At 41.6% G+C, this 61600-nt stretch overlaps 2 protein-coding genes across 9 annotated transcripts; one reads left to right on the top strand and one right to left on the bottom strand.

The window, feature by feature from the left end:
* Positions 1-6732: 6732 nt before the first annotated feature.
* PIAS3 (protein inhibitor of activated STAT 3) lies at positions 6733-53110 on the top strand. 3 transcript variants are annotated; one of them, XM_033925437.1, is made up of 14 exons: positions 6733-6918; positions 36278-36725; positions 38500-38584; positions 40643-40693; positions 40780-40870; positions 42754-42888; positions 43425-43530; positions 44240-44313; positions 46028-46188; positions 46790-46920; positions 47749-47920; positions 49661-49794; positions 51447-51484; positions 51672-53110. In XM_033925437.1, the coding sequence occupies exons 2-14, from the start codon at positions 36281-36283 to the stop codon at positions 51942-51944; spliced, it is 1896 nt and encodes a 631-aa protein (XP_033781328.1). In that variant the 5' UTR covers positions 6733-6918; positions 36278-36280; the 3' UTR covers positions 51945-53110. The 3 variants fall into 3 exon arrangements, with proteins under 3 accessions (XP_033781328.1, XP_033781326.1, XP_033781327.1); XM_033925435.1 differs by having other exon boundaries at positions 51669-53110; XM_033925436.1 differs by lacking the exon at positions 6733-6918 and adding an exon at positions 7848-8106 and having other exon boundaries at positions 51669-53110.
* Positions 53111-54021: 911 nt separating this feature from the next.
* On the bottom strand, positions 54022-60974 carry NUDT17 (nudix hydrolase 17). Of its 6 annotated transcripts, none has more exons than XM_033925438.1 (8): positions 60659-60970; positions 59262-59384; positions 58255-58438; positions 58078-58103; positions 57353-57445; positions 57002-57100; positions 55491-55654; positions 54022-55191 (listed from the first exon to the last, which is right to left on the bottom strand). In XM_033925438.1, the coding sequence occupies exons 1-8, from the start codon at positions 60731-60733 to the stop codon at positions 55005-55007; spliced, it is 951 nt and encodes a 316-aa protein (XP_033781329.1). In that variant the 5' UTR covers positions 60734-60970; the 3' UTR covers positions 54022-55004. The 6 variants fall into 6 exon arrangements, with proteins under 6 accessions (XP_033781329.1, XP_033781331.1, XP_033781330.1 ...); XM_033925440.1 differs by having other exon boundaries at positions 55491-55627; positions 60659-60965; XM_033925439.1 differs by having other exon boundaries at positions 54022-55167; positions 60659-60964.
* Positions 60975-61600: the final 626 nt, after the last annotated feature.

Below are 61600 nucleotides of genomic sequence, written 5' to 3'. Positions count from 1 at the left end.
TCTCTTTTACTTTGACTATTGTAGTTCTTGCCCTTTTTACCTTTTGTTCCTGTTTGTCTTTGTTTTTAAAAGTCTCAAAAGTTATCGTTATTGTTTGGTGATGCATTTTAGCAAAAGTATGTTTTATGTTTTTATACACCGCCTAGAAGGTTGATTGGGCGGTATAAGAAATTTGAAATAAACTTGAAACTTGCTGATTTAACCAATAGAATAATTAAGTTAGGCAGCGGTAGAGCGCATACCACTGCCTAACTCGCCGTTTGCAAAATCTGCCCCTTTGTCTCCAAAAACCGGGCCTTCAAAAGAATTCATATCCCTTGGTAATCAGGAGACATCAGATCAAACAAATTACGTGTGCTAGAAAAGAGAATTTAGATGTATAACCACAAAGTGGGAGGGGCATATACAACATTTGAACCTACCGCCATTTATGCTCAGACAGCGATTTCACGCACCCCTCCTCAGCCACCTACAGAAAGACAGACACATATTCACTTACACACACAAAACTAGAAGGATGGGCCATAAGAACATAAATGCCTCCGCTGGGTCAGACCTGGGGTCCATCGTGCCCAGCAGCCCGCTCACGCGGTGGCCCAACAGGTCCAAGACCTGTGCAGTAATCCTCTATCTATACCCTTCTATCCCCTTTTCCAGCAGGAAATTGTCCAATCCTTTCTTGAACCCCAGTACCGTACTCTGCCCTATTACGCTCTCTGGAAGCGCATTCCAGGTGTCCACCACACGTTGGGTAAAGAAGAACTTCCTAGCATTCGTTTTGAATCTGTACCCTTTCAACTTTTCCGAATGTCCTCTTGTTCTTTTATTATTCGAAAGTTTGAAGAATCTGTCCCTCTCTACTCTCTCTATGCCCTTCATGATCTTGTAAGTCTCTATCATATCTACTCTAAGTCTCCTCTTCTCCAGGGAAAAGAGACCCAGTTTCTCCAATCTCTCAGCGTATGAAAGGTTTTCCATCCCTTTTATCAGACATGTCGCTCTCCTCTGAACCCTCTCAAGTAACGCCATTTCTTCAAAGGAAGCTTCCGTAAAATGGCTTATTTGTGTGCCACAGTGAAAGAAATGAACTTCTGATAACCAGGCAACATGGTTTCTGCAAGGGGAGATCATGCCTAACTAACTTATTGCACTTCTTCGAAGGAATTAACAAACGGAAGGACAGAGGAGACCCCAAAGACATCATATACCTGGATTTCCAAAAAGCCTTTGACAAGGTGCCTCATGAATGTCTACTCCGGAAACTGAAGAACCATGGGGTGGACAGAGACGTACATAGATGGATCAGAAACTGGTTGGAGGGTAGGAAACAGAGGATAGGGGTGAAGGACCACTACTCGGACTGGAGGAGTGTCACAAATGGTGTTCCGCATGGCTCGGTGCTCGGGCTACTGCTATTTAATATATTCATAAATGACCTAGAAACAGGGACGAAGTGTGAGATAATAAAATTTGCAGACGATACAAAACTATTTAGTGGAGCTGGGACTAAAGAGGAATGCGAAGAATTGCAAAGGGACTTGAACAAACTAGGGGAATGGGCGATGAGATGGCAGATGAAGTTCAAGTATTGCATGTGGGAAGCAGAAACCTGAGGTACAACTATACGATGGGAGGGATGTTATTGAATGAGAGTACCCAAGAAAGGGACTTGGGGGTAATGGTGGACATGACAATGAAGCCGACGGCAAAGTGCACAGCGGCCGCTAAAAGAGCGAATAGAATGCTAGGTATAATCAAGAAGTGTATTACTACCAGAACGAAATAAGTTATCCTGCCGTTGTATCGGGCGATGGTGCGCCCGCATCTGGAGTCCTGCGTCCAATATTGGTTGCCGTACCTTAAGAAGGATCTTGGCGTTTCGTGTCTATTCAAGCTATGGGAAGCATTTTGTTGTTTTGTGGTTGTGCGATTTTGCTATTTGTAATGACTGTTTAATAAAGAAGATACAAAAAAATTGCTTGAAGGTTTTATTACTTCTCAGGCACTGGTAATTTGGAACATTGTACCTAGAGGAGCTGAGAGCTTTGAAGCCTTATTTATTCTTTCAAAGCTCTCTATTTAACAAGCATTTTTAATTATTTTTGTTGGCCTTATCTTACCTTTTATTGGATGTGTTTTATTATTGCAATCTGTTTGGGATCTTTGAGAAGTTGGCAGAATATAAGCCACAGATCAGACAAGAGTCAAGCTTTTCCTGAAGTCGCTTAATACTCTCTTTATCTCCAGATATTTGGGCCCTGGTGCTAGCAGAACACAGGCTGCCGTGAGTGACGGAGAACCAGTAGAACGCCAGGATCACTTCATGCCCTTGTTACATTATCTTGACACCAAGGCACTGCCCCACTCGTTGCTTCTGGGTGGCACACATTTTACAAGGTCTGAATTTTATCTTTGGCATTTTACCAAACATATAGCCTGGGTTTAGTTGCTTTTTGTAATTCTAATAAATAAAACAAACCCAAACCACAGGAAATGATGTGTTCTTCAGAAATCATTACTTTAAAAAAAAAAAAAAAAAAAAGTCACACCTGGCAAAGAAATCAGATTAGTTCAATCTAGGGTTTCTGATCCAGGTTTTTACTTTTGGGGCATTTAGCTGCTTTCTCAGGATCGTATTTGCATCACAGAATTTTATTTTTTTGCTTTTTAGGAGGATTCTATTTCCATTGCCCCAGGTACATTAGATAGATTGTGAGCCCGCCCGGGACAGACAGGGAAAAATGCTTGAGAACCTGAATGAACTCATGTAAACCATTCTGAGCTCTCCTGGGAGAACAGTATAGAAAATTGAATAAATAAATAAAATTTTTTTTTATAACATCAGCCCTAGCTCCCTCTTCTCTAAGCTCCAGCACCAGCCTCCCTTTGTTCCAGCTTCAGACCCCTACCTGGCACAGAGGGGTGGAAAAATGGCATAAGCAAACACACAAGCGCCAACCTCACAAAAGGGACACTGTGGCAGTGGAAGCAGCCCACTCCATGTCATCCGGCTGTGACCGTAGCTGCTGGATGATGCCATTGGATCCCCATAATGTGTTGATGATTTTTTTTTTAGTGTTTTTCAGTTATCACTTGTGGTTATAACAATTTTTTATTTTTTTTGAAAGACACTGTGATTATATAAAAAGAATAAATCTAATCTAACCTTCTATTTCTGCATCGCTCATACCTAGGTAGGCTCAAGGCGACTTAAAGAGGGGGGGGGGGTGAGGAAGGAGAAGGGGAGGAGGGGTGGGAGAAGAGAAGAGAAGGGGGTAGGGAGAGGGGTGGAGGGGGGAGGAGAGGATACAGGTGATTAAGTGTCAGAGTTTTCAGTTTCTTCCGGAATACGGTATAGTTAGGTTCTATCCTGGTCATTTCAGTAAGGTCATTCCAAGTTTTTATGCCTAGAAAGGTGAGCATGGAGTGGAAAACACATTTGTATTGCAGATTTTTTGTGGGGGGAAAATAAAGTGCAAGGTGGAGTGGTTACAGCAAGAGGGTTGGAACCAGGATGCAAATCCCACTCTCCCAGACATTCCTTGTGACTTTGGCTTGAAAGTCATTTGGTCTCCCACTGCGTCAGGTACCCACCCATAGTGTAAGCTCTTGTAGGTAGGAACTTATTGAGCTTTAACAGTTTTCATCGTTGTTCAGCACTGCATCTTTACAGGTCTTCTCGGATTTTGCTAGTGTCATTCTGCTCACGTTGCCCTTCTCCTCAAATCGCTTCACTGGCTTCCTCTTCATTTCGGCATACAGTTCAAACTCCTTTTACTGACCTACAAGTGTAATCACGCTGCAGCGCGCCTCAGTCCAGGCTGAAAACCCACTTTTTTGAAGCTGCATTTAAGTCCTACCCTGCCAACTTGTAAAGCACCCATATCTGTTGTCATTCCCTCTTACTACCCTACCCCCTCCATCTCTTAAGTCCCTTGTAATTCCCACCTATGTATCATGTGCAAATTCACCTTTGTCCTCTATGTCTATCATAATTAGATTGCAAGCTCTTCTGAGCAGGGACCGTCTCTTGTATGCTTAATGTACAGCGCTGCATGCATCTGGTAGCGCTTTAGAAATAATAAACAGTAGTAATAGTGCCGGAAGTAGTGGTATTACCCATTTGCTATAATGCTCTTTAGTGGAAAGGCTCTGGGCATTGTGGGTGAAGCGCTACCACTGCTAGTAACTTCAAGCTAAAATACAGAAGGACAGGGGTACTAAGAAAGGGAGAGATGCTGGACAATGGGCGGGAATATGTGAGGGGAAAGAGATGGTGGACAACAGGAGGGACAAGATAGGGTAAGATGTTGGACCTGGGGGTAGAGGAGGAGTGAAGGGAGAGGGATTGATGTGGACCACGGGGGGAGGGGAAAAGAAAGAGGGAGAGAGGAGATGCAGAGTCCCCGAACTGTTGCCCTGGAGCCTCAACAGCATTTGGAAATATCTGCATGTTTTTCCTTTCTAAGTTTATACCCTAGATGCACCAATAAAAAAAACCTCACTCATTGGCTTTAAAACTCATTCATGGTGGTGAATTTCTGCCTTTGGGATGGGCCATCCTTGGAACCTCAGTAGAAGAGGCACCACGTGGGCTACCTGTACTGTGGCAGAGGGAGCCTCTCAGATCAATGAGAGATGACAACAATGCTGCCAGGCTTCGTCATAAAGTTCTAGGCCAAATGCATGGTCTTATGATCAAGAGGACTAATCCAATGGGCCAATGGGGATAGTCTACAAAATTGAGGGATAGCCCACTCGTCTGTAAGACCATCCAAATCCTGCTGCCACTCACAAGCCACTAGACCCCTCTACTCAAACTTGTGTCTGCATTCGGTCCTAGTGCCTATTAAGGAAAAAGAAAACAGGCAAAAGATAGCACTCCTCTGTGCAGGTACACAGAGACAGGAATGAAGCCGCTTTCAATTCCAAACTTCAACCTACCTAAGCACCAATATCTGTCTTATCATTCCCTCTGTAATTCCCCTACCTGAGTCCAGTGTATTGATGCACCTTCTTGTCTAGTTTGTTTGTCTTGACTAAATTGTAAGCTCTTTTGAACAGGGACTGTCTCGTCTATGTTTTGATGTACAGCACTGCATATGTCTAGTGGCACTATAGTAGTATCTTTTGCACATGTTTTTCCTGTAAACACATGCATCGTGCCACACTGCTGCAAGTCATTTTCTTAACATCAGAGGGCAACTTTGATTTCTGCTCTCCAGCTCACTAGGAATGATTAAGGAGATCACAAACAGATCGGAGAAGGTTATCATGCTGCTGTACCGGGCCATGGTACGCCCCCACCTGGAATACTGCATCCAACACTGGTCGCCTTACATGAAAAAGGACATAGTACTATTCGAAAGGGTCCAGAAAAGAGCGACAAAAATGGTTAAGGGACTGGAGGCGTTGCCGTACAATGAGAGGCTAGAGAAACTGGGCCTTTTCTCCCTTGAAAAGAGGAGATTGAGAGGGGACATGATTGAAACATTCAAGATGTTGAAGGGAATTGACTTAGAAAGAGAGATTGTTCACCCTCTCCAAGGTGAAGAGAACGAGAGGGCACTCGCTAAAGTTAAAAGGGGATAGATTTCGTACAAACATAAGGAAGTTCTTCTTCACCCAGAGAGTGATAGAAAACTGGAACGCTCTTTGGAGGCTGTTATAGGGGAAAACACCCTGCAGGGATTCAAGACAAAGTTAGATAAGTTCCTGCTGGACCAGAACGTACGCAGGTAGGGCTGGTCTCAAATAGGGCACTGGTCTTTGACCTAAGGACTGCTAGGCACGATGGACCACTGGACTCACCCAACAGTGGCAAATCTTATGTTTTTATATTCTGTTTACTTTTAATTTACACTGTTATTACACAGAGAAAATGGATTTATAAGTTCAGCCTGTGTTCTGGCTGAACTGGCAATGATGCCAACCTCCCTGTACATTGAGGATGATGGGGAAGGTACCACATCAGGCTGGATTAACTGAACTCTCATCCATGGCTTCCTCTGAGTTTGTCTAAGGTTACCAGATGTCCGGGAACACCCGGACAGGTCCTCGTTTTGGAGGATTGACTGGTGCCTGGAAGGATTTCCAAAAGCCAGCAGTTTGTCTGGATTTTGGAAGTCCCTGAGCTCGGGATTGTGTCCGGAGGGCTTCTGTATCACATTGATGTCTACACATGGGCAGAAGCCCTCCAGATGTGGCCCCGAGTTCAGGGAGGTTGGGGGGGCAGAGCTGAAGGAGAAATGGGGCGGGGCCATGTGTCCTCTTATTTTAAAGAGGAAATCCGGCAACCCTAAGTTTAAACTTTGTACCTGATTTACCCAAGATCACAAGGAGCTGTTGTGCGATTTGAACTGGGTTCCCTAGTTCTCAGGTTAGATATGTTTTCACATTTACACTGGATGATCCGCACACTCTCCAAATGCTGCAAAATTTGCAAGTATTCCTAGAAGCCCATATAAATTTGGAGGGAGTTCTGAACTGTATCAGCAAGGTTTATGTTTATCTTAGTTTGAGTTGAGCTTTTGTAGATCTGACTGTATGACCAAACTAGGCGAATGCTTCCCTATCCCCTATCAAAGCTACATTCTGGTCGCAGTATTGGAGAAAAATGGATTCTTTGCAAACACTATGAAGCATCTGCTCTTCCCTTACCAGTTCTTCCCACTATAGGGCAGCAGAGGGACTGAAAAGGTTTCTTTTTCTTTCTCTTTTTGTATTTCCTGTATGAGATCTCACTTCCAAAGTGAGAGTCAGAACAGCTTTTTGTTCTTCTTGGGTTTCTCTTAGTTTGAGGATTTTTAACTTCTGCAACAACAATAACAAGGAGAGGGAAGGGAAGGAGCAGGGATGCTCCAAACCTCTGTAGAAAGGTTTATTTACCGGTAGAGAAATCTAGTCTGCAAGCCTCTGGTAAGTATCCTTGATCCCAACTGGTGTATCCGGCTATATTTGTGTGTGTGTGTGTGTATATCTATCTATTTATTTATTTATTTATTTATTTAATCTGTCTGTCTGTCTCTCTCTCTCTCTATATATATGTATATATTTATTTGTTAAAGATCTGAGCCAAAAGGTGGCACCAGATCCCCTAACAGCAACTTTCTCTGCTGGAAATTGCTTTATTTAAAAATATTAAATAAATAAATTCTATTTTGTGATCCTCAAACTTGGGAAACAAAAGACAAAGAAGAAATGAAGGATTTAGATGCTGAAAGAAACAAACAAAACATTTAGGGAACTGAGAGACTTGAGCAGGCACAGAACCCTGACAGAGTTCTGATGTATCCCACTCAGGACTTGCCTGCACTGTTTCCAATCCTATATCTTGATTTCAACCAGAGAGAGCAGCTCACCTTCTCTCCTTACTTGCTAAGAGCTTGGAAGCGGAGCTAAGATGACATTTTTCATCCTACTTTATCCATGTTTTGCACACAAAGGAAAGATGGGGAGGGGGAGAGGAAGTGGTGCTCGACAGTATTGTTAATTTTGGTGCTTGCTACTTTACAGGGTGCTTCTATGGAGTAGGAGATGAGCTAAGATTAGCCCTGTGTGAATGTAAGGTACAGATCCTGTGTGTGTATGCATGTATTCGTTGTGTAAGTGATGTGTGTATTAAGGAAGATGCGGTATGTGCATTATAAGCTGTTTCTGTTTCACTATGTGCATCCTAACTCAGTGTGTAAGGGTTGTAATATCATGGTACGGATGTATCTAAAGATGTAAGGGGATTCTGTGGTGTGGTATCTATATCTCTATGTGTGAGATGTAACTTAGCTCTTTAGGTAAGAGTAAGAGTTTCCAACTTACCCAGTTCCAGAGAGAAAATTTGGGGGGGCCAGTCCTGGATTTGAATTGACATCGCAAAGCAATGTGGTATTGTAGTTCCCGATTCTGCCCCAGTGCTTCCGGTCCCACAGTGCATCAAGATGGAACTGGCCCAAGACATCTAGGACTGGCCTTTAATTCTCTTTCCTGGAACTAGGCAACTTGGCTACTCTCTGAGCATGTGTATCTCAGTGCATAAGGGATTGTGCAGCATGTGTGCTTCATGTGTGGTGTGTGTAACTCATTGGGTCTGAGCTTGTTATATTTCAGCAGGTTAGTGGTTATGTGGTGTGTCTGTGTGCTACTTCATCACATGTGGTGTATGTCTTTTCTTATGCAACTCTCTCCTGCTGTAGCGTATCAATGATTGTGCATGTCTCCTTGTGTGTTAGGGTTCTGTGGTGTGTGGCTCTGCCTCTCGGGGGGTGGGGGGGGGGCAATTTCTCCAAGTGTGTTACCATGACAGGCATGAACCTGTGTGAAATTGGTAATGTGATATTTTCTCTTTTATGCCACTCCTCGTTTCTCTTTGAGGCCTAGATGCACTAAAGAGGATTGGTAAGACTCCGATCTGAGTTTTGGCCGATTCAAAAAGAGCTATTTGTCAGCCTCAGCATTTTCGGTTGGCCTAACCAATGTCAGCAGAGGCCTATGGGACATTATATCGATCTGACTCTGGAATGTTGATGCAGATAGACCCTAAGCATCCAGCCAGACTGGATTGTTTATCAAGAAGATAGGCTACTTGAATGGGACAAAGAAGCCAGAGACTAATTCCATCTACCATGCCTGCAAGTATCACATCTTCCTTATCAATTAAACTAACCATTGTTTCAAACAGTTTACAAATTATAAACAGAAAGATACTGGGAAATACAATAATTTCTATTTTAGAATAAGATTCCAACCTATAAAAACCTCCTCTCTGCAACACCTCACTCTCTCTCTGGAACATCACCCCCCCCCCCCCTTCTCTCTCTGCAGGCCGCTACATTATATCATTAGAGCTTATTTGCTTCAACATTACCCCTCCAAAACCTTACACTATTGATGCACTAAAAGGTTTACATGCAAATGATTCACGTGGAGGTTCGTCGTAATCCCCGTTTCTCTCATCTGATTGATGGTTGTGAGAGCGACTCTCTCACATGCACAGAGCCGGCAGGGGGAGTCCCAAAAGCAGCCTCCTGCCACTCAGCTGTTCGGGGCAGGAAACCTTTTTTAATAACAATATCTGCCCCATTAAACACCCCCCATTGATGGCCCTCCCCGATGACCCCCAACAAACATGGCACTGAGAAATCCCCCCCACCAACACTAGCGAAAATTGTCAGGAGGGATGCCCATTCCCTCCTGCCACTGCACTGTCTCTCTGTTGGGGTTGTAAGGGTGTGTCAGTGGGTTACTACTGTATAATATGTTGTGTGGTGGGTATCTCTCAGTGGGTTATTATAATATGTTGGGGCTGTGTGCTATCTTTCAGACCACTGTCTTTCTATCTCTCTAAAATGCCTTGATCTTCATTCCCAGTCCTCAAAGGCTTTCAGAATATCCCTAATGAATATGCATGAAATATTAATACACAATAAAAGTAGTACGCATGCAAATCTCTCTCATGCATATTCATTACATATATCCTGAAAACCTGACCCATTGGCGGCCCTCAAGAACTGAGAGGAAAGGTCACGCCTGTAGTGCAGTAGTTTCCAAACCTGTCCTGGGGTAACCCCAGCCAGTCAGATTTTCAGGATATCCCCAATGAAAATTAATGAATTAGATTTGCATGCACTACCTCCATTGCTTGCAAATCTAACTCATGAATAATCAGTGGAAATCCTAAAAACTTTACTGGCTGGGGTTCCTTCAGGACAAGTTTAGGAACCACTTCTGTGGTGTGTAAGAGGTTGTGTGTTTCTCTTTCATGATGCTGTGTTCCTTTGTAATGTTTTAGAGGTTGTGTGTGTGTGTGTATGTATGAATATCTCCCCACCCCTATTGGGGGTATGCATCTCTTATTTTTAGTTGTGTGTTTATTGTGTGTTTCTCTCTCTCTCAGTAGTGTGGGGTGTATTTCAGTGTGTCTTTAGTTGTGTGTCTTTATTTCTTTTTCTATGTGTATCTCTCTCTCTCTCTCTCTGTATTGTGGGGCATGTCTCGGTATATTTTTAATTTTCTATATTTCTCTCTCTTTCGCTGTGTAGCGTGGCTTGTGCCCATAGGTGTGTTTTTGCTCATGTGCTGTTTGTCTCATAATGTGTTTAGTCACATGTGTGCTGTGTTTTTCTTTCCTTGTGTCCTCTTTCTCTGTAAAGTATATGTCTTTCCGTGGGGGTTTTTTTTAACATGGTGTCGTGGTGTGTTTTTAGTTTTGTGTATCTCTGTAGAATGGTGTGTCTCAGTAAGATTTTAGTTGTGTTGTGTGCTCTGTGTATTTCTCTTTCCCTAAGGCTCATGCAGAAAGCCATGCAGTAGGGCCACACATGGATATCTGCTATGAAAAAATGCCAAGTATATGCAAATTTTATGCATGTAGCGCCTGCATGCTAATCGGGGGGGGGGGGGGGGGTGTTAGGGTGAGCGTGCCAGATGCATGTGCAGAAAGGTTTCACAGTAAGCATGACTTCTTGTGCATATGTCAGAACAAAAACAAAAGTGTCAGTACACATTGGCACCTGTTCTACATATATCAGCCTTGCAAAAAAATTATTGTATATAACATTTTTGTGAAAATATTTATGCTCAGAGGAGGTGCTGATATATGCTGACTCATTTTTGTAGCAAAAGGTAAAACAGCAGATCAATGAATCAAGAAAATAACAGCTTTAATTAAAAATCAAATATGCCTGAGGTGGCCACGTTTTACCAAGAGACTGCATCAGAGGCAACAAAACTAGAGGTAAAACCAGCCAATGCGCAGGAAATCTCCCAGAATTCTTGGGAGATTTGCTGCTGAGCTCTCTGAGCATTGCTAATCTAAAGAGAAATATATTGGCTGTTTTTACCTCTCTGGTTTGTTGCCTCTGACACAGCTTTTTGGCGAAACATAGTCATGTCAGGCATATTTGATTTTTAATTACAGTTGTTTTCTTCCTTGATTCATCGGTCTGCTATTTGGTCTTTTGTTGTACTTACATTGCAGATCATCTGCCTCTCTTCGTACTCACTTTTCATTTTTTTTTTTCAACATGTGAACAAGCTCCTGTCATTTAAATTTGCAGCCACTTCTTTCTGGTTGCAGAAGAAAAAACTGACAGTTAAATCTTAAAAGTAGACTTTAAATCCTCTCCATTAATCCTTCTGTTTCTCTGAACCTAACAAAGAATTTGTGTTGTCCATGCATCAGAAACCACTGTTTCTTTCTCTGAATTGCCGTGAAATACCTAATGGCCTCATTACCATATATATATTAATGCAATGTTCGCCCGTGTTTAGCACTTTTCTGCATTGGCCATTAACATACATGTACAACCCTCAGTAACTCCATGGTTAGGCTTGCAGTAACTTTCTGCATCAGCCCCCCTATCTCTGTGGAGTATAATTTGTGTCTGGGTGTGTTGATAGTCGTGTTTTGTGTCTTTCTCTCTTAAGTGTGTTGTGTATCTGGATATGGTATATCGTATATGTGTCTCTCTCTCTTTTTAGTGTGATGTATGTCTGTATTTTTACAAACAGAGAAAAATGAAGGCAGATAAAGACCATATGGCCTATCCCGTTTTCCTATCCATGACGTCTACTATCCTTCCTTCTTTCTTAGAGATCCTATGTACCTCTCCCAAGCTCTCTTGAACTCAGTTACAACTTTCAAATCTACCACCTCCACCAATTCACCACCCTTTCCATGAAGAATGAATTTCTCAGGTTACTTTTGAATCTGTCTCTTTCACCTTCATCCTAAGCCCCCCTCATTTCAAAGCTTCCTTTCAATTGAAATTCACCTCCTGTGTATTTAAACATCTCTATCATATCTCCTTTCTCCTGCCTTCTTACAGTACTCCCCCAATATTCGTGGGGGTTCAGTTCCAGGAACCCCCGCAAATGTTGAAAAACCGCGAATACGGTTTTTAGCAGGGGAGACAGGAGAAGGCAGCCGGAGAGGCAGGAAAGGGCAGCTGGAGTGCCGGCGAGTGAAGGAAATCACTTGCGGTATGCTCCGACCGCCTCTTCTTGTACTAAAGTCGGGCCTCACCAATCAGGATCTCTCTTTGTATTGTGGTAAGTCTTGATGTGTTTTCAGTGTTGTGTGCTGTAAATTATTTTTCTTTCCCTTGTGTGTATAATGTGATCCATGTTTGTTTAGTCATATTGTGTGGCGTGTACTGTGGTATTATTCTCTTTCGCTAAGTTCTCTATCTCCCTCTTCCTGTAGAACTATATGTCTCAGTGTGTTTTTTGTCAGCATTGTATTATTTCATTTTCACTCTGTGTAGTATTGTGGTGTGTGTTTCCGTGTATTTTTAGCCACTGTTATGTTCTATGTGCATTTCTCTTAGTAGTGTTGTGGGTCTCAGTGTGATTTTTCAGTTAGTATTTCTCTTTCTCTGTGTAGTGTGGTGCTTTGTGTTTTGGTAGTCAGTCAGTATTGTGTGCTATGTGCATTTCTCTCTCCCTATAGTGTGTCTTGGTGTATTTTTAGTCAGTAACTTGACATGTGTGTATTTCTCTCTCCCTGTACTATTAAGGTGTAAGTCTTAATGTGCATTTCGTCACTGTCATGTGCTATGTGTATTTCTCTCTGGTGTTGTGTTGTTGCTTTTTTTTAGTGTGTATTTCTCTTTCTCAGTCTCTCTCTATTGTGCTATGTGTTTCAGTGTTGTTGGTTTTTTATTTAGTGTGTATTCTCTTTCCTTGTCTTTCTTTCTCTCAGTAGTGTTGTGATGTGTGTTTGTGCATTTTGATTTAGTATTTCTCTTTTTTTCTCTCAGTAGTGATGCTGTGTGTGTCTCAAGTGTATTTTTTTGTGTGTGTATTTCTCTTTTATCTCAGTAGTGTTGTGGTATGTGTCTCAGTGTGTTGTTTTTAGTGTAGCCTAATGGCTAGCTCAGTAGCCATTTCCACTGTAGCACCTTGTGACCATGGGCAAGTCACTTACCCCTGTTTTGCCCCTGGTGCAAAATAATTACCTGTATGTTCCCTGTCTCTCAGTAGTATGTGTGGTATGTGTCTTGGTGTTTTGTTTTTTTGTGTGTGTATTTCTCTTTCCCTCAGAAGTGTTGTATCCATGACATTTTGTTTGTCTGTCTTGCCTGTTTAGATTGTAAGCTCTTTTGAGCAGAGACTTTCTTACTCTTTATGACTTTGTACAGCGCTGTGTGCGTCTAGAAGCCCTATAGTAATAATTAATAGCAGTAGTATGTGTCTCAGTGTGATTGATTTTTTTTTTAAATGTGTATTTTGCTTTCTTGTCTCTCTCTTGCTCACACAGTATTGTTGTGTATTTCTATTTCCTTGACTCTCTCAAAGGTGTTGTGTTGTGTCTGTGTATTTCTCTTTCTCTCAGTACTGTCTTAATATATTTCTTCCCCTCTCTCTGACACAGTATTGTGGTGGTGTGTGTCTTCGTCTGGTGATTTTTACTGTGTATTGCTGTTCCTCTCTCTTAGTGTAGTATGTGTTTTGGTGTGTTTTATTTTTGTGTGGATATTTCTCTTTTCACGTCTCTCAGTAGTGTTGTGGCATCTCAGTGTGACCTTTTTTAGTGTGAATTTATTTCTCTCTTACACACGCAGTAGTGTTTTTCTAAGTGTCACTGTGGGTTGTTGTTTGTTTTTTTTGTAGTGTGTTATATCTGTCTCTCTCTCTCTCAGAAGTGTTGTGTTGTGTCTATGTTTATGTATTTCTCTTTCTCTCAGTACTGTGCTTAATATTTTTCTTCCCCTCTGTCTGACACAGTATTGTGGTGGTGTGTGTCTCCGTCTGGTGATTTTTACTGTGTATTTCTGTTCCTCTCTCTTAGTGTTTTGGTGTGTTTTATTTTTGTGTGGATATTTCTCTTTTCACGTCTCTCAGTAGTGTTGTGGCATCTCAGTGTGACCTTTTTTTTGGTGTGAATTTCTTTCTCTCACAAATGCAGTAGTGTTTTGCTAAGTGTCACTGTGGGTTGTTGGGTTTTTTTGTAGTGTGTTATTTTGGTGTGTTTTATTTTTGTGTGGATATTTCTCTTTTCACGTCTCTCAGTAGTGTTGTGGCATCTCAGTGTGACCTTTTTTTAGTGTGAATTTCTTTCTCTCTCACACACGCAGTAGTGTTTTGCTAAGTGTTTTTTTGTAGTGTGTTATTTCTGTCTCTCTTTCTCTCTCTCAAAAGAGTTGTGTGTCTGTGTTTTTTGTATTTGTCTCTCAGTACTGTCTTAGTATTTTTCTTTCCCTCTCTGACACAGTATTGTGGTGGTGTGTGTCTTCGTCTGGTGATTTTTACTGTGTATTTCTGTTCCTCTCTCTTAGTGTTTTGGTGTGTTTTATTTTTGTGTGGATATTTCTCTTTTCACGTCTCTCAGTAGTGTTGTGGCATCTCAGTGTGACCTTTTTTTTAGTGTGAATTTCTTTCTCTCTCACACACGCAGTAGTGTTTTTTTGTAGTGTGTTATTTCTGTCTCTCTTTCTCTCTCTCAAAAGAGTTGTGTGTCTGTGTTTTTTGTATTTCTGTCTCTCAGTACTTAGTATTTTTCTTTCCCTCTCTGACACAGTATTGTGGTGGTGTGTGTCTTCGTCTGGTGATTTTTACTGTGTATTTCTGTTCCTCTCTCTTAGTGTTTTGGTGTGTTTTATTTTTGTGTGGATATTTCTCTTTTCACGTCTCTCAGTAGTGTTGTGGCATCTCAGTGTGACCTTTTTTTTAGTGTGAATTTCTTTCTCTCTCACACACGCAGTAGTGTTTTTTTGTAGTGTGTTATTTCTGTCTCTCTTTCTCTCTCTCAAAAGAGTTGTGTGTCTGTGTTTTTTGTATTTCTGTCTCTCAGTACTGTCTTAGTATTTTTCTTTCCCTCTCTGACACAGTATTGTGGTGGTGTGTGTCTTCGTCTGGTGATTTTTACTGTGTATTTCTGTTCCTCTCTCTTAGTGTAGTATGTGTTTTGGTGTGTTTTATTTTTGTGTGGATATTTCTCTTTTCTCGTCTCTCAGTAGTGTTGTGGCATCTCAGTGTGACCTTTTTTTTAGTGTGAATTTCTTTCTCTCTCACACACGCAGTAGTGTTTTTTTGTAGTGTGTTATTTCTGTCTCTCTTTCTCTCTCTCAAAAGAGTTGTGTGTCTGTGTTTTTTGTATTTCTGTCTCTCAGTACTTAGTATTTTTCTTTCCCTCTCTGACACAGTATTGTGGTGGTGTGTGTCTTCGTCTGGTGATTTTTACTGTGTATTTCTGTTCCTCTCTCTTAGTGTTTTGGTGTGTTTTATTTTTGTGTGGATATTTCTCTTTTCACGTCTCTCAGTAGTGTTGTGGCATCTCAGTGTGACCTTTTTTTTAGTGTGAATTTCTTTCTCTCTCACACACGCAGTAGTGGTTTTTTGTAGTGTGTTATTTCTGTCTCTCTTTCTCTCTCTCAAAAGAGTTGTGTGTCTGTGTTTTTTGTATTTCTGTCTCTCAGTACTGTCTTAGTATTTTTCTTTCCCTCTCTGACACAGTATTGTGGTGGTGTGTGTCTTCGTCTGGTGATTTTTACTGTGTATTTCTGTTCCTCTCTCTTAGTGTAGTATGTGTTTTGGTGTGTTTTATTTTTGTGTGGATATTTCTCTTTTCTCGTCTCTCAGTAGTGTTGTGGCATCTCAGTGTGACCTTTTTTTAGTGTGACTTTCTTTCTCTCTTACACACGCAGTAGTGTTTTTTTTGTAGTGTGTTATTTCTGTCTCTCTTTCTCTCTCTCAAAAGAGTTGTGTGTCTGTGTTTTTTGTATTTCTGTCTCTCAGTACTGTCTTAGTATTTTTCTTTCCCTCTCTGACACAGTATTGTGGTGGTGTGTGTCTTCGTCTGGTGATTTTTACTGTGTATTTCTGTTCCTCTCTCTTAGTGTTTTGGTGTGTTTTATTTTTGTGTGGATATTTCTCTTTTCACGTCTCTCAGTAGTGTTGTGGCATCTCAGTGTGACCTTTTTTTTTAGTGTGAATTTCTTTCTCTCTCACACACGCAGTAGTGTTTTTTTGTAGTGTGTTATTTCTGTCTCTCTTTCTCTCTCTCAAAAGAGTTGTGTGTCTGTGTTTTTTGTATTTCTGTCTCTCAGTACTGTCTTAGTATTTTTCTTTCCCTCTCTAACACAGTATTGTGGTGGTGTGTGTCTTCGTCTGGTGATTTTTACTGTGTATTTCTGTTCCTCTCTCTTAGTGTAGCATGTGATTTGGTGTGTTTTATTTTTGTGTGGATATTTCTCTCTTCTCGTCTCTCAGTAGTGTTGTGGCATCTCAGTGTGACCTTTTTTTAGTGTGACTTTCTTTCTCTCTTACACACGCAGTAGTGTTTTTTTGTAGTGTGTTATTTCTGTCTCTCTTTCTCTCTCTCAAAAGAGTTGTGTGTCTGTGTTTTTTGTATTTCTGTCTCTCAGTACTGTCTTAGTATTTTTCTTTCCCTCTCTGACACAGTATTGTGGTGGTGTGTGTCTTCGTCTGGTGATTTTTACTGTGTATTTCTGTTCCTCTCTCTTAGTGTTTTGGTGTGTTTTATTTTTGTGTGGATATTTCTCTTTTCACGTCTCTCAGTAGTGTTGTGGCATCTCAGTGTGACCTTTTTTTTAGTGTGAATTTCTTTCTCTCTCACACACGCAGTAGTGTTTTTTTGTAGTGTGTTATTTCTGTCTCTCTTTCTCTCTCTCAAAAGAGTTGTGTGTCTGTGTTTTTTGTATTTCTGTCTCTCAGTACTGTCTTAGTATTTTTCTTTCCCTCTCTGACACAGTATTGTGGTGGTGTGTGTCTTCGTCTGGTGATTTTTACTGTGTATTTCTGTTCCTCTCTCTTAGTGTAGTATGTGTTTTGGTGTGTTTTATTTTTGTGTGGATATTTCTCTTTTCACGTCTCTCAGTAGTGTTGTGGCATCTCAGTGTGACCTTTTTTTAGTGTGACTTTCTTTCTCTCTTACACACGCAGTAGTGTTTTTTTGTAGTGTGTTATTTCTGTCTCTCTTTCTCTCTCTCTAAAGAGTTGTGTGTCTGTGTTTTTTGTATTTCTGTCTCTCAGTACTGTCTTAGTATTTTTCTTTCCCTCTCTGACACAGTATTGTGGTGGTGTGTGTCTTCGTCTGGTGATTTTTACTGTGTATTTCTGTTCCTCTCTCTTAGTGTTTTGGTGTGTTTTATTTTTGTGTGGATATTTCTCTTTTCACGTCTCTCAGTAGTGTTGTGGCATCTCAGTGTGACCTTTTTTTTAGTGTGAATTTCTTTCTCTCTCACACACGCAGTAGTGTTTTTTTGTAGTGTGTTATTTCTGTCTCTCTTTCTCTCTCTCAAAAGAGTTGTGTGTCTGTGTTTTTTGTATTTCTGTCTCTCAGTACTGTCTTAGTATTTTTCTTTCCCTCTCTGACACAGTATTGTGGTGGTGTGTGTCTTCGTCTGGTGATTTTTACTGTGTATTTCTGTTCCTCTCTCTTAGTGTAGTATGTGTTTTGGTGTGTTTTATTTTTGTGTGGATATTTCTCTTTTCACGTCTCTCAGTAGTGTTGTGGCATCTCAGTGTGACCTTTTTTTAGTGTGACTTTCTTTCTCTCTTACACACGCAGTAGTGTTTTTTTGTAGTGTGTTATTTCTGTCTCTCTTTCTCTCTCTCTAAAGAGTTGTGTGTCTGTGTTTTTTGTATTTCTGTCTCTCAGTACTGTCTTAGTATTTTTCTTTCCCTCTCTGACACAGTATTGTGGTGGTGTGTGTCTTCGTCTGGTGATTTTTACTGTGTATTTCTGTTCCTCTCTCTTAGTGTTTTGGTGTGTTTTATTTTTGTGTGGATATTTCTCTTTTCACGTCTCTCAGTAGTGTTGTGGCATCTCAGTGTGACCTTTTTTTTAGTGTGAATTTCTTTCTCTCTCACACACGCAGTAGTGGTTTTTTGTAGTGTGTTATTTCTGTCTCTCTTTCTCTCTCTCAAAAGAGTTGTGTGTCTGTGTTTTTTGTATTTCTGTCTCTCAGTACTGTCTTAGTATTTTTCTTTCCCTCTCTGACACAGTATTGTGGTGGTGTGTGTCTTCGTCTGGTGATTTTTACTGTGTATTTCTGTTCCTCTCTCTTAGTGTAGTATGTGTTTTGGTGTGTTTTATTTTTGTGTGGATATTTCTCTTTTCTCGTCTCTCAGTAGTGTTGTGGCATCTCAGTGTGACCTTTTTTTTAGTGTGAATTTCTTTCTCTCTCACACACGCAGTAGTGTTTTTTTGTAGTGTGTTATTTCTGTCTCTCTTTCTCTCTCTCAAAAGAGTTGTGTGTCTGTGTTTTTTGTATTTCTGTCTCTCAGTACTGTCTTAGTATTTTTCTTTCCCTCTCTGACACAGTATTGTGGTGGTGTGTGTCTTCGTCTGGTGATTTTTACTGTGTATTTCTGTTCCTCTCTCTTAGTGTTTTGGTGTGTTTTATTTTTGTGTGGATATTTCTCTTTTCACGTCTCTCAGTAGTGTTGTGGCATCTCAGTGTGACCTTTTTTTTAGTGTGAATTTCTTTCTCTCTCACACACGCAGTAGTGTTTTTTTGTAGTGTGTTATTTCTGTCTCTCTTTCTCTCTCTCAAAAGAGTTGTGTGTCTGTGTTTTTTGTATTTGTCTCTCAGTACTGTCTTAGTATTTTTCTTTCCCTCTCTGACACAGTATTGTGGTGGTGTGTGTCTTCGTCTGGTGATTTTTACTGTGTATTTCTGTTCCTCTCGCTTAGTGTAGTATGTGTTTTGGTGTGTTTTATTTTTGTGTGGATATTTCTCTTTTCTCGTCTCTCAGTAGTGTTGTGGCATCTCAGTGTGACCTTTTTTTAGTGTGACTTTCTTTCTCTCTTACACACGCAGTAGTGTTTTTTTTGTAGTGTGTTATTTCTGTCTCTCTTTCTCTCTCTCTAAAGAGTTGTGTGTCTGTGTTTTTTGTATTTCTGTCTCTCAGTACTGTCTTAGTATTTTTCTTTCCCTCTCTGACACAGTATTGTGGTGGTGTGTGTCTTCGTCTGGTGATTTTTACTGTGTATTTCTGTTCCTCTCTCTTAGTGTTTTGGTGTGTTTTATTTTTGTGTGGATATTTCTCTTTTCACGTCTCTCAGTAGTGTTGTGGCATCTCAGTGTGACCTTTTTTTTAGTGTGAATTTCTTTCTCTCTCACACACGCAGTAGTGTTTTTTTGTAGTGTGTTATTTCTGTCTCTCTTTCTCTCTCTCAAAAGAGTTGTGTGTCTGTGTTTTTTGTATTTCTGTCTCTCAGTACTGTCTTAGTATTTTTCTTTCCCTCTCTGACACAGTATTGTGGTGGTGTGTGTCTTCGTCTGGTGATTTTTACTGTGTATTTCTGTTCCTCTCTCTTAGTGTAGTATGTGTTTTGGTGTGTTTTATTTTTGTGTGGATATTTCTCTTTTCTCGTCTCTCAGTAGTGTTGTGGCATCTCAGTGTGACCTTTTTTTAGTGTGACTTTCTTTCTCTCTTACACACGCAGTAGTGTTTTTTTGTAGTGTGTTATTTCTGTCTCTCTTTCTCTCTCTCAAAAGAGTTGTGTGTCTGTGTTTTTTGTATTTCTGTCTCTCAGTACTGTCTTAGTATTTTTCTTTCCCTCTCTGACACAGTATTGTGGTGGTGTGTGTCTTCGTCTGGTGATTTTTACTGTGTATTTCTGTTCCTCTCTCTTAGTGTTTTGGTGTGTTTTATTTTTGTGTGGATATTTCTCTTTTCACGTCTCTCAGTAGTGTTGTGGCATCTCAGTGTGACCTTTTTTTTAGTGTGAATTTCTTTCTCTCTCACACACGCAGTAGTGTTTTTTTGTAGTGTGTTATTTCTGTCTCTCTTTCTCTCTCTCAAAAGAGTTGTGTGTCTGTGTTTTTTGTATTTCTGTCTCTCAGTACTGTCTTAGTATTTTTCTTTCCCTCTCTGACACAGTATTGTGGTGGTGTGTGTCTTCGTCTGGTGATTTTTACTGTGTATTTCTGTTCCTCTCTCTTAGTGTTTTGGTGTGTTTTATTTTTGTGTGGATATTTCTCTTTTCACGTCTCTCAGTAGTGTTGTGGCATCTCAGTGTGACCTTTTTTTTAGTGTGAATTTCTTTCTCTCTCACACACGCAGTAGTGTTTTTTTTGTAGTGTGTTATTTCTGTCTCTCTTTCTCTCTCTCAAAAGAGTTGTGTGTCTGTGTTTTTTGTATTTCTGTCTCTCAGTACTGTCTTAGTATTTTTCTTTCCCTCTCTGACACAGTATTGTGGTGGTGTGTGTCTTCGTCTGGTGATTTTTACTGTGTATTTCTGTTCCTCTCTCTTAGTGTTTTGGTGTGTTTTATTTTTGTGTGGATATTTCTCTTTTCACGTCTCTCAGTAGTGTTGTGGCATCTCAGTGTGACCTTTTTTTTAGTGTGAATTTCTTTCTCTCTCACACACGCAGTAGTGTTTTTTTTGTAGTGTGTTATTTCTGTCTCTCTTTCTCTCTCTCAAAAGAGTTGTGTGTCTGTGTTTTTTGTATTTGTCTCTCAGTACTGTCTTAGTATTTTTCTTTCCCTCTCTGACACAGTATTGTGGTGGTGTGTGTCTTCGTCTGGTGATTTTTACTGTGTATTTCTGTTCCTCTCTCTTAGTGTAGTATGTGTTTTGGTGTGTTTTATTTTTGTGTGGATATTTCTCTTTTCTCGTCTCTCAGTAGTGTTGTGGCATCTCAGTGTGACCTTTTTTTAGTGTGACTTTCTTTCTCTCTTACACACGCAGTAGTGTTTTTTTGTAGTGTGTTATTTCTGTCTCTCTTTCTCTCTCTCAAAAGAGTTGTGTGTCTGTGTTTTTTGTATTTGTCTCTCAGTACTGTCTTAGTATTTTTCTTTCCCTCTCTGACACAGTATTGTGGTGGTGTGTGTCTTCGTCTGGTGATTTTTACTGTGTATTTCTGTTCCTCTCTCTTAGTGTAGTATGTGTTTTGGTGTGTTTTATTTTTGTGTGGATATTTCTCTTTTCACGTCTCTCAGTAGTGTTGTGGCATCTCAGTGTGACCTTTTTTTTAGTGTGAATTTCTTTCTCTCTCACACACGCAGTAGTGTTTTTTTGTAGTGTGTTATTTCTGTCTCTCTTTCTCTCTCTCAAAAGAGTTGTGTGTCTGTGTTTTTTGTATTTGTCTCTCAGTACTGTCTTAGTATTTTTCTTTCCCTCTCTGACACAGTATTGTGGTGGTGTGTGTCTTCGTCTGGTGATTTTTACTGTGTATTTCTGTTCCTCTCTCTTAGTGTTTTGGTGTGTTTTATTTTTGTGTGGATATTTCTCTTTTCACGTCTCTCAGTAGTGTTGTGGCATCTCAGTGTGACCTTTTTTTTAGTGTGAATTTCTTTCTCTCTCACACACGCAGTAGTGTTTTTTTGTAGTGTGTTATTTCTGTCTCTCTTTCTCTCTCTCAAAAGAGTTGTGTGTCTGTGTTTTTTGTATTTGTCTCTCAGTACTGTCTTAGTATTTTTCTTTCCCTCTCTGACACAGTATTGTGGTGGTGTGTGTCTTCGTCTGGTGATTTTTACTGTGTATTTCTGTTCCTCTCTCTTAGTGTAGTATGTGTTTTGGTGTGTTTTATTTTTGTGTGGATATTTCTCTTTTCTCGTCTCTCAGTAGTGTTGTGGCATCTCAGTGTGACCTTTTTTTAGTGTGACTTTCTTTCTCTCTTACACACGCAGTAGTGTTTTTTTGTAGTGTGTTATTTCTGTCTCTCTTTCTCTCTCTCAAAAGAGTTGTGTGTCTGTGTTTTTTGTATTTGTCTCTCAGTACTGTCTTAGTATTTTTCTTTCCCTCTCTGACACAGTATTGTGGTGGTGTGTGTCTTCGTCTGGTGATTTTTACTGTGTATTTCTGTTCCTCTCTCTTAGTGTAGTATGTGTTTTGGTGTGTTTTATTTTTGTGTGGATATTTCTCTTTTCACGTCTCTCAGTAGTGTTGTGGCATCTCAGTGTGACCTTTTTTTTAGTGTGAATTTCTTTCTCTCTCACACACGCAGTAGTGTTTTTTTGTAGTGTGTTATTTCTGTCTCTCTTTCTCTCTCTCAAAAGAGTTGTGTGTCTGTGTTTTTTGTATTTGTCTCTCAGTACTGTCTTAGTATTTTTCTTTCCCTCTCTGACACAGTATTGTGGTGGTGTGTGTCTTCGTCTGGTGATTTTTACTGTGTATTTCTGTTCCTCTCTCTTAGTGTTTTGGTGTGTTTTATTTTTGTGTGGATATTTCTCTTTTCACGTCTCTCAGTAGTGTTGTGGCATCTCAGTGTGACCTTTTTTTTAGTGTGAATTTCTTTCTCTCTCACACACGCAGTAGTGTTTTTTTGTAGTGTGTTATTTCTGTCTCTCTTTCTCTCTCTCAAAAGAGTTGTGTGTCTGTGTTTTTTGTATTTCTGTCTCTCAGTACTGTCTTAGTATTTTTCTTTCCCTCTCTGACACAGTATTGTGGTGGTGTGTGTCTTCGTCTGGTGATTTTTACTGTGTATTTCTGTTCCTCTCTCTTAGTGTTTTGGTGTGTTTTATTTTTGTGTGGATATTTCTCTTTTCACGTCTCTCAGTAGTGTTGTGGCATCTCAGTGTGACCTTTTTTTTAGTGTGAATTTCTTTCTCTCTCACACACGCAGTAGTGTTTTTTTGTAGTGTGTTATTTCTGTCTCTCTTTCTCTCTCTCAAAAGAGTTGTGTGTCTGTGTTTTTTGTATTTGTCTCTCAGTACTGTCTTAGTATTTTTCTTTCCCTCTCTGACACAGTATTGTGGTGGTGTGTGTCTTCGTCTGGTGATTTTTACTGTGTATTTCTGTTCCTCTCTCTTAGTGTAGTATGTGTTTTGGTGTGTTTTATTTTTGTGTGGATATTTCTCTTTTCTCGTCTCTCAGTAGTGTTGTGGCATCTCAGTGTGACCTTTTTTTAGTGTGACTTTCTTTCTCTCTTACACACGCAGTAGTGTTTTTTTGTAGTGTGTTATTTCTGTCTCTCTTTCTCTCTCTCAAAAGAGTTGTGTGTCTGTGTTTTTTGTATTTGTCTCTCAGTACTGTCTTAGTATTTTTCTTTCCCTCTCTGACACAGTATTGTGGTGGTGTGTGTCTTCGTCTGGTGATTTTTACTGTGTATTTCTGTTCCTCTCTCTTAGTGTTTTGGTGTGTTTTATTTTTGTGTGGATATTTCTCTTTTCACGTCTCTCAGTAGTGTTGTGGCATCTCAGTGTGACCTTTTTTTTAGTGTGAATTTCTTTCTCTCTCACACACGCAGTAGTGTTTTTTTGTAGTGTGTTATTTCTGTCTCTCTTTCTCTCTCTCAAAAGAGTTGTGTGTCTGTGTTTTTTGTATTTCTGTCTCTCAGTACTGTCTTAGTATTTTTCTTTCCCTCTCTGACACAGTATTGTGGTGGTGTGTGTCTTCGTCTGGTGATTTTTACTGTGTATTTCTGTTCCTCTCTCTTAGTGTTTTGGTGTGTTTTATTTTTGTGTGGATATTTCTCTTTTCACGTCTCTCAGTAGTGTTGTGGCATCTCAGTGTGACCTTTTTTTTTAGTGTGAATTTCTTTCTCTCTCACACACGCAGTAGTGTTTTTTTGTAGTGTTATTTCTGTCTCTCTTTCTCTCTCTCAAAAGAGTTGTGTGTCTGTGTTTTTTGTATTTCTGTCTCTCAGTACTGTCTTAGTATTTTTCTTTCCCTCTCTGACACAGTATTGTGGTGGTGTGTGTCTTCGTCTGGTGATTTTTACTGTGTATTTCTGTTCCTCTCTCTTAGTGTAGTATGTGTTTTGGTGTGTTTTATTTTTGTGTGGATATTTCTCTTTTCTCGTCTCTCAGTAGTGTTGTGGCATCTCAGTGTGACCTTTTTTTAGTGTGACTTTCTTTCTCTCTTACACACACAGTAGTGTTTTTTTGTAGTGTGTTATTTCTGTCTCTCTTTCTCTCTCTCAAAAGAGTTGTGTGTCTGTGTTTTTTGTATTTGTCTCTCAGTACTGTCTTAGTATTTTTCTTTCCCTCTCTGACACAGTATTGTGGTGGTGTGTGTCTTCATCTGGTGATTTTTACTGTGTATTTCTGTTCCTCTCTCTTAGTGTAGTATGTGTTTTGGTGTGTTTTATTTTTGTGTGGATATTTCTCTTTTAACGTCTCTCAGTAGTGTTGTGGCATCTCAGTGTGACCTTTTTTTTAGTGTGAATTTCTTTCTCTCTCACACACGCAGTAGTGTTTTTTTGTAGTGTGTTATTTCTGTCTCTCTTTCTCTCTCTCAAAAGAGTTGTGTGTCTGTGTTTTTTGTATTTCTGTCTCTCAGTACTGTCTTAGTATTTTTCTTTCCCTCTCTGACACAGTATTGTGGTGGTGTGTGTCTTCGTCTGGTGATTTTTACTGTGTATTTCTGTTCCTCTCTCTTAGTGTAGTATGTGTTTTGGTGTGTTTTATTTTTGTGTGGATATTTCTCTTTTCTCGTCTCTCAGTAGTGTTGTGGCATCTCAGTGTGACCTTTTTTTAGTGTGACTTTCTTTCTCTCTTACACACGCAGTAGTGTTTTTTTGTAGTGTGTTATTTCTGTCTCTCTTTCTCTCTCTCAAAAGAGTTGTGTGTCTGTGTTTTTTGTATTTCTCTCTCAGTACTGTCTTAGTATTTTTCTTTCCCTCTCTGACACAGTATTGTGGTGGTGTGTGTCTTCATCTGGTGATTTTTACTGTGTATTTCTGTTCCTCTCTCTTAGTGTAGTATGTGTTTTGGTGTGTTTTATTTTTGTGTGGATATTTCTCTTTTCTCGTCTCTCAGTAGTGTTGTGGCATCTCAGTGTGACCTTTTTTTAGTGTGACTTTCTTTCTCTCTTACACACGCAGTAGTGTTTTTTTGTAGTGTGTTATTTCTGTCTCTCTTTCTCTCTCTCAAAAGAGTTGTGTGTCTGTGTTTTTTGTATTTGTCTCTCAGTACTGTCTTAGTATTTTTCTTTCCCTCTCTGACACAGTATTGTGGTGGTGTGTGTCTTCGTCTGGTGATTTTTACTGTGTATTTCTGTTACTCTCTCTTAGTGTAGTATGTGTTTTGGTGTGTTTTATTTTTGTGTGGATATTTCTCTTTTCTCGTCTCTCAGTAGTGTTGTGGCATCTCAGTGTGACCTTTTTTTAGTGTGACTTTCTTTCTCTCTTACACACGCAGTAGTGTTTTTTTGTAGTGTGTTATTTCTGTCTCTCTTTCTCTCTCTCAAAAGAGTTGTGTGTCTGTGTTTTTTGTATTTGTCTCTCAGTACTGTCTTAGTATTTTTCTTTCCCTCTCTGACACAGTATTGTGGTGGTGTGTGTCTTCGTCTGGTGATTTTTACTGTGTATTTCTGTTCCTCTCTCTTAGTGTAGTATGTGTTTTGGTGTGTTTTATTTTTGTGTGGATATTTCTCTTTTCACGTCTCTCAGTAGTGTTGTGGCATCTCAGTGTGACCTTTTTTTAGTGTGACTTTCTTTCTCTCTTACACACGCAGTAGTGTTTTTTTTGTAGTGTGTTATTTCTGTCTCTCTTTCTCTCTCTCTAAAGAGTTGTGTGTCTGTGTTTTTTGTATTTCTGTCTCTCAGTACTGTCTTAGTATTTTTCTTTCCCTCTCTGACACAGTATTGTGGTGGTGTGTGTCTTCGTCTGGTGATTTTTACTGTGTATTTCTGTTCCTCTCTCTTAGTGTTTTGGTGTGTTTTATTTTTGTGTGGATATTTCTCTTTTCACGTCTCTCAGTAGTGTTGTGGCATCTCAGTGTGACCTTTTTTTTAGTGTGAATTTCTTTCTCTCTCACACACGCAGTAGTGGTTTTTTGTAGTGTGTTATTTCTGTCTCTCTTTCTCTCTCTCAAAAGAGTTGTGTGTCTGTGTTTTTTGTATTTCTGTCTCTCAGTACTGTCTTAGTATTTTTCTTTCCCTCTCTGACACAGTATTGTGGTGGTGTGTGTCTTCGTCTGGTGATTTTTACTGTGTATTTCTGTTCCTCTCTCTTAGTGTAGTATGTGTTTTGGTGTGTTTTATTTTTGTGTGGATATTTCTCTTTTCTCGTCTCTCAGTAGTGTTGTGGCATCTCAGTGTGACCTTTTTTTAGTGTGACTTTCTTTCTCTCTTACACACGCAGTAGTGTTTTTTTGTAGTGTGTTATTTCTGTCTCTCTTTCTCTCTCTCAAAAGAGTTGTGTGTCTGTGTTTTTTGTATTTCTGTCTCTCAGTACTGTCTTAGTATTTTTCTTTCCCTCTCTGACACAGTATTGTGGTGGTGTGTGTCTTCGTCTGGTGATTTTTACTGTGTATTTCTGTTCCTCTCTCTTAGTGTTTTGGTGTGTTTTATTTTTGTGTGGATATTTCTCTTTTCACGTCTCTCAGTAGTGTTGTGGCATCTCAGTGTGACCTTTTTTTTAGTGTGAATTTCTTTCTCTCTCACACACGCAGTAGTGGTTTTTTTGTAGTGTGTTATTTCTGTCTCTCTTTCTCTCTCTCAAAAGAGTTGTGTGTCTGTGTTTTTTGTATTTCTGTCTCTCAGTACTGTCTTAGTATTTTTCTTTCCCTCTCTGACACAGTATTGTGGTGGTGTGTGTCTTCGTCTGGTGATTTTTACTGTGTATTTCTGTTCCTCTCTCTTAGTGTAGTATGTGTTTTGGTGTGTTTTATTTTTGTGTGGATATTTCTCTTTTCACGTCTCTCAGTAGTGTTGTGGCATCTCAGTGTGACCTTTTTTTTAGTGTGACTTTCTTTCTCTCTCACACACGCAGTAGTGTTTTGCTAAGTGTTTTTTTTTATATATATAGTGTGTTATTCCTGTCTCTCTCTCAGAAGTGTTGTAGTGTGTTTTGTGGTGTGTGTGTGTTCGCGCCTTTTCTCTTTGCCTCTCTCAATAGCGCTGATGTGGAGCGTGCCACGGTGTGGGGTTTATATTTCGCTCGCGACCCTCCCCTCCCCCCCCCCCCCCCCCGCTCGGTGCCGGCAGCTCTCAAGATGGCGGAGGCGACCGAGCTGAAGGTACCGGCGGGCGGGAGGTGGTGGTGTGGGGGGGGGGGAGCGGCCCCGGGACTCGGCAACCACCGAGAAAGCAAATCGCCCCGCCCTTTCCTCCCTCCGACAACAGCGCGAGGCTGTCAGGGAGGCCGAAACTGAGAGACAAGAGGGGGGGGGGGAATGCAGTCATAGATCACCCCCCTCCCCAAGAGAAAGATAAGAGGTGCTCTCTCCCCCCCCCCCCCCGCTGCAGAATGGGCTACTCCCAAATGGAACTGTATGGGGTGGGTTAGCTCTGCCCCTCCCCTCCGTGAAACGGTTGTCTGGAAAATGGAATTATGGGATAGCAGCACCCTCCAAAAGGTTGAATCAGGGGAGGGGGAAATGTAGATAAAGGAATTTAACCCCCCCCACCCCGAATGATATTTAGCCTGTTTCAAACAGAAGTTAGTGTGTGGCTGCAGGGCAGCAGCAGACATTTAGGAAGGGGGGGGGGCAAGATGGGATTGTGAGTGTGAGTTTTATTTTGAATGGAAGAGGACCCCCCCCTACATATTGGGTGTTGAGTTGAGTAGAGACATTACAAAATGTAGTTGAATAGAAACATGGTTTATTGTATTTATCATATGGGGGGGTGTTAGATTGTGTTTCATTTTATTTATACCCCCCCCCCTTTCATATTATTGGGTGTTGAGCTGAGGTCATGGAATTTGGGAGGGAAGCAACTATCTTAGGGACATTACAAAATGTAGTTCAATAGAAACATGGTTTATTGTATTTATCATATGGGGGGGTATTAGAGTGTGTTTCATTTTTTATTTATACCCCCCCCCCCTTCATATTATTGGGTGTTGAGCTGAGGTCATGGAATTTGGGAGGGAAGCAGCTATCTTAGGGACATTACAAAATGTAGTTGAATAGAAACATGGTTTATTGTATTTATCATATGGGGGGGGGTGTTAGAGTGTGTTTCATTTTTTATTTATACCCCCCCCTTTCATATTATTGGGTGTTGAGCTGAGGTCATGGAATTTGGGAGGGAAGCAGCTATCTTAGGGACATTACAAAATGTAGTTGAATAGAAACAAGGTTTATTGTATTTATCATATGGGGGGGGGGTGTTAGAGTGTGTTCATTTTTTATTTATACCCCCCCCCCTTTCATATTATTGGGTGTTGAGCTGAGGTCATGGAATTTGGGAGGGAAGCAGCTATCTTAGAGACATTACAAAATGTAGTTCAATAGAAACAAGGTTTATTGTATTTATCATATTGGGGGGGGGGGGGTTAGATTGTGTTTCATTTTTTACTTATATCCCCCCCTAGATATTGGGTATTGAGCAGAAGTCAGGGAATTTGGGAGGGAAACAGCTATATTAGAGACATTACAAAATGTAGTTGAATAGAAACATGATTTATTGTATTTATCATACGTTAAGATTGTGTTTCATTTTTTTTACTTATAAAAGCAAACAGAAGAAATAATTCCCACTTAAAAACCAAGAGAAACAGAACAACAGTGGGTATAAAATAAAAACAAAACACAGTCATCCTGTCGCTGCTGAGTCAGACCAGTGGTCCATTGTGCCCATCAGTCCACTCACGCGGCGGCCCTTAGGTCAAAGACCAGTGCCCTGAGTCTAGCCTTACCTGCGTACGTTCTGGTTCAGCAGGAACTTGTCTAACTTTGACTTGAATCCATGGAGGGTGTTTTCCCCTATAACAGTTCTTACACGACCACAGACTACAAAACCTTCAAAAAAGAAATAAAAAACCTTCTATTCATAAAACACATAAAACCGAACTAACACAATCAGAAATGTCTCAAGCATCACCTGCAACTACTACATATGAACTTCCAATATCATGATAACTCAGATGTAATCCTTAACAACTCAAAGAATGTACAAACTACTCCCTAAATGCTTTTTTTAAAAAATTTCTTTCTTTCTTTTTTTTCTTTATTTATTTAAATGCTTCTAATCTCCAGACAATCCATTTGTAATCCCCCTTGAACCGCAAGTTAATGGCAGAACAGAAATCCCTAATGTAATGTAATTTAATGTCTGTGAGAATAAAAGACTATTCCTTCATCACAAGAGGTTTCTTCTGTTGCTCATCTTGAAGATTGTGACTGGTTTTTTTTTACTTTTCTATCCACTGGTGACCTCTCTGACTTTCTTGGAAATCCATGGTTCTGTTTTTCTTCATTTTTACTTATTTATCATAATAAAACCCTAAGCACGCATGCGCACTTACAACTTCGTGATCCCTGCCTCCGTGATCTGTAGCTCCGTGGCAGTGTCTGAAGGTAAAGGGGGGGCGCAAGTTGTACGCTTCATGTCCTAAAGTTTCCAAGTTTACTTTTTTTAAAAAAATTCTTTGTTTATTGATTTTATAATTTTGACAATCTCAATCAAAACACAAGAAAAAATATCATGAAAACCAAAATATCAAATCCAAAAAATATAAGGTAAATTTTTGGTTACACAATATAGTTGGTCCACTATCTAATAGAGACAGAGCTGAAATTTGCTGAAATTAACCTACAAATTAAATAACAAGGAAAACCAAAAGGAGGCCCGACTGCCGTTGAACATTTTCTCTCTAAACAGATTTAAAAGAATCAGAGTGAATAATTACTTACTATCCTGAGATGAAATGAATTTAGATAAATGCTGCGGTTTGTAGAAAACATATCTGTTCTCTTTATATACCATAACACATTTACAGGGGTACCTCAGAACAAAGGTCGTCCCCAACTGAATCACCCAAGGTCTCAATATTAGAAACTGTTTTCTTCTCTTCTGGGTCGGGCGTGAAACATCTGGATACATTCGTATAATGTAATGTAATTTATTTCTTATATACCGCTAAACTCTGTTAGGATTCTAAGCGGTTTACAGAAAAATAGACAATAGGGTGCATTAAAATTATAAGTAAAATAGGTACTTAGAAATTCCCTTACTGTCCCGAAGGCTCACAATCTAACTAAAGTACCTGGAAAAATGACAATTAGTAGAGTAATGAAGAAATAAAATAGAGAATAGATGAGAAAAATAAGAAAATAAACATTCTAATAAGACTACAATGATCTAAAGGACTTTGAAAGGTTGAAAAAAGAGGGGAGATAAGAATAGATGCAGAGGGAGAACCGTTGAAGCAATAGAATTCTGGGGAAATTTAAATGAAATTTGAATGATAAAATAAAACAAAATAAGTGGTAAAACAATAAGTGAGATTAAAAAATATATCATAAACTAAAAAGAATTGAAAATAAAATCAAAACAGTCAAAACTGAAGTCCAGCTTGAACGGGCCCCCGAGCCAACCGTTGGTCCGATGGCCGGACTGCAGCCCTCCTCCGTATAGTATTGAACAAAAAAGAAAAAATCTTTATATTTGAAGAACAATTTTAACATCCATTCCCTATCTGAATCAATAGCAAACTGTACTAATAAAGTAGCTGATACTTGAGTCTCAGTTTCTGACCTCTCCAGGAAATTAGATAAATCCAAACTATGCAGATAAAGTCTGCTGATTGGGATTTTGAGACTTAGGTCTCGCAGGTAAATCATATATTTTAGAGAGAGCTGGGTAGGAGGACTCAGGTACTTTCAGAACTTCACCTAAATAGCGTTTAAACATATCTATTGCCGACATGGAAAATAATCTCGGAAAGTTAATAATCCGCAAATTACATCTCCTAATGGAGTTTTTCCACCATTTCTTGCTTGAAATGAAGACTTGCACTATCTTTAACCCAAGTTAGTGCTTGCATCTCTAAAGATTTTATTCTGGTGTCATAGTCATCTGATTTATTTTCCAAGGCTGAAACTTTATTCTTTAAATCCAAACTTTCCGAAAGTACTCCAGTACAACGTTGAGAAAGTTGCTGTATCTGGCTTCCCAGAGAAATTTGGAGACTAGAAATGGCCTCCCAAATTGACTCCATATTGAAGACTTCAGGTATACGTAGGGACAAAAACTCAGTTCTGATTTCCCCTGATAAAGTAAAACCGCTCTATTTGACAAATTCCTTGCCTAATCAGATGACCTCTCTCAGGTATTCTTTCCCCTTATAATCCCAATGTATTATGTAACTTCTTTCTCTCATGTATGCCTTCCCTATGCTTCCCTAATCATCATGTAACTCCCTTCTTCTTGCATTGTGTAATTCGCTGATTGTCCAGCCTTCTTTCTATGTGAACCGCATAGAAGTCAGTTTGACTATGGCGGTATAGAAAAATAAAGTTATTATTATTATATTTGCTGCAGAAACATCAGAAACCATTTTTATCTGGTCCTTTCCTCCTCGCGGCTGCATAGCTGACACTGCACACTCCTGCTTCCTCTCGGCACCGGTTTCCCACGCCCTGCCGGGCGTCCCGGACCTTGCTCGGCATCGACCGCTCCTCTCCTACTCCTGCTCCTTCCGCTCCCGACGCCTCAGGACGAACCAGGGGACTCCGTTCCTCCGGAGACAAGCTGACACCCTTGAAGGAGAGCTCATGCGCTTCAGCTTGCGCGTTCCCTCCAGCCGAGGCATCATCTTCCGGCTGCTGTGTTCTTGGGCCTTATGCACAAATGTGTCCCATCGGGCTGGTCCAAGGTAACTGTTCTCTCGGCAAAACCGGGTGTTTTGATTTCCTTTTCACTGAGGTAGGAATAGTTCAAAAGAACCACCACGACGTCCCGGTGCAGCTTCGAACCACCATTTTGCCAAGCTCCGCCGAAGTTTACTCATATCTCACTATCCCACGCCAAGGGTAAAACCCGGGCAGCTTACAATCTAAAATCAAATGAACTAAAAATAATAACATAAAATCACATATTACATACAAAAGGTTAAAGGGAAAACTACAATTATTTAAAGAATAGGGGAAATGGTAAACCCAGGTTAAAACTTCTTGTTTCTGCCAGAAAGTTCTCAAGTGCAAATATCCGCTGTTTTCTTTTTTTCAGGTGCCTATTAAAATAATGTTTTTTAACTGGGCTTTAAACTTATCGATTGCTCTCAATGATCAAAGAGCTAGCGGTGTGGAACTTAGAAGGGGAAAACTAGCAGTCCAAATAGTTGGTGGGATGTTATCTGGGGGAACAAGTGGATCAATTTTTCACTCCGTCAAAAATTACAAAGACTAGGGGGACCCTCGATGAAGTTACAGGGGAAATACTTTTAAAACCAATTGGAGGAAAATTTTTCACTCAGAGAATAGTTAAGCTCTGGAAGAGCAGATTAGCGCAGCTGGTTTTAAGAAAGGTTTGGACAAGTTCCTGGAGGAAAAGTCCATAGTCTGTTATTAAGACATGGGGGATGCCTCTGCTTGCCCTGGATCAGTAGCGTAGAATATTGCTACTCTTTGGGGTTCTGGAATGTTGCTACTCCTTGGGTTTTGGCCAGGTACTAGTGACCTGGATTGGCCATCGTGAGAACGGGCTACTGGGCTTGATGGACCATTAGTCTGAACGTCTTTGGCCAACTGCTGCCGACTGAAGGACAAAGTGTGGGAAGAATAGACAGATAGCTCTGGCTCACCCTTCTTTCTGCAAACACTGATTCACTTTTGAGAGCATCCCACACTCTTGGATAACAAGTTGCCTTGAAACATGCAAAAGAAACTCTGGGCTCATAAGGTCACCATGAAAGTTTGGCAGGAGAATGATGAAGATGGACAATGTGCCTTTATTAATCTGTTCTTTTCAGGGCTGTTTCTTTCTCTCTGTATGCAATTTGATTTCACTATAATAATCACATGGGGGCCTTTTTACTAAGGCACGCTAAATCGGTTAACACGCCTTAGTAAAAGGACCCCCTAGGTGTGGTACAATACAAAAAAAATAAAATCAATTATCCCCCTTACAATTCCCAATCTAATTAATTATGATCTCTTATTAAAATACTGTAAATCACTATTAATTAAAATGAATTATCACTATTCCGCTGCCATCTAAATATTAAATAAATAACAATAAAATCAGTTTGAACTCCCCCCCCCCCCCATTCACTACATTCAATAATCGTCTTCTACGAGTAAAGAATAAGGGGGGGTCTTACAATACACCGAAGCCCATTCAGGGCGTCAGGGCATTTATCGCGGCAGCATCGCTACCGTGGCTTTGTAAAAGGGTCCCCAAGTTATTCATGATAGTGTTATGTTTGTATGTGATTTTATCATTTAGCGCTCTGGCCCACGGTAGCTTAGTTCAAGGGGGGAGGGGGAGAATTAGTTTTGAAACTGAGGTCTATTCAATTTAAAGTTGTCCCCCCTGAAGCAGCCTACCATTGGTGAAACATGGCCACATTGGGCAATTTGAATAAAGCTTTCAAAAAATAAAAGAACAAGAGGGCACTCGGAAAAGTTGAAAGGGGACAGATTCAAAACGAATGCTAGGAAGTTCTTCTTTACCCAACGTGTGGTGGACACCTGGAATGCGCTTCCAGAGAGCGTAATAGGGCAGAGTACGGTACTGGGGGTTCAAGAAAGGATTGGACAATTTCCTGCTGGAAAAGGGGATAGAGGGGTATAGATACAGGTCCTGGACCTGTTGGGCCGCCGCGTGAGCGGACTGCTGGGCACGATGGACCTCAGGTCTGACCCAGCGGAGGCACTGCTTATGTTCTTATGTGCATTGTTTAAATTGAGTATTGAGGGCCAGACATCTCTTGTGCATGTCAGGAGTAGAGCATCAATGATGTCTGCGGCTGGCGTGAATCTTTGCAATGCCCTGCCTGGCATTCTGCGATTCTGTGCGGGGAGGATCAGTTTTAAGAAAATGTTAAAAAACACAGCTTTTTGTCAATACCTTCCTATGCTAATGTTTCCAAATATTTTTGCCTTGAATGTAATATTCAATGCTTTTCTGTATTTTTTTTTTTTGTGGAAATTGTGATTGACGATGCCTGTATTGATATTATGATTTGTCAATACAGTATTTGGTCTCCTACTTTCCTTCCGTCTCATGTATGTTAATCCGAATTCGTCTAGTATTTTTTTTTTTTTTTTTTTATTTATTTATTTATCATTTTAATGCATCCTATACAAGATGTTTAAGAAATACAGAAATATATAATTCTCTTAGTCATTTTACATACCAAGAATTGAAATTTAAACATCCATATAAATCATATAATACAGTCCACAACTTGAGGAGAAGAGACAAGATGAAAGTAACACCCCTCGGGAAAGGGGAATATACAAAGGAAACAAAAAACTTTAAGAAATGGAGCAGTCAGATCTTACCTATCCAAAATAAAATTAACCGCAATATTATTAACCTGTATCATCCGGTCTGTGTAGAGATACCTTTACCTTCAAGGAAAAAACCTAATTGGGCAGGTTCAAAGAAAATATATTTACTTCCCTGATAAGAAATAAAACATTTACAAGGAAATCGCAACTGAAAACTTGCCCCCAAAGCAATCACCTTTGATCTATATAACAGAAATTCTTTCCTTCTGGACTGCGTCCACCTCGAAACATCAGGAAATATATATATCCTTTCCCCCAAATAGGAAATCTGCTTTAAATTGAAATATAATTTCAGCAACATCTCTTTATCCTGAAGAAATACCAATGAGACCAATAAAGTTGCTCTTCCCTGAATTTCAATATCAGAAGACTGCAGGATAGCAGAAACATCTAATTGAACATTTTCATCCGCTGTAGCTTTTTCTTTCTGCATTTGTTTTATATAGTAAATTCTTTGTATCGGGGGAAGACTTACTTCAGGTACCTTTAAAACATTCAACATAAAGTTCTTAAAGAGTTCTTGAGGAGACATAAACTTGGCAACCGGAAAATTAAGAATCCTCAAATTTAAGTTTTTCTGCTGATTTTCCAGGTTTTCAATCTTCCTCAAAATCATTATCTTTTCTGTTGTTTGTTTGGTAATCAAATTCTTAGTCTCTATTGTTCGTCTAGTATTTTTAATATTTGATAAAATATTGCTTTTCTTTACCTATTTTAATTGTCTCTTACAATCTTTTTATATTGTACACTGTCTAGACATTTGTTTTGATAGACGGTATATCAAAAATAAAGAAACTTGAAACTTATTTTTCTTTGGGGGGATGAGAAATTTATGTTTGTCTTTTGTTTTGTTTTAAATGTTAAGCAACTGAAGGGCGATCAGGATAATATGTATGTAGCAAATGTATAAACTGCATAGTTTTATGCAGTATATAAGTTGTTAAATAAAAAAAATCCATTGTTTTTCTTTGCAACTACATCCTGTGTTAAATAAACAGCAATTAAAAAACATCGATTTAACCCCATCTTCTCCATATATACTTGAATATAAACCGAGATTTTGAGGCCCATAAATGGGGGTCTTGGTTTATATTCAAGTCTGCTCACACTCCCTCCCAGTACCATTCCTTCTCTGTCACCACCACTGCTATCAGCCCCCCATACCTGGAATTCTCCTGCTGTCAGGACCCAGCAATTTCCCTGCCGTCAGCTCGTCCCGTTCCCTCTCTCTCTTCCTCCCACCCCAAAGAGTGACAGCCCACCCCCCTCCTGGACCCTCAGGCCTACCGTGCTTCTAATGTGGTCTAGCAGGACATTGGAGCAGGAGCAATTCTCACTACTGCTGCTGGAAGTCTCGGCAGCCATCTTCAGTACTGAGAGAGCACAGGAGGGAGCAAGTGAGAATCGCTCATGCCCAACGTCCAACTACACTAGCATGGAAGAGGGAGGGAGGTGCACAATGACAGCAGGGAAATTGCTGGGTTGAAGGGGGGGCCTGACGGTGTGGTGCGGTGGGGGTGGAGGAGAGACACCACTGGAAGGGAGGGTGGGTAGGTAAGAAGGGGAGTCACCAGGAAGGGATGTAAGGGAGGAATGGTAGAATATGAACCCTCAAGTTTTATTCGAGTTACCAATTTTACCCTCCTTTTAGGGGAAAATGGTATCTCGGTTTATATTCGGATAGGTTTATATTAGAGTATGTACGGTAGTGGTGAGCGGGAGGTGAAATGGTGGTGGAGAGAATGCAAGTCTCTCCCCTATGGAAATGCACAGCGATATTTAAGTCACACACACAGAGTGAGAGACAGTTTATTGCAACTGAATATGCCAAATCCAAGACCCAGGAGTGAGTGGTTGCACGACTAGTAAGCAGGGTTTCTTTATTGGGTGAACTTCCCTGCAAGCCAAGGCCTCCTAGATGCATTGCCTGACCTGTTAGCTAAACATTTGGTAGGGCTCAAAGATATGGACACCTGTATAGCGCATTGTTTCACTTTCACCTATAAGGCAAGAATTTAGGATCCTGTCTATATGTCTCCTCTTCCACTTTGAAACCACCATGTTTCCAGTAGTCAATATCCCTAAGTGTGAGAAGGTCCAACCTGATGTCTGGCAGAGGTGCTCTGAAAGTGCAGCTCATTCTTCTAACCATGCGCTTTCTTCCCTCTCTTTCAGCATATGGTGATGAGCTTTAGGGTGTCAGAGCTACAGGTACTTCTAGGCTTTGCTGGCAGGAACAAGTGTGGAAGGAAACATGAGTTGCTCTCCAAGGCCCTGCATTTGCTGAGATCCAGCAACAGCCCTCTTGTCCAGATGAAAATCAAAGAACTCTACCGTCGACGCTTCCCTCGCAAGATGCTGACCCCGTCTAACCTGCCCATGGTCCACATTCAGGCAGGGGCACTGCCCTCCACTGCTGCCCTGCCCTGCCACCTGCCCTATGACACTAGTGTTGCCTCCATATCCTCTGCTGTACTGCCCCCCATGCCCATGCTGGGACCCAAACATGAAGCCGACCTGCAGCATCTTCCCACACCCATCCACCCTGTCCATCCGGACGTCAAAATGAAGAGGCTTCCTTTTTATGATGTTTACGATGAGCTCATGAAGCCCACCACACTAGGTGAGTCTCTGCTTGCTCTCAGGAAGCTCCATGTCATCTGGGACAGGCCATAGCAGTCCTTGTTTTCAACCCTCTTAAGCATGGGAAGAGTTTTCAACCCAGTCTTCAGGACACACCCAGCCATTTAGGTTTCAGGATTTCCATAACAGATATTCATGAGATAGATTTGCATGCGGGAAGGGCAAGGCATGCAAATCTGTCTTACGCATTTTCTTGTGGATATCCTGAAAACCTAGCTGGCTGGGTGTGTCAAGGACTGAGTTGAGAACACCTGCCTTAGAGGGAATATTAATTGTAGATAGCCTAGAATAGGAGTAGGTAACCTCAGTCCTGGAGGGCCACAATCCAGTTGGATTTTCAGGATTTCCTCAATGAATATGCATGAGATTGTTCACATATAGTGAAGGCAGTGCAGGCAAATAGTTCTCATGCATATTCATTGGGGAAATCCTGATAACCTAACTGGGTTGTGGTACTTGAGGATATACCTCAAACTTATAATGCAATCTAGTGGTTTATAATTTTAAATAAAATCACATATTGAAAAAGAACTCCATATACTAGATAGGAAAGTTCCTACCAATAGTCCACCCAAATACACAAAAACCCAAAGTGCTATTTACAGGTTTAAAAAAACAAAAACACCCAACTCTAAACAACCAGTTCCAAGGGTGAAATAAATGTTTCCAAAGACAAGTTTAAAAAAACGCTCTTTCCACTGTGTTGGAATAAACCAGCCATTCTCAACTCTGGTCCATGAGAACCACCTTCCTCCCTCCCTAAAAGGATCTGATTTATAGTGTACTTTCCCTGAAACCTGGAGGCTTGGGGGGGGGGGGTGTTAATGAGGCCTGGATTTTTGCATAGCAAAGACTCAAAAAGAAAACGTAAACCACAAAAAGAAAACCACATTCATACCAAACCAAAAACAAAAAAGACAGAAAAATAATGAATACAAAAAAAACAGAGAAAACAGACCTTGTACACGGGCAGCCGGGACTACACTGTACCCTAAGCCACCCGTATCATCCCTGGTCTGAAAAAACTCCATACATATACACTTCTCCCTCCGTATTTGCGGTTTCAGCATTCGCGGTTTCGATTATTTGCGGTTTTTAGTTTGCTGGTTCCTCCCCCCCAATTGCATCAGTTTGCATAGAGAAATCGCTGATTCCAAGCATTTACTGAGAAAATTGCCGATTCCTGGCACTTTTGTCACCGTGTTTTGCCTCTCCTTCAGTAACAGGCCAGATCTCCCACCATGTTATTTGCGGTTTCACCATATTCACGATGGTTTTTAATAGAAAACAGCGAATAACATATGAAAAAGTTATTCACGGTTTTTCTGTATTACGGGTCTGTTAATCCCCTATCACAGCGAATACGGAGGGGGAAGTGTATATTATATCAGTCTTTCATTTCACTCAATAAACTTATTTTTTCAAAAATTCATTTTCTGTCATATATAGGTTTTCTGCTAAACTAATATACAGTACGTTTTCTTTTTCAGGCTTTGCTTGGCATATACGACTGTACCCTTGTACTTACTGGAGTTTTGCATGCCATAATTTGGAGAGACATGATTTGATAAAGGTAGCTGCTTTGGTGGTGGCGGGAGGGGGGGGGGCATTGAAAACACGGCTCTGATTTTTCAGACATTACAGAGTCATAGAGCTGAGATCTAGCGTCAGTTTTCTATGGCAATTTTTTCCTCTTGCTTCTTCTGGATCCTTAACCTTCTTGCCCTCTCCCTACCCCATCTCTGTCTCTGCAGCATCTACCAGCAATCAGAGGTTTGAGGAAGCCCATTTCACCTTTGCTCTGACACCCCAACAGGTCCAGCAGATCCTCACATCCAGGTAACTAATGCAAAGTGCTCTGCACAGGGAGGCCAATCCCAGATGTTTTTTGTTGGTCGGGGAAGAAGTACCTCATTGTTAAAAAGATCACCTTACCAAGGCCTAGATTCACTAAACTCATCGATCTGTGCGATCCGTGGCTGAGTCTTGCCAGGCAACTGATTCAATACTGAGTCCTGATGCAAATTATCTAATCGGATGCATGCCCCACGGATCACTTTTGAGCAATCAAGACGCACGCGCAGCCCATCCTGGCTGGCTCTCGATGCGATCCGTGCATGCGCTTGGTCTTCGAGGTCAAAACAAAGGGGGAGGGGTGGTTGCGGTACTTGCTGGCCCAAAGGAATGATGTACACATTTTAGAAATATTCTCCAGTTCTACACACAGAACATGCCTTGTGCAGCCAGATTATTTATGGAACAGAACACGCTTTTAACTATGATTGGATATATACGTATTTGTTTAGTCAGCTTTTGGGAAATGATATCGGCTGAATGTTAACTTGTATTGCTGAATTTTGTAATTCGCTGTATATGTACAGTATTCTTTTAGGTGAACCGCACAGAACTGTTTGCAGGCTAGAAATAAAGTATTATGCTATGTTACATAAAATTTGAAAGGAAAGCCATAAAATGAAGGAGAGGCAGTCCCCGGGTTAAGAACGAGTTATGTTTTTAAAGCTGTTCTCAAGTCATAGAAACATAGAAATAGACGGCAGATAAGGGCCCACGGCCCATCTAGTCTGCCCACCTTAATGTCCCTCCCCTACCTTTGCCCTGTGAAGAGATCCCATGTGCCGATCCCATTTGGCCTTAAAATCAGGCACGCTGCTGGCCTCAATCACCTGTCGGATTTGGATGTAACTCAGACCTTGTAGATTTTAAGCTTCTACTCCCAGCTGACAAAAGGGCCATCTGTCCCTCTAAGGTACAGCATCACAACCACACACTGTTCTTAAAGTGGCCATTCATCATTCGTGGATCTACTACGGGAGAAGTGTAGGAGTCTCGGCCACTGGAAATACTCCTCAGTGAAATCAAATGAAGCCGCATCCACGTTCTTAAGTAGCAACATTCCAGAGCCGAGATTGTGATGTCATAATGCCTCATTTCACCAATGCCTCATCTGTGATGTCACAATGGCTTCATTGTTCTATACTTGGCTCACTTCTGATATTGTATCGGAGGAGAGGGTGGTCAGAGCAGTGGTCAGCACCCTGAGGTTGTGGGTTTAAACCCCATGCTGCTCCTTGTGACCTGGGGCAAGCCACTTAGTCCTCCACTGCCCCAGGTACATTAGAAAGATTGTGTGCCCCATCGGGACAGATAAGGAAAATGCTTGAAGTACCTATATGTAAACTGCTTTGAGTGTGGTTGTATAACTGCAAAAAGGCGGTATACAAATTCCAATCCCTTTGTTGTATAGTGTTCCCCCGCAAATTCGCGGTTAGCGAATCGCCGGACTCACTAATTCGTGGTATTCTCCGATCACCTCTTCTTGTTGCTAAATTCAGGCTACACCAATCGGGAGCTGCGTGCCAAAGCAGCTCCTGATTGGTGTAGCCTGACTTTAGCAACAGGAAGAGGCGGTCGGGAGCATACTGCGAGTGATTTTGTATCCGCCGGCGCCCCAGCTGCCCTCTCCTGCCTATAAAAACCATATTCGCGGTTTTTCAAAATTTGTGGGGGTTCCTGAAACGGAACCCCCGCAAATTTCAGGGGAGTACTGTACTATCATCTACATATGTATCTCCAGAACAGCCACTCACACTTGTAAGTGTTCACACCTCAGTTATAAGCATATAATTTGCTGTTACGCTAGTATTATATAAAGGAAAGCAGGCACTTACGTTCTTTTAGAGAAGAGGCTCCTACCAGGCACCCAGTTATAGATTCCAGCCCTCTTCCGGCTCTGTCTGCCTTGAAATAACAACATTTTTTTTTTTTTTTTGGGGGGGGGAGGTTTAGCAGAGCAGGAAATTTTACTTCCTGATTTTGTTCCAACAAGTCTTTGCTTAAAACATGAAGAGTTACGGCATGCTCTCTTTTCCTTTCTAGAGAAATTTTACCAGGCGCCAAGTGTGACTACACTGTGCAGGTCCAATTAAGGTAAAGCGCCCAGGCCAGTCCCCAAATGTGTCACTCGGCAAGTGTCTGCTACATCCAGTATTTAACCTCTAGCTTTACAACTGCAGGTTCTGCTTGTGTGAGACCAGTTGCCCGCAGGAAGATTACTTCCCTCCTAATCTATTTGTGAAGGTGAATGGGAAGCTCTGCCCGCTGCCGGTGAGTTGCATCAAAAGGTGGAAGGAAGCTACAACGCGTTTCTGACATCGGTTCCGTGTATACTTAGTGAACCTCTTGAAAAATTAAACATTTGGCTGTTCTTTCAGAGCTCAAATGAAATCTCCACGACTCAGGGGATCTTCTTGATTCAAGTTGAGATAGCGCAGAAAGTGGCTTATTAAAGCTTGGCAAATATTGGCCAAGCCCAACACGAATGTAGGCGGTTTGCAAAAGCAATAGATGCCATAGTCTTTAGAATAGGAGAAACCTAAATCTTTCCTGAATAATCCTCCATTTTACGAAGCCGCATTAGGCTTTTTTCTCGCTGGACGCGGCGGTATTAGCTCCAACGCTCTCAGGAATTCCTAGAAGTGTCAGAGCTAATACCTCTGTGGCCAGCGATTAAAAAAAAAAAAAAGCGCTTAACGTGGCTTTGTAAAAGTAGCCCTGGAGGAAAAAAGCCTACTACATCACCAGGTCCGCTCGTATACTTTCCACTCTTTCTCAGCCTGTAAATTAAGGGCTCCTTTTATCAAGCCGTGACTTTTCATCACGCGCTGGCCTAAAAACTACCGCCTTCTCACAAACCTGGAATGCTCTTCCAATTTTTTTACGTAATGAACAAGACTTGGTAAAATTTAAAATACAATTAAAAACATTTTTATTTAATGATGCTTTTAATACTTAATTTAATAATATTCAGACCAATAATTCCAATATTTTTGTGCCATTCGTTTTAATGTTTCCCCTTTTGTGTTTTTCCTATGTATCTCTTTTATTCGACAAATGTATTTCATAAACCCCTGTTACCCAATGTAATGTAGTTTTTATTATTCATTGTAAGTATTTAAAGTTTGTACTGTATGTTTTCTTTTAATTATATTTTACTATGTACATCGCTTTGAATTAGATAAAGCGATTAATCAAGAAAAATAATAAACTTTGAAACTTTGAAGAGGAGGCGGCCGGCAGTTTAACCCGTGTTAAACCGCTAGGGCAGCTTTGATAAAAGGAGCCCTAAATGCTGCTTTGAAAAAAGACAGGCTTTAATAATGTTTTATATTTTTTTCAAAACCATTTCTGCTCAGATAACTTTAGGTAGGAGTAGGAGTGTACACGCACTAGTGACCGATAGCAAAAATCATTCTAGGATCTTGGAAAGATCTCAATGCTCTTGATGATTGCTTAAGCGTACGAGAATATGTTCATAATATCCTCTTTGGTCAAGAGTAAAGATTTTAAAGGGAATTCAACCTCCTTCATATTGCGGGATCTGATCCGTGAGGTTGTTTGTGGCATGGCTGTAAGCAGGATTTTCCCATCTATTCCCTGTACTTCTTTTGGGGGTTTGGAATGTAAGAGGATTCATCACCGTTCCCGTCCCCGCGGATAACCGCGGGAAATAATTCCATGTCATTTTTTTAGTGTCTATTTCAACCTCGGTCCTTCTACACCAGCATTCTTCAAAGCAAAGCTTGCGGGTCAGTGGTTGTGCCCAATTATACTCTGATTCTTCCCTCTCTCCTTAAAGAATGACATGAAGATGGTTTCCCGCGGTTATCCGCGGGGACGGGAACGGTGATGAATTTTGTCACCGCGTCATTCTCATGGTGCATTTTCCCACGTTCTTCCAGATAGTGGTACCTGTGGCTGTGTTTTCATCCCTTGGGGTTTGGATTACTTTGAAAACTTGCTTCTCACTTTAAAAGTTACTTATACAATTGAATGGAGGGTAGCAGGGGCAGATGGGTCTGGTGTGTCGTGATGGCAGTGCAAGTGCCTTAGGATGCTGACAGAAGATTACTGATTTGCAGGGGCTGGTTCAATAAAGGTTTCCCTTTTGGGGTGAGGCAACTCAGGTAGACATCTCTTGACTTTTCCAGAGCTACCTTCCTCCTACTAAAAATGGCGCTGAACCCAAGAGGCCAAGCCGTCCAATCAATATCTCGCCTCTCATCCGGCTCTCATCCACTGTGCCCAACACCATCGTGGTCAACTGGACTTCTGAGTTTGGCAGGGTAAATGGTGCACTTTAAGGTTATGGGGTTATATTTAGGAGATTTCTTTGTGAGAACTGGAATATGATTTAGAATAATAATAATTAATATTACTAAGTATTTTGTAAGGCCTTGGGTGCATGATATTGTAGTGTTTTGGATGTGGTTTTTTTTTGTTCTGTTTTTTTTTTGGGGGGGGATTTATATCGCTCTTTTTTATTAATAGCTCAAGGTGGCCTCCAGAAGGCTTTGTATCTAAGTTTGTGGGTAATTGAGGGTTAAATTACTTGCCCGATATCATAAGGAGCAGCAGTAGGATTTGAACCCTGGCTTCCCTGTTTCTGAGCTTACTGCTCTAGGCTACTCCTCCTCTCCATACTAAAAACATTTTTCTGAAGTGTCCTGCAAGAGACCCAGTGTAGTTGCAGGGAGGGGGAAGGCTGGCATTTGATTCCTGGACCTCAAGCTGACAGAGGCCAGAGGAGACTGTGAAGGGGGAACCCCCCCCCCAATAATTAAAAGTAAAGAATAATCCTAATATTTTTCCTCTTTGTTAGAGCTACTCTCTGTCCATATACCTCGTGAAGCAGTTGACATCAGTAACTCTCCTGCAGAAGCTGAGAGCCAAGGGAATCCGTAATCCTGACCATTCCCGAGCTCTGAGTGAGTATAAGTCTCCTAGAGAAGGCTATTGAGGTTTTTAATTACTTCAGAGGAGTTGAGAGGACTTCCCAGCACACCCGATTTTCCAAAGGCAAGCGTCCAGATATGGGCATTGACTGAGTAGACTGATTAACACAGAGGATCTAGAATCAGAAAATAATATTAAATATTGAACTAAGGCCAGTGCTGGGCAGACTTGCACGGTCTGGGTCTGGGTCTGTGTCTGGCCGTTTGGTGGGGGATGGGCTGGGGAGGGCTTCAGTGGCTGGAGGGTGTAGATGGGCTGGAGTAGGTTTTAACGGATATTTCGGCAGTTGGAACCCAAGCACAGTACCGGGTAGAGCTTTGGATTCTTGCCCAGAAATAGCTAAGAAGAAAAATTAAAAAATTTAAATTGAATCAGGTTGGGCAGACTGGATGGACCATTTGGGTCTTTATCTGCTGTCATCTACTATGTTACTATGTGACCTAAAGAAATAATTCTTATGGGCTTTGTAGTCCTCTTTCTCAGCCCTTGAATGCAGGAGGGCAGAAGCAGAGAAAAAAAAATTCCAGAAGGGGATATGAGGACTCATTAGTGAGAGATTAAGAAGGGAAGAAGGACCTTGAAGGAGAAAGAGAAAAATAGTCGCATCACCTTTAATTCTTTAATCATTAAAATACATCTTTCCAAAATCTTTTTCCCCCCCATTTTCCCTTCTAATTTCAGTCAAAGAAAAACTGACAGCAGACCCTGACAGTGAGATTGCTACTACAAGTTTACGAGTTTCGCTCATGTGCCCAGTGAGTATTTTGTAAGATGCTGCGTCTTTAAATGGTATTGCCATGCTATACACCACAAGCATTGCTGGAGGATGGTTTGTAAAAAGTGTAGACGTTGGGGGGGGGGGGAAACTTTCTAAAGCTGGTTTCGGATGTGGAGTAAAGTACAGTAAAACCTTGGTTTGCGAGCATAATTCGTTCCAAAAGCATGCTTGTAATCCAAAACAGTCGTATATCAAAGCGAATTTCCCCATAGGAAATGATGGAAATTCAGATGATTCATTCCACAGCCCAAAAACTTTAATACAACATACTATTCGTACTTGTATTGCAAGATCTCGCTCATTTAGAACAGTCACTACACTCCTGCAGCGTCAGAGAGAGAAGAACCATCGGCTCAGTTGTGACGATGTAACGCGTGTATACTGTATGTACTTGCATTGCAAGACTTTGCTTGTATATCAAGTTAAAATTGAATCAAATGTTTTGCTTGTCTTGCAAAACACTTGCAAACCAAGTTACTTGCAATCTATATGCTTGTAATCCAAAAGGGTCTTATATCAAAGCAAATTTCCCCAAAACTTTAATACAAAATACTGTATGTACTTGCATTGCAAGACCTTGCTTGTATATCAAGTTAAAATGTAATCAAATGTTTTGCAAAAACACTTGCAAATCAAGTTACTTGCAATCCAAGGTTTTGCTGTAATTCATTTCGGAAACATGCTTGTAATCCAAAAGGGTCGTATATCAAAGCGAATTCCCCCAAAACCTTAATACAAGATACTGTATGTACTTGCATTGCAAGACTTTGCTTGTATATCAAATTAAAATGTAATCAAATGTCTTGCAAAAACATTTGCAAACCAAGTTTTTCCTATACATATAAGAGTTTCAAATTGTGATTATGGGCCAAGAATCCAACCATGGATGTACTAAAATGTACATCTTACATTTTTGCTCAGCAAATTGTATTTCTATACTATTGCCTCTTAAGGTCTCTGCTCTCTATATTTCCTCTGAATATCTGCTTATTGTATTTCGCTGAATGTCCAGCTCTCTTGATTGTAAACCACCTAGAAGTCGCAAGATTGTGGCGGTATAGAAGAATAAAGTTGTTATTATTATTATTGCTCTTGACCAATGACTACAGACTCCCATCCCTGACTTGGGAATTGAACTGGGATACGGCACCAGTAAAGGGTGCCCATTTTTATTGAGGGATTTATTCAAAAATAAGATATATTCTTAAACAAGGGGATCATTTAAAGGTTTGACCCCTAGCCGGTGAGAGTATCTGTGGATGAATCACATCAGTAATTTACTGTCTAAAAGGATTATTTGATTCTTTTCCATTTATATGGAAAGAGGATGGATTTAAGTATCTTGGTATTCAAATTAAAAGTACAAATGATGATACAGTAAAGGAAAATGAAAAATTTGTTGAGTTATGTGAGCAATGAAACCCTTTACATCTTTCTTGGTGGGGGAGAGTCCAAACTATTAAAATGATGATTTTGCCTGTGGTTTGTTACCAAATGAGTATGATACCGATTTATTTTCAAGGGTCTTTTATAAAAGATATAATATTCTTAAACAAGGGGATCATTTAAAGATTTGACCCCTAGCTGGTGAGAGTATCTGTGGATGAATCGCATCAGTAATTTAAAGCAAACTGCTGACATCATGCCGATGAGTGCTTCTGTTCACGGTGTTATCCCACCTCCGCTTTCAGCTGGGAAAAATGCGTCTCACAGTGCCCTGCCGAGCCGTTACCTGTACCCATCTTCAGTGCTTCGACGCTGCCCTTTACCTGCAGATGAATGAGAAGAAAGCCACATGGACCTGCCCTGTGTGTGACAAGAAGGCACCATATGACAACTTGATAATCGATGGGTATGTCTGCTCATTATCCCCAGGGAGTGGTGAGCTGTTAAGAAGACAGGAGAGGAGATCTGGGGTGAGCAAAGATGTGAAATGAAGGGCCCTTGCCCAGAAGATCAAAGGTGAGAGGGGGGAAGATGATGTGACAAAGTTTGTTTTCAGAAGGGGGTATGTTTAGGTCTTTTTTTTTGCCCCTCTGGTTTTTAGTACATTTTCTTGGCGAGGCAAAATTTATCTGTGTAACATCAGAGACTTCTGTGCCGTCTTAGTACTTAAATCCACAGAGCTGACACACAATGCAGGAGTGGGAGGCAGCCCATATTCCAGGAGGAACGCTTTTAGACAGCCTTAGGTTTTTGAATGTCTGTTCCAGTGCATTGTGGGGTATGTAGTGCTTGCTTCCTTTATGTCAGGACTACAGATGATCAGAACACTGGGGAGGAAAAAAAGCCCGAACTGGTCTAAAGTCTGTCCAGATTAGGATTAAGTGACATTCATAGGACAGCAAGATAACGCGCACCAGGCCCATGCTATTTGCCGCTTGATCTCTGCTTTTCCCTGGGGAATTAGGCTCCTGTGTGAGGTACTATGCTGACCTGACCCTTATTTACAGGCTGTTCATGGAAATTTTGAACTCCTGTTCGGATTGTGATGAAATACAGTTTATGGAAGATGGCTCCTGGTGTCCCATGAAACCCAAAAAGGAGAAGCAGGATATTTACAGCAGCATCGAAAGTAAAGGAGGTCAGAGTTCACTTGTCTTGCTTAACTGACTATACAGGACATTTTTAAGGGCTTGTAAAGGTTCTCATGAATGAGATGGCTGACAGAGCCTCGGGAAGTATCTTATTAAGTTGGGCACTTCTTATTTTGGGTGTACTAAGGACTGCATAACCTTTTTTTTTTTTTAGTCCATTATCCAGAAACGTTGATCTTTATTGGCTTTCAAGACCACAGCATTCCCTTTTCAGCTGTGCTCTAGAAATGCAATATACCTGCAATAATTTTGTATAATATTTGCACTGGATCAATAAACGGTGCCCCAGTTTTCTGCAGGGCACCTAGGACTCTTGATATTCAGGGTATCCAGACTTCAAAGCAGGTAGCTGGTGGCTTCTGGACAGTAACTGAATTCCTCTGGGTCACTTTTGTAACAGTTGATACAGGGCCTAAATGGAAAGATACATGGGCAACAGGTAGGTCTGGAATAAGCAATGGAAGTAAAACCCGGATGTCTCAATCTGACCCCCTTTTTCTGGAGCCATACGGTAACCCTAGGAATAAACAGCATACAGTTTTTCTGTGGTCCTTATGTCTGTCCCAGTATTGCAATGCTTATGTTCTTATGGGTTTGAAGGAGGGCCTTCGTGTTATATCATGAGTAGGGTTCCCATAATCATGATATAAACCTTACCCTAACACTAGAAGTGTACCCCCCACCCCCACCTCAAAAAAGAGGGTTACTTTGTAACCCTCAAAAAGACAAGTATCCACCGCCACAATTGTCCTGCGCTCATTTGACGGGTCACCGAGTAGCGCACAGTGTTCTAAGCTTGCCTCTTCTCCTTGCAGCCAGCAATCTCTACACCCTAAGCTCAGATGTGAAACGAGCACCGGATGAAAAGAAGAGAATGGAAGTGATAGACCTCACCCTAGAAAGCTCATCAGATGAGGAGCAACCTCCTTCCAAGAAGCAATGCCTGGTCACCACCACGGCCATCTCCACCACGACGGGGCCCAAGGGGTAGGACCACTTCTCTCCGACTCAAAATCCTCAGTAGTCTGCATTCCTCCAGTGGTGATGATGGTAGCCTTCTGCTCTTCAAGCTGCCTGTAGGGTGGCTTCTCTCTTATCCAGCTTAGTAAGAGTTGCATATCTCATTTCACACACTCGCAACACTGGGAAGGGGAGCTAGCTCTTGTCTGAATTCAAAAGGGCCTGGGATAGGCACCTGGGATCTCTCGGATGGGCAGGCTAGATGGGCCCTTTGGCCTTTATCTGCCATCATGTGATAGGGCAAGAAATTGAAGAACATTCTATCAGGGCGGTCAGATACTGACCCAGTGTTCCAGCATATCAGGGGATATTTTCCCCTCTGAATCAGTGTCCCAGCAAGGTGTTAGGAGATATTCTCTCCTTTGAGCCAGTGTTTCAGCATGGTGTTAGGGGTTATTTTCTCTCTAAATTCTGACCCAATGCCTCAAGCAGAGTTGAAATTGTAACATTTAACATTTAAAAATATCATGAGTCTTGTAATGAAGCAAATCATCTTTGTAATGTTTTGTCCAATCCCATACATTGACAGGAGGGTGATGTGTTGATATTTATGGTGACACGGGTCATTTCTTCCTGAGAATGGGTTCTGTGCTTTACTGCCTGTATATAGTCTGGGGCAGGGGGGATGGGAAAAATAGACTTTTATGCAGTGTCACTAAACGGAGATGAATAACTGATACTTATGCAGTGCTATACAGTGATGCCTTGGAATCCGAACTTAATCCGTTCCAGAACCCCGTTCGAGTTCCAAGACAATTTTTCCCATTGAAAATAATGGAAACTCAAATTTTAACAGGAAATACACTGGATTTTAAGGTAAAATATTAAATATTCCAAAGCAGCATTCAGATTCTGGGGCAAAATTTACTACAAAAAAAAGTTCGGATTCCAAAGCGCTCGCGTTCAGGGGCGTTCGGATTCCGAGGTACCACTGTAGTCTTATAACTTTTGTTTTGAATGAGCAGAGATTCCAGCCTGCAGAGAACAGAAGGGGAGAGACTGAAGCAGGGAGCAGGAGAATTATTTCCTACGCTGTAGTGTCTGCTGTAGCCTTTTCTCTCTTGTCCTCACAGGAAGGGAGTTGATGAGGCTGGACCAGACACTGCAGGCAGCGTGTGAGGAAGAACTGGAGGGGAAGGGTTCACCTGGCAACTCTCTCTAATTTCAGGACTTGGATCCAAAGTAGGAAGGAGCCACTCCAGTGCACGATTTGGGGAACAGGGAATGATTTGTAGGAGGAGGGAAGGAGAAAAAGAAAGAACACATGTGACAGAGTGTAGATTATAATGAGGGTTGTGAAAGAAAGTTGACACACATTCCCCCTGCCATGATTCCCCTACACCAACTCAAAGTTTCCAGGTATAGATTCACCTTCCATTTTGATGTAGTGGTATGAATGAGCTTTTATGGTTTAGTGTGCAATTAAGAACCTTTTCTCTATATACATCTCCAAAAGTAGGGTTACCATATGGCTCCAGAAAAAGGAAGACGGATTGGGACATCCAGGTTTTACTTCCACTGAAAGCAATGAGGACAGATCGAGACATCTGTGTTTTACTTTCTTTGAAAGCAATGGAAGTAAAACCCCAGCTGTCTCAACCCGTCCTCTTTTCTTTGGAGCTCTACGGTAAGCCTATCCAGAGGGTTCAAGCTGATGATTTGTTTCACATCCAAGAGAGGTCTCATTAACTAAAATTTCACTTTCAGGATGCTGAGTGTTGACCTTCAGGCTTCCTCTGTGCTTCGAAGCCCTCACCTGACAACCATCAGCAATGATTACCTGTCCAGCCTCCCTATTCCTGATTATCATCCTTCCTACCAACTGCCCTCAGAAATCCAAGGTAAAAGAGAATGAAATCCGGGACCTTATAAGGGTTGCAAGGTTAGATTATGTCATATGTTTGGAAGCAATCTATGGCTCCCGATTGGCTGAAAATAGTCATATGATACCTTCAGTGGCATGACATCATGATCGATTTTAGCCCGTATCTGCCTTGCCACATAGAGAACCAGGTTCTTTGTAATGCGTTGCACCTTATTGACTGCTGAGACATGATGTCAATGGCTGTTGGCATGTTGCTTATAAACTTCTACAGAACAAGACATTCTTTCAGCGCCTCTATTTCTCCCATATAATATTCACGGAGGTGAGGAATGGCCCAGTGGTAGCGTATGGATCCTTGTAACCCGTTCTGGGCTCCTGGGGAGGACATGCTATGCTATAGCAATGAATGAATAAATAAACACATTTGCAATACATGAACCCAATCCTAAGGCCCAATGATTATGTTTTTATTTGGGAGGGGAGACAAGTAGCTTCCTAAGGACTACACTGAGACAGAAAAGTGAATGGAGAGAAGGTCTGTGTGATCTTTAGCACTTATCTCCCTGTGTCTCGGCCCATCCAGTTATAATTTTGTAACAGTAATGCCAGCCCTGCTCCTTCTCACTTTCCTGCTTTGGGAAGCTTTTGAATGGTGGGGCCTGGTCACCCCCGTAGAGGAGGCAGCACGCATCTTTCAGTGGCTCAGGATCCTGTTTGTTTCGTGATCATGGCTGCTCTACTTTCCCAGTTCAGTCTCTCCAAACTTGAGCTCTGAAAGGAGCCATACTCCCCTTCAATTGATTTATTTCTATACCACTTATATCCTAACTGGTTTACATTCAGGTACTTTATCATATTTCCCTATCTGTCCCGGCGGGCTCAAACTCTATCTAGTGTACCTGGGGCAATGAGGGAATTAAGTGACTTGCCCAGGGTCACAAGGAGCAGCGAGGGATTTGAACCCACAGCCTCAGGGTGCTAAGGCTGTAGCTCTAACCCCTGCACCACACACTCCCTAGCCTGCAGCCCCGTCTCCCAATTTTGAAACTCATCAGTCAACACAAACATCCTGCAAAAATCCAGGTTAAAGGATGTGCGGAGAGATCTTTTGAGTTTGCGTATCAAGAACTCAATTTCTCCTTCCCGTCCCCGCGAGTTTTATCACTGTCCCTGCCCCATTCCTCTAAGCTCTGCCATAACCACACACCTAAAACACTTATGATTTTAAAGCGTTTGAGGCTTGTGCGGATGAGGACGGAGCTTGCAGGGATAGGAAAAGAATTCATGGGGACGGGGAAAAATCTGTCCCCATGTCATTCTCTTATTTGTGCAGCTTTCAGAACCTATTGTTTTGCTTTTGACTGCAACTTCTTTTTGCTCCTTCCAAGAAGCTGCTGCCTTAGGCGACTGCCTAGTCTTGCCTAATGGTTGGGCTGTTCCTGGTCACAGGATATTTGAACAGGGAGGCCACAGAAAACTCAACTGGGGAGAGGAGGTGATTTGCTCCCAGGAATAGCCAGGATCTTGACCAATGAGAAACCAGGAATAAAAATTTTTAAAAAAATATGAAACCTTCTTTAGGCTTCTGAATAGCAATTAAAATCATGCTCTTTTCTACTGCAGATACCTGGCCTATTTACAGTACATCCTTTTTCATTGTTTCCATAGGTCTGGATCTATTTTCTTTCCTTCAGAACGAGAGTCAGGTAAGCGGCAGAATTCTGTTTGATCGATTCAGAGGGGTAAAGGTTTTGTGGTGTGCTGATGAAATGTACTTTTACAACAAGAAAGACTTGAGGAGGCTGGGGCATCCTAAGACAGGGTGGAGAAGGGGAGGCCAGCAGCTATAAAGCCATCATTGCTTTTCTGAACACTCTCTCTCTCTCCCAGCAGCATTACAGCCCTTCCGTCATCACCTCCTTGGACGAGCAGGACGGCCTGAGCCATTTCTTCCAATACAGAAGCACCCCGACCCACTACACGAATCCTCTGGCCCCTATCATGGGGGCATCCCACAGCGCTTCCAGCCCCGCAAGCGGCAGGATCAGTAGCATTGTATCCACAACCTCGCTCCGCGATAGCTTTGCTCACAGCGGGGCGATAAGCAGCACCACCACCACTGCTGCACTTTCAGGATGTCGTTCCGACATCATCTCCTTAGACTAGCCGAGAACAGCTTAGATCGACAAGCTATGGATGTTAGGGTTCATGGGAGACCCCCCCACCACCCTACACTACAAGGCAAAGGCGACCTTGCTGTGTCTTTCCTGTGAGGAATTGAGTCATGAAGTGGCCTCTGGAGGCCGTCATTTCGGGGCTCCCTCGATCAGCTGCATGTGCCCCAATTCATCTTTTATATCTCTGCACACGTGGGGAGTGCCTTGGCTCACAGGTTATGACTTTTTCTTAAAGATCGTTTTAGAACTTTTTTTTTTTTTTCAAATTCTGTGTATTTTGCAGAGATCAGGCACCTGCTGAGCTCTCAACTCTCGGATGGCAAGAAAAATCTGACTTTAAGCTGGTCCAGGCTTTCTGGCCATACCTGGTTGTTTTTAATGCATTAATGGGCATGAACCATAATGGTGAAGACAGCAAAAAGCGGTAAAGTTTAAAAAACAAACAACCACCCCACAAGGGCAGAGCAGCAAGCTGCCACGTCTCTTTGAATCAGCAAGGCTCGGGCCATGCTGCAAGCACTCTTCAAGCAGGACTGTGGCTTTAACTGGGGAGAATTGCAGATACGAGAGTGCACAGTGTTCACGCTTGGGCGGCTGAGAAATACAGAAAGAAGAAGATGGTGAAATCACGACACATTCCCCTCTGTACCATCATTAATTAAATAAGAATCCTGGCAGGGGATTGGAAAAAGCCAGAAGAAGATTTATGAAATGAAATCCTAGGTATTTAGCTGCAGGGGGGGCCAGTAGTGGAGGCTCCCCAAAACATAAATCAAAGGCAATAGCCGTTTTATGAAACCTTAAGACAGGAAGTGACATTGGTATGAGGCATTATGCCTCATGTTTGCTTATAACATCACTTCCTAGCTGAAGCTTCTAGAATTTCCACCACTTCTCCCTTGAAATCAGGAAGCCTAAGGGCGTGCTTCTTCATTTGAATCGGTGACTAAGAAAGCTGATTTCACAAAGGACATCTTGTACCCAAAAACCCAGCTATATACCCAAATAATCCCCTTCCGGAAAGGTCAGATGCTGTTACAACTCAGTAATGAGGGTAGACCTTTTGTGGGGACCATGGAAATAATTATACACTGCTTAATTCCTAAAACATTTATTTATTTAAAATCAAGAAATAAAAATTGATTTTCTCATTTGTTTCTTTTCAGAGCAAATTTAGTAAAAAAAACAAAACAGATCTGGTTAGGTAGGTTTATAATAAGCTTCGGAGCACCTGCTGGAATCAGTGGCTCTGTCCAAATACATGTAGATGAGGAGGGCAGAAGGGTTTTCAGTAGACATGGCAGGAGATGGGGACTATCCTTGAATTAGCAGGAACGGAGCATAAATTACAAGATAAGCAGGAGTTTTTACAAGTATTAGAAAGTAGCCAGTTTCATTTTCGAAACTGGATCCAATGAAAACAATTTGTGGCCCCCCCTCCAATGTTCCCAGGCCCAAGTTTTGCAGATGGGAAAAGGAAGTGGCCACGGGAAAGCTGTTTTTAAAGACTTCTACTCCTCAGTGCTTATGAATTTACTGGTGGGTTTGGGGTTTTAAATTGTTTTCTGTACATAGAGCACTCCAGGAAGTGTTGGACTGACAATACAAAGTCCTCTATGTATTACAGATAGGGTACAGCCTACACACTCGTGCCCCACCATCTTACTCTGAAAGGATACCTAGGAGGGTGGGCAACTGTTTCTGATTTGCACACCAGACTACAGCAAACTAAAGAGGCAATCAACATAGGGAGGTGACAGGGTCTGGTCCCTGTGTCCATTCTCTAAGACTTTCAACCCTAAAGGTGATAGGCTCTGTATACCTGTGCCCTCGAGTCTTAGCGGTGACAGTTTCTGTGTCCATCCTGTGAATCCTCGAGTTGTTGGGCTGTCTATCCCTGTGTCCATTCCCTAAGCCCTCCGGTCCTAGAGGTGACAGGCTCTGTGTCCCTTTACCTGTTCCCTGTGCTCTCCAGCGTAATCATTACAGCTGCATATATAGAGATCATGTGGGAGAAGGTTTGAGGCTGGACAGACAAGTGGACTAATGTAGAAAGAATTGTGATGCTAAATTTAAGAGACATTGTTTTAACCCCAAATTTAAAGGATTCTCAGGGTATGCAGGACCAGGTTTCTTCTTGGTAAAAATTATGAAGGATCTGATAAACAAACACCTGTCAAGGCATTTGGATAAATTTGATATTTTATATTCCTCTCAGTCAGGATTTACGATAGGAGTCGGTACTGAAACGGTGTTAGGGACATTGATGGATGGACTAAAATCCAGAATTACCGAGGGTATTAGAATGCTGATTATGCAGTTTGATCTTACAAGTGCTTCCAGTCTTGTTGATCGTGAGATATTAAGCCAATTGCTAGATCGTATTGGTGTCATCTTGGTTTAGAGGTTTTTTGGGGGCAAGAACATAGAAGGTTAAAATGCATTCCATAGTCTCAGATACTTGGACTTTATCATGTGGGGGGGTCCCCCAGGGTTCTCCACTATCTCCAACACTCTTTAATATATTTATACATTTATTAGGTTTTGCATTGGAAAAGGCAAGTTTTTTTGTTTTTTTTTTAGTTCCAATCTATTTTATTAAGCAAGTACAACAGCAATAGAAAACAGGGTATACGATTTCACCCAACAACCGCGGAGGACTGGACTCTGATGTCCTCCACGATCATAGCAACACCCCCACCTCACAGAAAGAGGTACAATCTAAGAATGATATCCCCGTTTCGATTTTCAGAGGTGAGGAAAAAAAAATATGTTAAAATGTTTAGGTCAACCTTTACCTATCAAGCTGGTAAAACTGGAAAAACTTACCAGTTCAAGTTACTTCTCAGACTAAGTATAAGAGTTTTAGAAAAAAATACATAAAATGTATCTTTTTAGCAAATTTGTATTAAAAGCAAAAGGATGTGTGCATTTTATAGTTTTTCATGTTTTAATTGTTCTTCTTGCTGATTGTAAACTGCTGTGAACTTGTATAGGTATTTGTGGTATATAAGCACTGACTAATGTAATGAAGAGGGAATACGAGATGTCATTGGTCCAGCTGTGGTAAGATGTTCAGCCACAGCTGAAGAGCGTATTTGGTTCCTGTGCTGACACGTTCCAGGTCCACCCCTGCAGCTGGTACAGTGTTCAGGAACCTTGATACAGGAAGCATAGTGGTCTTCACCGCTCCATTACACAGCTCGGCGACTCTATGTGCAGAAAGCAAATTAAACCTGAAAACGGGTGATGACACCGCTATGGTGGCTTATGAGGGCCAATTTTTTACACCCATCAAAGTAAACTCATACAGGCCTCATACAAGTAATACCACATTTTATGCCCACAGAGGTAAAATGACAGGGGATTAATTTCAACTTGCTTCCAAATCAGTCATAAGATGCTTCTAGTAACAGCCCAGTCACTCCCACAAGTGCTGACTAAAAGGAAATGAAACCATTTGTTTAGCTGAATATCTAAAGTCTGTTTACAGCCAGATCAGGCACAGACGTTCTCTTTGCAAGACTGTACTTACTGTACTGTTGGTGGGAGGCCGACTAGGATCGTCCCGGAATTCTCTGCCCCATCCACCATCGCCACAATTGCCTCCACCATCCTAGGCTCCAGCCAGACACTGGCGCTCACCTCTGTTTGATTTGGACGCAGTTGTGCCTGAAACGGGAGACAGCGTGCCATCAGCTGGGGGTAAAGGGGGAAGAGGGTTAAGAAGAGAACAAGGTGATTAGGTGTTACAGCAGACCCATGTTGCCAGGAGGAGCATATAGAAGGTAATTTTGCAAACAAAATGCACTGAAAATATGTGCGGTGCAAGCTGGTGCATACTTTTTAATGTAGGTGTGTCCAGGGGAGTTAGACTGCAACATGAGCAAAGTCACTTTCCTTTATAAAATACTTGTAACCAGGTATAGACGCACTTAGCACCAGCCAAGGTTGGAGTAACTATGGGTGCCTAATTGGCAAAATAGTCTAAGGCATGAAAGACATTTGCATATAATGAAGGCAGTGGGTGCAAATTCAATGTGGATATCCTGAAAACCTGACTGGCAAGGGGGTCCTCCAGGACCGAGTTGAGAAAACACTATTCTAAGGTACGGGTGTAAGTGTGAGTCCCGCCCAAACTCTGCCCATGTGCATACACACGATGCAAAATAAAGATCGTGCACAAGTGCCCACATAGGCACTGTTTCCTCTAACCCAGGGATTAGCAACCCAGCCAGGATATATGCATACAAAGGAGGTAGAGCATGTAAATTTATCTCATGCATATTCATCATGGGTATCCAGAAAACATGACAAGCTAGGTATTTTGCCAAGGACTGAGTTAAGAACCGCTGCTCTAAGTTGAACGGGAAACCTCCAACTGTAAGGCTACCAGTAGGGGGTGGCGTTTCAATGTTTAGGACAATAGGTGTGTCATTGTGGACAGAAGGTATTCTCCCCATAGAATTCGATCTAGGGTTTCAACTTTTCCTCCTTCTCCAGAGGGCTCTACTGCCCCTTCAGGTTTTCCTTCTGTATGCAAGCCAGATGGTATCTTTCTGATCTGCTCTGTAGATTTATTATTTTCAGTGTTGGGATTTTTTTTTTTAGGTTTTTGTGGATTTCAGTGCATCAGAGCTCCCCAGTGTGGGGGTAAGCTCTGCCTGTGTGGAAAAGAAGCAGATTTGGGTCTGTAGCCGGCAGGTTAATCCCATGGGTCTTGTCTGGCTAACGTTTTTAGGTAGCCTGTCCTGTTGTCCCCAAGCACAGCTTTGGGACAAAATGTCCCGTTTTCAACGCCTGCTCCTCCCATTGCCGCTACTTGTGACCGTTGGACAGGTTGCTCCATCTTTTATTCCTTCAAATCTCCACAAACTCTTTTGAGGAAGATATAAACCCCTTTAAGCTCAAGTTGGAGAGGCAGTCTAAAAATACCGACTAATTGTAAGTAGCTGCAAAGCTTTGGGGAGGTTTTTGTCTTGTTCCTGCTATCACTACATGCAATTTAGAAGGCAAGGCGGAGGGGGGGGGGGGGGGGAGTCTCACCTGCAGCTGAAGATGTGTCTCACGGGACAGAAGGAGCAAATACGCCACAATATGATGCCGTTTGGGCAGGCCCAGGGTCAGCATGGTTGGGAAGACAGACTGGGGAACAAAGATGGAGAAAGAACTCAGAAAAACGTATACAGCCAGAAATAACATTTTAAAAACTGGCAAAGCTTGACTAAAGGACGCTGCCCATTTTTTTGTCTATGTGAAAACTACAGCTCAACGTTCAACCTCTAAATTTTAGGAACTCTGAACAGATGTTTGGGGTTTTTTTTCTGCGAGGAACCTCCTTATTACTGCAGTTCAGTTTTCTAAGTTCTTCACTCCAACCAGATCAGGAGCCCATACCTCCCAGAGGCCCAGCAGTCTGCAGGAATATGATCCCTCCTGGAGCTGTAGGCCTGTCTCCTCCGCCAGCTCCCGCCGCCCCGCATCCAATAGCTAGAAGTGACAGAGAGAGAGTGAGTGACAGGGAAGGGTAGAGGCTGGTGGGAGCAGGATGTCTCCCTGTCTACTTCCTCTATCACCCCCCTTAATGGCCAAAACTCTGGCACCATACAATCAAATGATGTCATGAGGCACGTGAACTTTGCTGGGGTGGGAGGCAACTACCGCCATTGTCCAAAAGAGTCATATATCCAATACTGAGCCAGTATACAACAGCATGTGAATGCAGTTTAAATCATTTTTGCAATGTGAAGGAAGGACTTATAGCATTTGCACTATTATTCATGTGATGTCCCCTGAATCAGACTAAAGAGACCCCTCGACCACTGATTCCGATCGTCAGCAAATCACTTTATCTCCTTATGCCTCAGTACTAATCCTTGCCTCTGCCACTGGCTCTCTGTACAATTTTAAGGGGAGTCACAACTCTCTGTGCCTTTGAGAGCTTGAAACAAGGGATTTGTCTTAAAACAGAGGTATTCTGTTCACAAATTTGAAAACAGAAATAAGGCAGAATAGAGTGATGCTCTGTTTTTAGAGCTGTGCTGGATTTAAACAGCAGCTGTGGCAACTTCTCCATCGGTGCTCAGAGATGAACCAGCATCCTAACGTCAGCTCTTCCTCACCTGCTCGTGTGGTTCTATGTGTCCACCTGAGAAATGAAAAATTGCAGCAGGTGAGGATTTATAACAATGCTCACTTCAGATCTGGAGCCAGGCCAGAAACTAGATTTAAAACACAGCTAACTGTCTAGGGCAGAGCAAGTGACTCTCTTCTCTGAACACCTAGAGACCTGATCTTACCTGGAGGCACCCAAACATTGGGGAAGGTGTGGAGATTAGCAGCCCTTCTGGTGAGGAGAACTTTGGTGTCGATTGACTGCAAGATCACAGCGACCCCCACGTCCACCCCTCGGTCAAGGACACCGTGTGGCAGGGTGGAAGTCTGTTCCTCAGGGAAATTCTTGATAGGGCAAAATGAGGGCCTCTGGGGGGGTTGAAAATACGGTAGCTCAGAGTGTAATTTTAAAGGGCATTTCTGCCACTAGAACAGTGGAAATATCTTTCTATACAACTGCCTTCCTGATTTGTGGGACTAGACTCTGAATGGCCATGCTTTTGGTGACGCAGAAATGGACACAGGGTTACAGCTTGGCAAACTTCTAAACCAAACATTGACACTTTGATTAACAACACTGCATATAACCAAAAGCCTTAGATAAATCTAGCTAAAGAAAGACCAGAAGCAAACGGAGTGCCAGCTCTTCTGCTTAACAGCTGTGTCTCTGGGGAAATTTAAAAAAAAAAACCCTCTGTGTCGCCATACTTACTGGATCAGTTATTCTGACATATTAATTAATATTACTTTGTCCTCTAATGCAGTGGTCCCCAACCCTGTCCTGGAGGACCACTAGCCAGTCGGGTTTTCGGGATAGCCTAATGAATTTCATGGGGCAGATCTGCACCCCTATCATCTTCATTACATGCAAATCTCTTTCATGCATATTCATTAGGGCTATCCTGAAAATCTTACTCTGTCCTGGAGGACCACTAGCCAGTCGGGTTTTTGGAATGGCCCTAATGAATATGCATGAAAGAGATTTGCATGTAATGAAGATGATAAGGGTGCAGATCTGCCCCATGCATATTCATTAGGGCCATCCCAAAAATCCGACTGGCTGGTGGTCCTCCAGGACAGGGCTGGGAAAGGGAACCACCGCTCTAAGGGGGGCAATTCTGTAACAGGGCACCCAGAATTAGTTTCTGGAGGGTGCACATTAGGAGCCTTTGTCATTACCCTTGCTACTCACCTGGAGGAGCACCCTGGTGGAATCACAGAACTCTCTGTCCGAGATGATGAACCTGTTCCTGTCCAGTCCACAGCTGACAAAGGTCTTGTCCTCCTGCGGAGCACAGAACTCCCCCGTGACGCTCTACAACACATTGTTGATACAGGAATGAGAAGGGAGGCAGAAGACCTGCAACAAATTGGCAGACAAGCGAAGACCAACATCTGCTCATAACAGGCTGAGCCCCATTGCATTTAGGGACATGTAGTTCCTGCTTTAGAGATGAAATGCATTGAAACCATGAACTGGAACTCCACGTCAGCCTGGGCCTGGGTCAATGTGACCTTATTCACTCGAGCTGCCAAGTTACCCATTCCACCTTACATAAGGTTACCAGAAGTCCGGATTTCCCCGACATGTCCTCCTTTTGAGGGCATGTCTGGGGGTCCAGACAGCTTTTCAAAACCCGGCACTTTGTTCGGGTTTTGAAAAGCCTCCTCAAATCGCGTCGGGCAGGGAGGAAGTCCGTGAATGCAGCATGCATGGACTTTCTGCCCGACAAGAGCAGTCAGCAGGGGGAGGGGGGGCTCGCATAGGCCTGGGGGGGGGGCGGGATTAGGGCAGGGATAGGCGGAACTGGGCAGGTCTAGGGGTCCGGATTTTCTGATTGGAAAATCTGGCAACCCTAACCTTCCATCCCAAATCAGTGTATTATTTGTAGTCCACGATTCTATCCATTGAAATCGGTGCTGAAAGTCCCATAATGCACCAGGCATTGCAATAAATCCAGGACTGGCCATACAGTCTCCCTCCTGGAATGGGTAACTTGGCAGTTCTGCACTCATCTTACGGGAGAAGGACCAAGAAAACAGACAAAATTTAACATGCTAACATGCCATCTCCTTATAGGTGACCATGTTTAAAATGTACCAAACAGCAGCTGGGGCAAAACCAGGTGCTTGTCCTATTCTTAAATCATTTGTCAAGTTATCTTTTCTTTCCTTTTTCATAAATTCAACTTGATTCTTAGGGCTCCTTTTACGAAGGTGCGCTAGTGTTTTTAGCGCACGTTACAGTGCACCAATCCTGCGCTACACGGAAAATACTAACGCCAGCTCTATGGAGGCGTTAGCGTGTGCTAAGACCGCTAGCATACCTTCGTAAAAGGAGCCCTAATTATTCTCTCTTAGAATAATAGAAGCGTGAGACATTCCATCTGTTTGCAAGATTCATCTCTTATACTCACACAATTCATAGCTAAAAGGCTGCATTTGATTCTAGGAAAAAAATGCAAATAATTCACATTTTATTCAAATATTTAAAAGTGAGAATAAAAAAAAATAACCTTCAGTAAATTCTTTGGAAATGCACTTAAAACAAGCAGTGTTTTACTGCATCAGTAAGTCCATGTTAGTTACCTGGAGAAACTTAGCACATCGGGGCAGGGAATTCTCTCTAGACAGGTATACCAACACCTTCTTGAAAGTCTCCATAAATAACTCTCCAGAATCAGCTGTGGCTATTGTTCCCGCACCAGAGACAGCTTGATGCCCTGCAAAAATCAGGCTCTGCCTTTTATCTTTGTGGCTTTTCCCCAAATGAGAAAGCTAGAAGGATGCATGCATTTCTTTCCCCTACCCCATATTTGTAGCTCAGCAGGGGAACCACTGTGCGGCACCTGGTATGCTGGTAGGGTGAGATAGCAGGTCACACAGGAAGTGGCTGGCTGGCTGCCTTCAGGAAGAGAAGGGTAGGGAAGTGCAGCTTCTAGGCAGGGGAAGGCTGGAGGGGTGCCCTCTGGTGCCAGGCAGCCTGAACTGCAGAGCAGCAAAGCACCATTGTACCATCACAGCCTCTCTCCCTTAACACAAGAGATTTCAAAGGACACTTTTGCAGCATAGCTCAAGGCCCACAGTTCCCAACTTTGTATGACAGCTTAAATAGAAATAAAACAACCCCCCCCCCCCCAAGATTTTCTTTCTAATTGGACTGACAATACATTTTTGACTAGCTTTTAAAGGCAATATCTTCTTTAGAGAACAAAAAAAGAAAAAACAAAGCCTTGAGCTACTATAAAAAAAACAGCAAAAAGAGGCACTAGAGATGTCGCTACCAACAAAGGGATATAAGTCTTTTATTGAAGTAAAGTTACTAAAATACAAAAACAACCGAAATCCCAACTGTGTTGGGTTTTTTTTTTTGGAAAGAGTTTAATACTTAGGTGTTCATCCCTTCCCGCGAACTTATTGCAGAAGAATTTTTGAAGGTCCTACAGGGGGTAGGACTGGTATTTGTTTATAAAAAAAAAAAAAAAAAAAAGATCAACATTGGCCCCTGAAGAAGGCAAAGCAGTCGCCAAC

This window comes from Geotrypetes seraphini, chromosome 16 (genome assembly GCF_902459505.1).
Source record: "Geotrypetes seraphini chromosome 16, aGeoSer1.1, whole genome shotgun sequence".
Taxonomy (NCBI): domain Eukaryota; kingdom Metazoa; phylum Chordata; class Amphibia; order Gymnophiona; family Dermophiidae; genus Geotrypetes; species Geotrypetes seraphini.
The sequence above is the reverse complement of the archived record's forward strand: the minus strand, read 5'-3'. Positions and strand labels throughout refer to the sequence as shown.

What these genes read in the sequence shown, in the direction of transcription:
- PIAS3 (XM_033925435.1), top strand. Translation starts at nt 36,281, where the DNA reads ATGGTGATGAGCTTTAGGGTGTCAGAGCTACAGGTACTTCTAGGCTTT. An exon ending in GAGTTTCGCTCATGTGCCCA is followed by an intron (nt 44,314 to 46,027) that starts GTGAGTATTTTG and finishes CTCCGCTTTCAG; the next exon opens with CTGGGAAAAATGCGTCTCAC. An exon ending in TCCTTCAGAACGAGAGTCAG is followed by an intron (nt 51,485 to 51,668) that starts GTAAGCGGCAGA and finishes TCTCTCTCCCAG; the next exon opens with CAGCATTACAGCCCTTCCGT.
- NUDT17 (XM_033925438.1), bottom strand. Translation starts at nt 60,733, where the DNA reads ATGGAGACTTTCAAGAAGGTGTTGGTATACCTGTCTAGAGAGAATTCC. An exon ending in ACATAGAACCACACGAGCAG is followed by an intron (nt 57,446 to 58,077) that starts GTGAGGAAGAGC and finishes TGTCACTTCTAG; the next exon opens with CTATTGGATGCGGGGCGGCG. An exon ending in AGACACATCTTCAGCTGCAG is followed by an intron (nt 55,655 to 57,001) that starts GTGAGACTCCCC and finishes CTTTACCCCCAG; the next exon opens with CTGATGGCACGCTGTCTCCC.